The 54,118-nt window shown below is 41.5% G+C and overlaps 2 protein-coding genes across 2 annotated transcripts; one reads left to right on the top strand and one right to left on the bottom strand.

Moving 5' to 3' along the window:
• The first annotated feature begins 2,092 nt into the window (after positions 1-2,092).
• On the top strand, positions 2,093-29,237 carry PPP2R3A (protein phosphatase 2, regulatory subunit B'', alpha). The gene is made up of 13 exons (XM_009695198.1): positions 2,093-2,137; positions 2,575-2,835; positions 5,121-5,224; positions 8,029-8,131; positions 10,023-10,097; positions 15,476-15,562; positions 17,937-18,093; positions 20,169-20,217; positions 20,809-20,898; positions 21,888-22,063; positions 22,615-22,733; positions 24,411-24,517; positions 28,920-29,237. Exons 1-13 carry the CDS (start codon positions 2,093-2,095, stop codon positions 29,011-29,013), a joined length of 1,467 nt encoding a protein of 488 aa, XP_009693500.1. The 3' UTR covers positions 29,014-29,237.
• A 9,017-nt stretch (positions 29,238-38,254) lies between these two features.
• On the bottom strand, positions 38,255-40,489 carry MSL2 (male-specific lethal 2 homolog (Drosophila)). The gene has a single exon (XM_009695197.1). It carries the CDS (start codon positions 40,236-40,238, stop codon positions 38,721-38,723), a length of 1,518 nt encoding a protein of 505 aa, XP_009693499.1. The 5' UTR covers positions 40,239-40,489; the 3' UTR covers positions 38,255-38,720.
• Positions 40,490-54,118: the final 13,629 nt, after the last annotated feature.

Here is a 54,118-nt window from a genome sequence, read left to right as displayed (position 1 = left end):
CTCCAAGTCAAATCACTAGCTTGACTCAGATGCCAAGGTCCGATTAATTAACCCCCTATTTCCTAATCAGATAGAGGCTTCTTGAGAAGGCCTGTCTGGGGGACTTCTGCTCACCCCTCTTGCTTAGCCTCCCTTACTGAAGCAGCCAGCCATGGGAGGGGGGTGGATCTTTATCTACCTCTAACATGCAGCAGCGGCTGCTCTGGGGCCGGGTGTGCCCTCCCCAGATGCATTCAGACTGTCTGGATTTTGCTTTTATTACTTTACTGACTAAAGAGCAAAAGGAAGCCAGGAGAAGGGTTGTCTTCTATTAACCCGGCGAGCTGCCACTCCTTAAGTGAGTGACCAGCTTCCCCACGGCTTTAACCCTTGCCACCATTTCAGGTCACCTACCTGCATTGTCACACTGTGGGACAGAATAACCATGACTGATGCTTACCCTGTCCCACAGCCCTCTTCAGCTCCAACATCGCTCAGGATCAGACACAAAGATGTGCAGTATGTGAGAGAGTAGGAAAAGTCAGGGAGGATGAGAGAGAGAACAGATGATGGTAACCAGGCCTGTTCTCCAAAGGTTGAGAGCTATACTGAGGACCATACAGACTCTGAATACTGGTATTGATAGACTTGGAAATCCTGAAGGCTGAAAGCAATCTTCAGCTTTTCGTGTGACGCAAGACACAGGAGAGGAGGACTTAAAGAAACCCAAGCTCCAGGTTAATGTGTTCCATACAGAGCAGTTACAGTACAAAGGTATGCTTTTGTACGTACAAAAGTACGTCTGCAAGCACATGTGTTCCTGCTCCTGAAATGGGACAGCATTTGGAAGAAGGAAGACATCCTCCCCTTCTAAAGAAAGAGCAGTGAAGAGGAAGAAAATCCTTCCATCTTTTGTTTCACAGATCTCTGAAGAAGGGGTTATAAAGTGTTTTAAACTGCAGGTGAAAACAGGGCTTAAGGAAGCTTTTACAATTCTCACTTCTTCACCTTCCTGAAAGCAAACCTGTGGTAAGTTGGAGCATTCAGTACATGTTAAGAAAAAAGCTCCAAGTTTCTGGGAAATAATAAGGCAAAGAGTTTAGTCAGTTCATCATATACATTCTTCTGTATTTAATGAACTCAGACTTGGCTACTTTATCCTAAAACCATTTTGTTTTGAAATAGTTAGAATAAACAAACTGGAAGTTGCAGCTGTATTTACTTGAGTATTGCCTTGTTAGCCTCTTATCACATATGTTGTTATATTAATAAGTAGTCTTGCATTTGAACCATTGTGCAATAGGCAAGCTTATTGCCTTTTCCCAAGAAAGCGTGTATTCATGGGAGTGTAGAGAATTTGTAATCTCAGCATTCCAGCATCTGAATTCTGCTGCTTATACTGTAACTACTTTCCCGAGTTTAAAAAATATTCCCTCCCATGTCTGAAAAATTACCTATTTTAGGATCTCATTATGTACTTAAATACAAATGCTGCGTTTTATGGAAAGTATATGTATAGCTAGGACTAGAAGACTGAATACAAATGCTGCGTTTTATGGAAAGTATTGATGTATAGCTAGGACTAGAAGACTACAGAGATCCATTAGAAAGGTGATCTAGTGGGGATCACCGTATCAGCCGTATGTTTATTACAGACAGGGGAGGAGTGATAGGATGGTAGAGCTGATGAAAAAAAGAGGTGGTAGGCATGGGAGAGAAGACCACCTTCAAGCAGACATGCGAAAGGCCTCTAGTTTCAAATCCCAGTTTTCTCCTTGTTTTTCCATAAATGTTGTAGGTGCTGATTCAGTGAAACCTTTGGTGCTTCACCTGCAAAAGGACTGTTTTGACTGGAGTTGTAACAGACCTTTTGCAGTTTGCACTAACGGTGTGCTGTATCTTCTGGGTGCTTCATTGCAAACTGTGCTGGCTGCTCATAATTCCTAATGCAAACATTGATTTACCAGTACTTAGTACCTCGAACAAAATCAGATCTTGGACTGTTTGAGCATAGAATAAAAGGCTTCTTGAAATTTAGAAGACAGTCTTGTAAATCTTTGCTGAATTTATCTGTGAAACAATACTTCAGCAAAACTAATTACGTGCCCAAGGGATGGAAGATGTCGATGATATGAACGTCCGTTTGCTTATGCGTGAGGCAAGACGTTTGTGTGGGTAGGTATTCTAGTTCTAAGGGGAAATACTAAAGAATAGATTTTGATGCTTTGCTGTTGATGGGACAGAATGACAACACAGTGACCGGCATGAGAAGAAACAGCATTGTCCTTACTCTCCAGTATTGCTGAATAGCAGAGTGTGTTCTCTTGTGGTTCAATACGATAGCATAATCCACAGCTACATACATAAAATGCACAGAAACGATATAAAAGCAGATGTGACGTATCCTAAATTTGCAATGTTTGATACTGCAGAAATGTTTTAATTGGCTACTTAAGACATGCATTTTTATGCCTGTGCTATAATTTAATTGTTGGTGGGGTTTAAATTTTTCTTAATCACTGGCAGCACAAACTATTTTCCCCTGCTTGGTATGCCATACTGTTAAAAAGTATTTGTTATTCATTATATTTTCAGGTTCAAAGTAAACAAGAGAAGAAACCCGGAACTTCATCCCCAGTCCCTTTGAACTCTGCGGTTAGCCCTTGCACTCTTCTGCCTGTGAATAAAGCCGCCAGCAGTACCCCTTTGTCAATAAACATTCCACGTTTCTACTTCCCTAAAGGACTTCCGAATGTCTGCACTAATCATGAAGAAATCATTGCCAGGATTGAAGAAGCCTTTACAGAGTTTGAAGATGAGAAGGCAAACATCTGTGAAATGGGGAAAATTGCTAAGGTAACTATTGTCTAGGTTTTTCATTTTTTGGAGAGAAAGACTGAAACTAAAAGTAATAAAATATCTCATGGCTGTTCTCATTCTTTAGTGAAAAAAGAACCAATATCCTTTTGCTCTGGATGTTTTTATTTAGATTAAGAAAATAGTAAATAAAAATGAGCTCAGTTTGCTGTTTGTCACATCTGATATGTGCACTCTTGCTTGCTTTGATTTGCGAAATGGTTCTTTCAGATTTCTTACCAAATACAAATTGCATTTTTCTGTTTCTCCATCATTATGCTCAGAAGATAGCAGAAACTTAGTCTGCCTCTGTGGCTTCAGGTAGTGCCAGCTACCTCCTTTGTGGTTAGTTGTCCCACTAATCTGGACCTGATCTACGTCTACCACTGCCGTATTGCTTGAGAAGGCAGTTTCTGACCTATGCCGCTTCGGACATAGAAGAGGGAAGTACTTAGTCAGCCCTCAGCCACTGAGATGCCTGTGTTCAATATCCATAGTGCAGGTGTCAGCAGACTTGGAGTTGTTGCAGTCTGCTAATGAGTTCCTGGCTTTAGGAAGCAAAACACGGCACTTCTGTGGGAGCACGATGCAGATGGGAGGTTCTATTTTCCTCTTCTTTGACCGTGGTTTTTAGTAATACTGATCTAAAACTAGCAGTTGTCAGATGCATCTCATATGTTTGGTTCGCCCTGAATGCATTTTTGGCACTATAGATTGAACAATTATGTTCTGTCCAAGAGGAACACTTGTTTTCCAAGAAGGAAGATTTTTCTGAAAGGAGAGACTAGGTTGGTTTTTGGTTGGTTTGTTTTTAGAGGAATCGAATGGTGTTACTTGTAAACCTCTCTGAAAACATAAACAGAAAAACTTCTTTGCTTGACCAAAAAAAGGTTTGAAACTGATTTTATGACAAGATAGGCAACTGTGTGTGGCCTGTCATGTTCAAACTGAGAAAAGCAGGCAGATGGTGTAGAAGAGACCTCTGCCTTTCTGTCTGATCTCTGCATCTGTCTCTGTGTGGATGTGCTCCATGCCATTTAGCTATTGTAAGGCTTGCTTCTGTTCCATGGGATTATTGATAACGGTACCTGTTTTGAGGCTCTAAAATAAATGTGAGAGAACTACCTACACAAAGAAAACTGCAGAAAGTAAGTGTCTGTCTTTCCTCAGAGTAGCTAAACACCTGCAGAGGTACAGTTGCTTGACACAGGGATGGCTAAATCTGAAAGTGGTTCTTATGCTGATTGGTGTTCCCAAAAAAACCGTGCAGGCCCAGACAAAAAGTTGACAATGGACTCGCAGGATAGTCTTGCTTAACAGAAGAGGGGAAAGAGGCTTTGTGGGGAGAGCAGAAATGGTACCTCAACTACTTCTTCAAAATATTCCTCCTTCCATTTGGTGTGATATCCTTCTTACCAGTGCCTGGCCTAAATCAGCTGCACTCCCTCCAAGGCCTGTGTTTTGCAGGTGTTCTCCTACCTTGTCTGGAGTCATGAAGGTGGCTGGAAAGATCTTTGTGGTAAAGAGGAGGTTTCTTGAAGGTGTCCACAGCTGAATATTTGAAGCCATTTTCAAGCCTGCTTTTTTGAGGCATTAGAGAATACAAAACAATTGAGCTTTCACTGATTACCATTCTGAAAGCTAGCAGTCTCTGCAGAGGCTAGTTACAAACTTGTGTTCAGGGAGACCTTTTGCTGGAATCAAAAATCTTTCCATTTGTACTTTCATTTTTTTTTGTTATCCTGCTGAGATCTAGCAGTGTTGGGAAAATGGGCTGCTCTGTGTGGAAGGCACTGCACTGAAAACTATTTCGCCTTCAGGAATTTAATCATCAATTGTCTGTAATTAGAATTGATGTTCCCTTGCTGTCAATGAGAAGTAGTCAGCCCATATAGAGAACCGATCATCCTTTTCTAAAATCAGTGAGGTAGCTGGTGTGAGTGCTCTTCTGGAAGGAGGTGCCTGTCTCTCTCCACTTCGCTTTGCGGGGAATCTTGCTGAACGGTTCAGTCAAAGACAGAGCTTAAGAGTTTGTTATTCTCTGATCCTTTTCCTAGCCTGACAGGAGGTATTTCTCAGCTACTTAAAAAGGCATATGACAAAGTAGAAAGTTAGTGGTGGATTCCAAACCTTGGTATACAGTAAATAGCTCTTTTTGACTAACCTATGTGCCATTACCACTTTATTTCCCATATGTAAAAATGTGGATGGTGAATTTGGTGTGTGAACAAGCAGGCTGTTGTAACTGCTTTTGTATTCCTCTTCATTCTGGTGTTTCATTACAGATATGTGGCTGCCCACTCTACTGGAAAGCACCTATGTTCAGTGCATCAGGAGGAGAAAGGACAGGATGTGTATCTGTACACTCATTTGTATCTATGTGGAGAAAGTGAGTATCGCAAATGCAAAATTCTCTTTCAGGAAAAAGAGAACAGGCTACCATAGAAGTGTCTTTTTTTTTTTCCCCTTTTTGTTTTCTTCCACCAGACTTTTCAAATCATTGTTTCTTCTTCAGAAGGAAATAAATGGCTTAATCTCCATCAGCTTAAGTTTTCTTCCCTAAAACTCCCTGAACACTTGTTTCCATGCTGCATGAACAAACTTTGAACCAATCGCATAGATGATGAGACATTTTGGTCTGGTTGGCATATAAAAATATATTAACACAGTCCCTAGAAATATGTCAGCTGTTCCAAGATAGCTGATAGATGTCAGTGAATTTTGGATATATTTATCTCAGGCCTTATTGCCACTACACTAGTGCACTAAGCGAGTGCCATTTGGGAGTGGGGAGAGGAGGTGTGTGATAATGTTAAAGGACAGGAAGAAGGAGTGTAAAATAAAGAAACATCGTACAAGTGGATACTCTGAGAGCTTTAATAGTTATCAGCTTCCTCCAGCACACTGTATAAGTCTGTGGGGTTTGACAGTCACTTCCACATACTGTTGTCGAGGCTTCTTCCTGAAATTGAGAGTTCTGGATATACTGTGCTTGGAGTCAGAGGTGTGAGATGGAACAGACTTCCTCTCTTGCCTAATCTTTTTCCCTCCAGTGCAATTCAGGCTTTAGTCTGCTTTGTGAAACACCTGAACAATGTTTCCATCGCCTATCCAGAGAGACTTCAAATTTTTAACTTAATGATTGCTCTTCTTGAAGTAGCCTTTAACCTTGAGTATTTCCTGTGATAATATTGTCAAAACAGCTTCTAGTTACCCTGGCAAAATTGCAAAAATATTAGGGGTGACTGTGATCAGTAAGTTTTTCTTGACACAGACAACATTTTTTCCCTTCCTTAGGTTCCTCAATTACTACTAATTAATCCCTCATAGTTTCAGTGCTCTGACTTTCACATCCTTCAGATATTTGCAGACTGTGGTCATGCCCCTTTTCTGTATTCCTTTAACCACACCATTTTTAGCCAAGTTTTGTATGCTTTTTTTTCACTGTAATTGCTCTTTTAGAAACATCTTTTCTGTATTCCTTTAACCACACCATTTCTAAGCCAAGTTTTGTATGCTTTTTTTTCCACTCTAATTGCTCTTTTAGAAACATTCCCCCCCCTCCCCTTCCCTTCTGACAGTTACACATTTTTTTCTGGAAACATGAAAGATGGGAAGAAATTTATTGTTCCTGGTAAAGTTAGACTACAGCTATCTGAACACAGCTGTAACTTTAAAACAGGTATCTTTAATTGCTGAAGCCTATTTTCAAGCATCTGAGTAGGGGACCTGACTTTTCCAAGTGTGACATGCTCATTGATCTCATTTGAAGTTAATAGGAATTGCTGGATATAGAATGATAGAATCATTATGGTTGGAAGAGACCTCAAAGATCATCAAGTCCAACTGTATACCTGATGCCACCATGCCCGCTAAACCCACTAAACCATGTCTTGAAGCGCCACATCTAAAATAGAATACTTCTGAAAATCAGACCTTTTAGTTTGTTGCTAAAACATGGCTTTGGGATTCATCTTTGTGGACCTGATAATTTTTTTTTAAAGCTAAAACGTTAGCATCTCTTTTCTGCAGCTGATTTAGAATGTGTCTGTTAATTGACAGCATAATATGAACGTGCAGTTAACAGGATTGCTTATCAGCCACTGCATTTTTTTTCTGTTTCTCCCTGCCCCCCCTCCTTTTTTTTTTAAAAAAAAAAAATCTGCTTTTGGTAAAGAGTGATGAGGCCAGAATTAGTGGCAAGGCACTTGCAGCGTGATATCTGCAGATAAACTACAGGCATTTCAGTACTATGTTTCAATATAAGTTCATACACTTTCAGGAGAGGAGGCGGGGTGAATAATTGCTCATAGTAAATAATTAACAGTACATTTGTATTTTCACAGTTATTAAAGAATACAGGGTAATATTCTGAGTAATTTGTTTCCCTTATACTGTATGAACAACTTAGTGTTTGATATATCCGAATGTTCTCTTCTGTTATAGGTATTCAGTAGCGACGTGGTAAATGTCATGGAGTCTCCGTTTTCATGAATATTTCTGTTTGGCGTGAATTAAGTAATTGTGATCCCTTTGACCAGCATAGCATTTTGCATTAGGAGAAAGCAGAGATGAGAATTGGTGTCATAGATGCAAACTGTCACCGTAAGGAATGAGTTTACATGCTTCTCTAAGTATTCAGTCCTGCTAATTCTTTCATTAGGCTGTCTCCATGACTTCAGTGTGCAGCAGCCAGCTGTGCCATAATTAACAAGGGATGCTCTTTTTCCCTTCTGGACAGTGATTTTTCTGGTTGAAAATTTATTCACTGTAGTTTGGCGATATCCTCAAATATTGAAATGTAGTAAAGGATTAAATTGGAGAGCATGTCTGTTGTGGCATTCCACTAGGTTGATCCTATTGACTTCAAATGAGATCAGTGAGCATGCAGCATTTTGAAAAGTCAGGTTACTTACTAAGATGCTGTGGAATCAAAGTAAGAACAATCTTCAGTAAGAAACCTTGTTTACCACAGCAATGTTAACATGAAAAAAAGCTCCACTGGGTGGAAGTACCTTGGTGCTGCTGAAAGATATTGAAGAAAACAGGTCCTGGTAGTCTGAGGTCAACTTACACAATACATTTACACTGAATTATGCTAACATGTGATAAGGCACTTCATAATCCATCTGTAGCTCGTGATTGCCCTTTGAGGTACAAAGTGGTTGGAGTAACTCTTCATCTCTCTCTCAGAATGCTACGTAACTGCCATGATGATGCATCCAGATTCACATACCTTTTAGCGAAGCCCGGCTGTGACTACCTAGAACAGGAGGACTTCATCCCGCTGCTTCAGGTACCTGTAACAGCTCAGCAGTGAATGGATGGGGAGAGACCACTATGTGGTTTTTCTAACTCCTTTATTTTCGTGTCTTTAAATGTTTATCAAGGATATGCAGACCTTTGGTTTGAATGGCATCTGAGTCGAGTTCGTTTTAGAGTGAAATAGAAATAAACATTTTAAGTGGACTGTTTTGCCTAAGTGCCAGCCACCTACATATCTTGCTAAAGTTGCTGAGGATTGTCAAAGCTTTATTTAGTCTCTTGTTCATATTTATCAGTGCCTGGTAGCCAGGCTGAAATTTGCCGCGTTTCTCTAGGTGGTTAGTGGGAAAAATGCATGGCGCTGCTGATACTCAAGCACAACATAAAAGCTTATTAGAAAAGTTGTAAAAGTTACTTGACAAGACAATTATAATTGAATTTGTCCAGCAAGACTACCAGATACAACATCATGTGGAAATATTTGCAAAATTTTTGCAGTTCCAATTTTTCTGTATATGCCTCTAAACCTGCTAGTACACAAGTCTCACTACTAATTTAATTTTTTTCCTAATATTCAGGCTAAGTCTGTACATCCTGATTTCATTTCTTTTCCTTTTATTCAGATGTGATATACTTAATGAAGCAAAATATTCTTTATTTGTGGCCATTTAGGCAGGCTCTGGATAGGTTTAGGATTTCTCTATAATTTCTCTATAAATCACGTCTATCTGCTCCTCTGATCATCAGTTGATACTTTTTCTGAGCTTTTACACATATCAGTTGATACTTTTTCTGAGCTTTTACACATATCCCTAGATTTCTCACACTGTGTTGCCCTCTATGCAAAACCTCTGTGGAGGTGCTGCTCTGCAGAAAGATTTTTGTGTCTGCACTGGATGTTTCTGTGTCTCAAACAAAACTGGGATTGTGATGGGTAAATTTTCTCATGTTCCTTTTCATCTTTTCTCCACTGGGCACACTGCCTTTCCTGATTGATTGCAGCTCTGCTTTTCAGCTACTGGTGCAATCAGAGACATGTACAATCTTGTTTGTCAGTAAACCAGAGAGTAGCAATATTACACTGTATTACACCATCGTATTAGACATCAAGTTAGACTGGCCAAAATTTGGTCATATCACACCCCTAAGGGCACTGTGTCTGCTCTATCCCTTTGCTGTGTTGTGCTATAGGCAAAGCAAAACTTTGAACATGTTTTTTAAAGGGTGGCAGAGTCAGACATGTAGAAATTACACAGATACTGATTCATATGGGATCTGAACTGATTCATTCGGGATCTGAGCAGTTTCTCCACGTTTTTGGCCATGTATTTCTTGGCAGATTTGACATCATGAGCCAGTGTTTGGCTTATAAAAAGGTGATCTTGAGAGAAAGGCATCTCCACAGGTAGTTCAAGTAAATTTTGGAAAAGCATTGGTCATATCTGTTTGCATTCTGAGGCTCACAAGAGGTTTCGTTGTTGTGGAGGACATAAAAGGTAACTTTCTCAGCCTTTCAAGGAATGCTTATTTCTGACACCTAACTCTAATAAATGTTAATATATTCAGTGAATGGAGGAAAAAAAAAATATCTTGGAGAGGAGATAGTTGCATGGTCAACTAACTAATTTTTTGTCTCATTCAATGAAAATGAGTTTTCATCTACTCACTAACTCTCTTCCTTTGTTTTTCTGTCCTTAAGTAAATCAAAATGGCCCAACAGGTGCGTATTGCCCAGAAAAGGTATTCTACTTATAATTCTAGAAGGTTCACTAATATATATAAAAAGATGTCATTTCAGTTTTATTGTTAATGCTGCAAATAGTTTCAAAAGTAAGCAAAAATATTGGTTTGTAAACCGAGTAACTTCTAAACATTAAAAGGAGAAGAAAATCTATTTCATTTTACTTGGTGTTATCTTTCAGGATGTGGTGGAAACGCATCCTGGCCTGACGTTCCTGAAGGATGCTCCGGAGTTCCATTCCCGGTATATTACAACGGTAGGCGGACTCCTTTGATCTCCTGTGATGCTGCTGTACCAACCCTCCCTTTGTGATTTGTTACTCTTCCCAACAGCTCATCCTTCAGTTATTTCACAAAAATAGATGGTTTTTAGTATTACTGGCAATGAGTTATTTTAAGAACTCCTTCCAGAAGAATGAATCTGCCTGTGTGTAGAAGAGGTTATTCAAAAGGTTAATAATGATTCTTTCTGGTCTTAAGCAAACCTAGAAGAAAAACTTTTTTGGCCTTTAATCCTGATGAAGGAAAATGAGAGGTCCTTCTTTGGTCTTTGAGAGCTGCTATGTTACCCCTAATTCCGCTGGGCTGCTGAGACATGGAAGGCTGTATGTTTGAAGATTTCTGTCACTTCGACATGGAGAATCTGTGATTGTTCCATGATACAAAGCATCCTTTGCACACAGGGGTCTGCCGTCCAAATCTTCTGCCTCTTGCTCTTGCCAGAAGGCTTATCTAGTCTTTCTGAGTCTCTGAGCTGTTGTGACTACTGTTTGTTGTTGGGTTTTGTTCTGTAGCTTTCTTCCAACTTTGCAGTCAGCAGTTACGCTGGTGCTTTACCTGAAGAAGTTTGTACTATTTTTTTTTTAAGCCTTTAGCTTGTCTCATGTTGGGTATGAATCCAGATAAAAAGTGTAAATGTTAGGATGTTTTAACTCTGCAGTGGTAACAAATTTAAATAATGCCAGACCTGATGAGAGCTGTATCCCAACAATGCTCAAGGGCTTAAAGCTTCTTCTGTTTCCTTGCTGGGGTCTGCATGGGGGGCTGGCTGCACCACGTACTGGCAGCTGGGAGATTACTGGCAGACACAGGCTTGTTCCTTTCCTGTAAGGAGCAGATGACGGAAAAACACTGTTGCTCTGGGCAAACCCTGAACTGTCACACTAATGTTTTCTGAAAATGTATAACAAGAATCAATTTTAAATGTTTTAGATGTACTTGAACATGACAGTGAACAATCAGTGTATTATCAACATATTTAGACCCTGTGGAGCAAGACAACAGATATATTAAGCATAGTAACTGGCCAGAATAGGTAGGTATAACAATGGCCAGGGAGCTTTGGAGGCACATGAATGCATGAGCGTGGAACATGCCTGTCGCACGTGTACCCTGGTATTTGGTGTTTAAAGTACATGGAGAAGTGAGAGCTGAAAGATTCAAGGTCGCACTAGCATTGGTTTCTGACTGCAATATCAACCAGTTTGTTCTTTGCTGGTCAGTGGATCAAGATACAACGTGTGGTTGTCCTGGTGCTGGCTGTTGGGTGGTGACAAAGGCAGTTCTGTGCATCTGCCATTCCAGGTTCCTCTTCTCAAGTCACATGCTGTTCCTGTATTTTTGAGGGAATAAAGGCAAGAAAGAAACATCTTTGTAGAGTAATCCCCAAAATGATCACCCTCAGTGTCCTGAAACAGCAATTGCTGAGCTTCCTGGACCTCACTGGGGTGCAATGCATGTTCTGGTCTGAGAGACCAGCTGTGTGAAGCTGAGGTTCCACTTCAAGATAACTGAAGTGCAGGCTGCTACTAAAAAGGGCAACATCTTTTCCTTCCTTTCTCCTTTTCCACAAGTTCCCCAGTGCCTGCACAAGGTCTTGTGTGACCACCATAAAGCAGTCACAGAAGTGGACCCTTCATGAATACACAAAGCTGCTGAGTGCTTCTTGATTCTGCTTGTGCCTCCACTGTGCTTTCCTACTTCAGTCTGAGCCTTGAGGCACCCTTACTCACAATGCTCTGACAGAGGTGGCTTCCTAAGCTTGCTCCCAGGCGGCTGGGAAACAGTGGTGCTCGTGGTTGAGGCGAATGGTGTGTAGTGGTGAATCTTACAAAGCTGTGATGTCCTTCGCAGACTCCTCACGCTGGCAGGACAATGGTGTTCTGAGTGTCTCTGCTGACAGACAGATTCCTTCTGAGCTCAGTGTGTTTGGCCTTGGCGAGGTCACTGAGTTGGAGCAGAGTCAAGACTTTGGGAGGGAGACAGGCTGTTGGGTCAGGTTGTTCCCACCTAGAGTGGCAATACTTGGCCCACTGCGGCAGTGACTCTCCTCTCTGATACCAGGAGTTCCTGTTTTTCACATCTTTCACGGACAGTTTGGCACTTCTCTCTCTTCAATGTTACAAAATTCAGTATTTTCACCAGGAGGTAGTGAAGGAAAAACATCTTTCTCCTTGGATTTTGAGACTACTTGGATCCTTTTGATCCCTTCAAGGTAGAGTGCCTTATACCTACTTACAGTGACAGAATGCTGTATTTGCTGCTAGCGCAAGAATTACACTTTATTTCTGTGTTACAGATGAGGACCGTAAGGAGACACTGGCTTTTGTGTTCGTTGCTGGATACAGCATCACTTGGTTGAAATCACCTGGAGAGTAAGCTAGCAGTCTAGTATGGGTAAGATGCGTATGCATGTTTCATTTTTTTTGCCTACCTTTTAGGGGTGCCTTTTGGATACAATAGGCTGTAGTTTAATCTGTATCAGTATCTGTGAGCTGTTGTATTGCCAGTATACTAAACTACTTGTGTTTCTTTCAACAGAGACTGACTCCTGAAGCTGGTGAAGATAATGCAGAATATAACGTGGCATTTAATTGTAAAAGCTTTAAAATGTGACTTCTCCCAGAGTGTTCAAACGGGAGTCAGAGTTAGCGCTGCGTGCGGTTGTTGAAAAGCAGAGTCAACTAAAAACAACTTGGCAAAACCTACCGCTTGCAGAAAAATGCTTCAGCTTATGCAGTGTGTATGCTTTGCAGTGTAATGCAAGTGTGTAACGGGAGAATGACCTACAGGGTTTAATAAAGCTTTGTGGGTTTTTCCAGAAATGGTATTGCTTTTGTTCTTCTGTGGGAAGACTGGGGAAAGGTCTAGAACTGATCCATCAATGATTTGGGTCCTGGAGGTAGATTACATGAGGATAATGGCAAGTAGGAAGGGGCTCCCACTTCCAAAGGCTTATGTACTGGATTAAGAATAAATAATCTTCCATGCTGGGAAAAATGAAGCCAGTTATCACTTTCAGTAAGGCATAACTGCCAAGTGTGGCTTGAATGCTGCAAATCATCTCGGGTTGTGTAATTATCTTGTAGGATGTTTCCCAAATGCTTTTTTCTGACAGCTTGGTTTTCACAACCTGGAAAAGAAAGAGAGCAGTATTGGCATTTTATACTGATATATACAATGTGTACTATTTATTGAAACTAGACCGTTATTTGAATAATAAAGCCTGCTTTGAGTGACTGGACATGGTAAAAGAAATGAAAAGAGATCCCATTTAACTCTGAATGCCTTACTTTTACAGCTAGGTGAGGAAAGAGCAGATAAAACATCTTTATCAATATGATCTGACAGAGGAACAGTTTCTTACATGTCACAAACAGGGGAATGTTTTGTTGTCTTTTATTACCCTGCAGGAAGAGGACAAGAGAAATTGCTGGTCAGGGGTCCTTTTTCTGATTCTTGGAGTTGTTATTGAGTCCTTGGAATGGTGTGAAAACCCTGTATCTTTAAGAACTGCTACAAAGTTGTCAGGTGTGATAATGGGTTACATATGGGGTGAGACGCACTTCAGTCTCTGACCTGTTGTGCACTCTGGGAGCGAAGGCTAAACAAAATCCAGAAAGTGTGTGGAATGGCAATGGCTGCCAGAGGTGTTAAAGAAGTAATAGATACAGCTTTTTCATTGTGCTTAAGACCAGAAAAAATCATTGTGATTACCTAGTCTGACCTCTTACATTACATAGGCCATAGAACATTGCTTAGTGATTGCTACAGTTAGGATAGATTTGTTTGTTTGTTTTTAATTGAATTGACACCCAACTTTAGAAGGACATCCATCTTTGAAGTCTGGAGCCAAAAAGAGCCTGCAGTGTTTCTTTGGGAGTTGTCCCAGTGGTTAATCAATGGCAGTTTAAAAGAAGTGCCTTACTGTCTGAATTGGCTGCTTTCAGCTTCTAGTTATGTATTTAATGAGAGACAAAAAGTCGTCCTGCTGTCCCACATCTCCCCACGTAGGCTTTTAAGGGCCAGGGTAGCTACCAATGTCATGGTGTCATATTCAGCTAAGTCAAATACGTTAGTTCTCTCTCTTCGGGATACATTTTGAGTCCTCAAATCATTCTTGTTGCTCTCCCAATTATTTGTGTTCATCAGCATTTACTGCCTCACTAATCTCTGTATCCCAAAGCAGATTGTTAGCAACAATCTCATACTTGGTTCCGGATCTGTTCTGGGCTTAGAACCAGCACTTGAGTGACCGAGTCAAAGCATGGCCCTTAAATGGTGATTGCTCACTTGAAGCTAGTTCTAGCTAAGAAACAAATGAAGTGGAACAGGTTTAATCCCTATGATGTCCATACTGTTGTGTAAAGTTAATTTTTGTGTTGGAATAGCATGCAATCTTAAGGTTTACCAAAATTCTGGGATAATATGTCAGCATGATGTCAGAGACATCAAAGGTTGGTTTGTATCAGATTTGGTCAACAAGAATTATATTCCATAGATTTAATTATATTTCTCATTTCTCTTGTTGAGGATGGATGTTTGTTGTTTCCCCTGTTAAGTTTATCCTTGTATGTGCTTGATAACACATTTGCGTTTTCCATACTTTGTGATGATATTTGTCAAATTAACAAGGAGCAGACTGGGAAGAGTTCAGCTTGCTTTTTTAGGTACTTGGGCATGTGCTCGGTCTCGTACTGTGCGCTGTTTCTCTTGGGTTCTCGGAAGTCAGTGCATTCCCCCTCAGTGCTTTTTACTCACTTTCACCAGAGGTAGATCAGTGAAGGAGACAAATGAGGTTAACACCTACCTAAGATAAATGCAGACGGATAATCTCTATTGCTTTACTTTCAGCGGAGCCACCAACAGGATGAGGCATTGTTGTAGACACAATAGGTCAGACATCAATTGTGGCTTTCATTTACATGTCCTGTTTCCTCTTCAAAAGTCCTAGGTTTTTGTGGTTTTTTTTTTTTCTTCTGGTGTAGAACACTATTTCACTTGAGATCCATGCAAGCTACAGTGCCTAAAACCTGAAAAACTCAAAGTGATTTGTCAGCACTTTGAACACATTACCGGACATAAATAATGCATATGTGTGCTCAAAGATGTGAATTAAGAGCAGTGAAAATATTTGCAGAGTGGAAATGGATAATATTGTTTCAGAAACGAATGTTACTTTCAGACTGTGTGGGGAATTAAGGACAGTAGTATCTACACAAAAAGATCACAAAACAGTTTTCAGAAAGAAGTCCCCTTAGGATGAGTGAATACACAAAATAAAGTTACTGCATTTAACTTCCCAAACTGGTATGTTTCAGGAGTTGATTTCAAGAGCGCTGTTCATGTGTTGCAGGTTATACAAAGAATATTCTACACAGTCAATCGATCCTGGTCTGGGAAGATCACTTTAACAGAGCTGAGGAAAAGCAACTTCTTGCAAGTATGTTGGTTTCTGCCTGAACCAGATCTAGAATGCATCATACCTTTGTTCCTATAGCTGTGTACTATATAGCGAGGGAGGCCAAACGCTCAGTGCCAGGAGGGTGCTGGAGGAGTTGTCTGAGATGAGAGAAGACCAAGGGCTGGAGCAGACAAGAGTGCACTGATAGAAGGTGATGGGGCTACTGTGCACCTGCTCTTGAAGCTACATCAAGCAGATTTTGCTCTTGGCTCCTGATCTGTAGCCAAAGAGGAAGGGAAGCAAGACGCAGCAGTGCACCTATGTTAAGTGGCTCATTGAGCAGCCAAGAATAGCTGCTGGATTGCCTTCAATACGTGGTGGGTAGGACAGCTGACTTCCTGACTCCCAACCGGCAGTCAGCCCACTGACAGTTGGTCGGGCATGTTGTGCTGTGCAATTGCAAGACCATCTGTCTCTGGAGCCGATTTCCACTTCTGCAGTAGATTTCTTCAGAAAGGTTCATGAATGAAGCTTAGTTCTTGTTACAATCCCTGCGATGCATTCTTATGTTGGGCAGAGCTTTCAGAATTTGGATCTCTCTTGTCTATGTATTTTGCCCAAAAGAGCACTGGGTTAAAACTGTCTAAGGCTGCTCAACTCCAGCCCAACCTAAAAAGCCAGAAAGTCTTTAGGCTGAAAGGTTAAGGACTCATAAAGCAGTGAGACTTCCCTACTGCATCCTGTTCTCCCTTCGAGGTGTAGTGCGCTGTCTTCCTCACAAGCCTCAAGCATGAGTTCATGTTCCTCCTCCTTTCAGGCATCACCTGCCCCACTGATCACATCAGCTAATGAAAAAATCAGTGCTCCCTTGGATTGTCTCATGCCAGTCCAAGCCCTCTGATCCCAGTTCCTCCCTAACCTCTGTTATAAACAAATCCTCCCAGCTTATCCTGCATCTTTATTTGCTCATTTTCTCCCTTCATACAGTCTTTCACCTTTTTCTGCTTGCATATCTACTCTGCCTTTTGTGTCCTGCAGCAGGGAAGTTCAGCTTTGGGACCATAATTTCGCTTGGGCAGCTCTTTGCTGCATGTATGTAAATGGCGTATTTTGGCATAAGCTATAAAAGAAAAAAAAATAGTTATTGAAAAATCTCCCTAAGTGATTATCATCTCCAAAGAAATGGAGAGACCCACAAAAAATCTGAAGAGACTAGTGAGTGATTGATCAGAGGGGTTTTTTTAGACACGAGTGTCAGCAAGTCAGAATAGTGCAGGTCTGGCAGTGCCATCCTGTTGTCAGTGCCTGAAACTTCACAGAACGTGGTGGATAGCAGGGTGTGAGAGTTTTATTGAGACTCGGTTGGGTTCTTTGCATGTGGAGATGACTGAAAGTTGATGTTAAACTGTCAGTGCCTACATACAGCACAGCATCTGATTTTATGGTTATAGCTAGAAGGGCCACTAACCCTGCCTGCTTAGAGACACAACTGCCTGGGATAGCTCTTGGGCTGTTTCACCTCCTCCCTTCTGAAAGGCTGTGAGGGCGGAGGAGGACAGACCTATAGATCGCTTGAGTCTGTTAGCTTTTTCATGTTCCTGCAGCCATAATTTATTAGACTGAAAAGGCTGTCTGGTGTCCTGTCGCCTCAGCACTGGGAGAAAGGGAAGCGGGTGGCACAGGTAAACGTGCAATAGCCTCGTCTTGGTGGGCAGGTGGAGTGGAGGGAAGGACCAAAGTAGGTGTGAAGTGGGAATAAAACAAGGACATTGTCACTAAATGTTTTCTAACAAGACATATTAACAGATGTCATGGTTGGAAATCTTTGAAAGCCTCCCAGTTAAACCAGACTAATTCCTCACAGTGACAGCCCAGGAAAATCAGTGTGATTGGTTTGATCTGCTTCAGATCCATCCCTCCTTCCCCCGTCCAGGCATGAGTCTGGAGCAAGACTTGATTTTGCCCTTCAGGAGCCAGGCAAGGATGAGTGATGTGTAAAGAAAGATATATCTCAGTTCCTGTGGAGAACTGTGGACTTGCTGTTGTAAATGGCCCTAAAAGTCTCTGGTGCAGGTCAGGAATGTTTCACAAATAATGGATCCCAGCTGAGACAGCAGTTGTGTTCTTGTTTCTCTGCCTCACTCTTCATGATAGCTGAAAATTAGCAGAAATTGTTCACAGGAATGGCAGAAAGATTGTGCAGATGTATGCTAACCAGGATAGCCAAGCCAGACGCTCTGTAAGTGCCTGTTAAGGAATGCAGCAACAAAATCTTCTAAAAGGGAGAAAGGCTGCATTTTGTATTAGCTCTCAGAGCTGTGTTCACCCAACTTCCACAGAGGTTGGAGGACTTCAGCTGCTGAACAGCCTCTTTGTCTAGGTTTAACTTCCCGCTTTATTTGTACTCTTTCAGACTCTTGCTCTCTTGGAAGAAGAGGATGACATAAATCAGATCACAGATTATTTCTCCTACGAGCACTTCTATGTTATATACTGTAAATTCTGGGAGCTGGACACTGACCATGATCTTTACATCAGCCAGAAGGATCTGGCTAGGTACAGTGATCAAGGTATGCTGCCTGCAAGCTGTGGTGGGACAAAGGGGATTGCTGAAAATAGAATGTTCCCACTGAGGAGTAAAGCCGAGCTTTAATTTGGTTAATTTGATGCCTCGAAAAAAATTAGAGCCATCCATCTACTACATAAATGCTCACTTAGAGACAAATGTAGGGGCTTAAACACAGAGAAATGCAGTACACATTATTTTCTGCATGAGTAGTAGAGAGGGAGCTTCTGTTCATGTGTGGGTCACTGCCAGAAGGACAAGCTAAAATAATGTCTCAAAACTTGCTTGTTATTTACTAAGGGTTTTGCAGGAACTCAGAAGTAGAGACAAGGAGGACAAGCCCATGTAAACTTCAAAGATTGCTGAAGTGCAGTCTTGTTATGCGTGAGAGAAATTCCAGAGTCCAGTGAAGCTGGGAGAATTTCAGTTTGCAGCTGCACTCTGGAGACTATCTTGTGGAAAGGAGTTCCACACTGAACTCGCATGTTGAGCAGATGCTATGAGTTTTCAAAGGTTCAAGGGCCTGCAAGTTAATGGAATACAAATCCACAAAGGGCTAAAAAATCCAAAGACACTTGTTCTGTACGTGTTGTGCTAGATGGAGGCACTCAGCTGTGCTGGTTTTAGGATTATCCTTGTTCTGAGAGTATATGCCCATGTGCTTACCTGTTAGGACTCATGATGTAATATCTTGGACAAGAGCTTGAGCTGTTGACCAGCATGTTTAATCCTGTAGACAAAGCTTTCTTAGAGTCTTCTGTGTGGTTGCTGCACTTTTTGGGAAAGTAGATCTGGGACAGAGAATCAGATTTGGGGACATGGGATGTTTGGACACAACGTGTGACTGGAGACGGCAGGAAAGGTGCAGTTTGTGGCAAGGTGTTGTCATGTGTAGGCCTACAGGGATCTGGAGGTGTGACAAGTTGTCAGGCGTTGCTGGAGCTCTGGGGATGGGGACAGTATTTTGTAGGAGCCAAGATCCTATTGGGCTGAAGTAAGAAAGAAGGAAAGGGGTGTGAGAATGACAATGCTGTAGGTATGTGTGTGTCGGAGTGGTGTGGTGGCCCACGTGTTCTGTGTTCAGGCGTTGATGGGAAGGCCAAGGGGGTTCTGGGTGAGTGTGGCAGTCACAGGGGTCAGAAGCATTGATAACAGGGCTGGATGGGGCGAGGATGGAGGAGTGCCTGACTTGGGATAGGTGACACGGGAGACTTGGTCCCTGCTGGGAGGCTGGAGTGTGGACTATTTCTTGCACAGGAGGCTCGAGAGTACAGGGTGCTGGGGAGCTAAAGATAGAAGGGGTGCTGTGGGCAGGGTGAAGGGGAGAAGCTGTCAAGTGCAGTGCAGCCTGTCAGCACTATGCCGGGAGATTTGAGGGGTGGTGCAGGTTGGGTCTGCCTGGCTGTGTCAGAAGTGTGCCAGGACTACAGAAGTGATGGAGGACATGTAGAAGGAGCTATGGTGGGGGTCTAAAGGAAGTGTGTTGGCAGTCTGGGAGGATGAGGTCAGTTTGCAAATCCTGCTCAAGACTGGTACTTGCTGCTTGGCTGGTTTGTCTCTGCCATAACAATCTATCCCACACATTTCCTGGCTGGCAAAGCCTTCCCACTCGCCTAAAACCATGCTTTTTTTTCATTGTCCTTCCCTGCAGCAGGATAGCCACAGCTTGTGCTCTGCTAAGAAGTGTTTTGTAGGGATTTGATGTGTGATTTTTTGCTTGATAACTCAACTTCTTTTGCAATGCACGCTGAAATGGTCTTCTATCAGCAGGATTTGCTTATGTGACAAATCCTACTGCAACAAAGGAGGAGTAACACTGCCCATGTTCAAGAATCCAGATAACACACAGTTGCCATATTTATGGGGAAATACAGTGTTTGGGAGGACACAAAGGCAGACACACTGGGAGAATCATATTTTTTGCAAAATACTTCTAAACAGAGACCTTAGACAGGCAATGTAGATAGAGCATTCTTTTAGCAATGGGAAATGGCTTTGTGTGGATTCAGCATAAACAACTGATTGTAGTTATTCCTGTGACCTGTAACTTCATTTTCTCCATGTTTTCTTTGTTTCCAGCTTTATCGAACAGGATTATTGAGCGAATATTCAGCGGCGCTGTGGTGAGGTGAGGAATAGCATGCTGGTTGGGGATAGAAGTGAAGGGAATTTCTGCCAGGCCGATTAGAAATGCAAGATACTCTCAGAAATCCCCACTGATCAGAATGGTTTCCAACATGGTGCTCCAGTTGGAGCTGCCTGAAAACAGAGTGAGACTTCTGGGTATCTTAAGAAAACAAATTAAAAAATCCCATATGATGACCACCTATAGACCTCATTGTAGAACCAACTAGGCATAGCTGGAGGGAACATGCAAGCGCTATGTGTTTGTGCCCCACGGTGGCACAGGGGTAGTTGGAGAGCACTGCTTTAAAGTCTCCGAAAAGTGAAACAGCCTAGGGTTTGTTGTGGGAGGGGATGTGGTAGGTGAGCCTCAGGGAGGCAGTGACAGCGAGGCAGCAAATGCTGTGTCTGTGGGGCAGCGCACAAGGACTGGTGCTGCAGAGTGCAGGCAAAATGGGTGACGATGCCCCATTTTCTCTCACCAATGATTTGGGGCTTTTGAAAAACGTTTGATAACATTCTGAGTGTTCAGGAGCCTGGTGATTTGGGGGGTTTATTTGTTTGTTTGGTTTTTTTCCCCTCATGTGTCTTCCAGAGGCAATGAAGTTCAAAAGGAAGGCCGCATGAGTTATGCTGATTTTGTGTGGCTCCTGATTTCGGAGGAAGACAAAAGGAGTGCTACAAGGTCTGACTGATTTCTCTGTCTTAGTAAAAGTATTGAGATGAGCAGATGAGATTGTAGAAACTTCTGTTATCTTCAGCTTTCTACAAGAGACGGCAGTTCAGGTTCCAGTGATTATTAGGAGAAAAGCAACTTAACTGTCAACGTTTGGTCAAATCATTTGCCTTTCTTGAGGAGAAATTGTGTGGAAGCAGACTTTTCTTGTAATGTTAAACATCTTGGTAGTCATCAATCCCTTTGGTTACCTCATGTCATGAAGCACTGGCTCTGGGGATAAACCCATGAGATGTTTGCAGTGGATCAGCATGTTCCCTTCATGCATGTAGTAAGTGCACAAGAAGAGGTTGTAGGGAGACTTCCACTGTGTCACGTTGTAAAACCTGCCCATGTGCCTGGTTTGTACAGCCAGTGGGAGACTGTTGTGCGGACCTGAACTAGAGCTGCATGCGATTATTAGCACAAGGAATCTTATGAGTGAAAATGAGAAGAAGAATTCATAAATGCAGGGTTGGACTATCCAGAGGTGAATGGAGGATGTAGAGTGTAACTGCCTGAAAGCATTGCCTTCTGTACAAATGAGCAGAGGAAATAAGTGCATACCATGCCGGCCTCATCACTCACCAGGGTCACTCAGGGACAGCCAGTGTCCTGGGTTCGGAGTTGGTTGTATTTGGCCAACTTTTGCTGCTGAATCAGACGGGGACACCCTCACCTATGTGAGCCAGTTGAGCTGCAGCACAGCGGACACTTGCTAGGACTACCAGGTGGAACAGGTCATGAGGATGATTAGGAGGCTAACAGGAGATGCTCTTGAGTGTTGGCCTGTGCTCTGATCCTTCCCAAAGGGTATTTTCTTCGCTGGTTTTATGCCAGCCTTTGGGCAGAAAAACATTAGAGGATGAGGGAAGGGGAATGTGCATTGCTGCAGTCTCTGCTGTATGGATTTCCTAGTGCAGCGGTGTGCTTTCATTAGTCATGTCTTTTTTTCCTAGCATTGAGTACTGGTTTCGGTGCATGGACCTGGATGGGGATGGAGTGCTCTCCATGTATGAACTGGAGTACTTCTATGAGGAGCAATGTGAGCGGATGGAAGTGATGGGCATAGAACCACTGCCATTTCATGACTTGCTGTGTCAGATGCTTGATCTCGTTAAGCCAGAGAGGGAAGGTAAGTCCTATTGAATGGGAGTTTCCATCCTCTTTGATCTATGGTGGATTGAGAAAGTGCTGTCACTGTGAAACCCACCTATAGGTAGAGCCTTGTGTTAGAATCACAGGGCTGAAATTACTGCACAGTCTGTGCAGTAAGTTCAGACAGTCAAAGTCTGAACAGTGGCTATTGTGCATCAGGAGGTCTGAAATACTAAAACAAGAGACCTGGTGAATTAACTTGCTGGAACTGGAGCAACAAGCCTTGTATATTCCAGCTGTGGGATGTGCTAACAGTCTAGATTATGAAACTGGACCATCCCCATTCGCTCATAGTTCACATGAATGTGAAAGACCTCCATACGTATGTGAGATTTAAGCCTAATAAACATACCCATTTATTGAATAATGTCAAAATCCTTGAATGACTTTGGAATAAATTTTTTAATATTGTAGCATACTGGTGTTACAAGAAAAACTTTTATAATATAAGACTGACAAGGAGCAGGTCCAGTCCCTCGCTAAGTAAGAACTCAGTACCACAATAATGTGGGTTGTTTTTTGCTGTAGGAAGAGTAACCCTGCGAGACCTGAAGAGGTGCAGAATGGCTCATGTATTCTACAACACCTTTTTCAATTTAGAGAAATATCTGGACAATGAACAGAGGGATCCCTTTGCAGTGCAAAAGGTATAAATCACCTTTATTTCTAAATACAGGCCTTCTCAAACCCATTTTTGGAGTTTAGGGAAAATCTAACCAAATATAAGAACACTTTTTTCCACAAGTAGGCCAGTCAAACACTGGAACAGGTTGCCACAAAGGTTGCGCAGCTTCTATTCTTGGAGGTTTTTAAGACGTGACTGTACAAAGCCTTGAGCCTCCTGATCTGACCTCATAGCAAATCCTGATTTGAGCAGAGGCTGGCACTAGAAACCTCCGGGGTCTCTTCCAACGCAAGTTATACTGCTGTTCTGTGATTTGGTTGCCATCACTCATCCTGCTACACCAGCACTGGCAGTGCAGTGTGTGATTCTAGAGAGAATGACCAGAGCCTGCTGAGTTGCACTGATTCAGCAGACTGAAAGAGGGGGGCTTAGCTGCACTAGAAGGGAACCTGCTTTGCTCAGTTTAGAAAGGAGCTGTGAGATGCAGAACTTGAGATACCATTTGTCTCTTCCCATCCCCTACACAGCTGCAGTCATGAATAAGTAGGCAATATGTGAAGATTCATTAAACGTCTGGGTTGGAGTCTGATCCTTAAAACAGCAGTAGCAATTTTCCCACAGCCTAAGCAGAACCAAAGAGATAGACCTTCTTTACTGCACAGGGGCTGAGGCAGATGAGATGCCAGCTCCGTGATCAGGCCATACATGCAGCAGACTAGATAGAAGGTTTGGGTGTTGCCGATTATACCTGGTTATCAGCCTGGCTGCCCTGTCATTGATCATCCTCTCTTCCCAAGCAGAGAAAATAGAGGAAGAGATTGTGGCTCTTGTATTTTGCTGTTGTTGCTCACCACTAACTCTGGGATGTTCAGACACCTGAGTTTTGTCAGCTGTTGGTGTAAAGTCCCTCACTTTTGGCTCCCCTTGCATATCCAGTGAAACCAGATGTGACTACAGCTTAAAGACTATCTCCTAGAAGCCTCTTAGCTCATCGAAGTACAGTAAAGTGGAGGGGATGCCAAACCAACTCTGGTTCTGTCCCAGTTGTTCCTACATAACCTGTAAGATGAACTTTCTGGTTCTGTGATTCAAGGCTTAAATATATCCAAAGCCAGAATCACCCTATTTTTTTGTTTGTTTGTTTAAACTGGATCGTCACCAGAGCAGTCACATATGGCCAGAGGGGATAATTCATTTTCCCCATCTTATAGTAAATGGCAGAGGGACAAATGTTTATAAGGATATTATTCTGTAACCTTCTCTCAAACTTGCCCAAACTTTGCAGACAGTGAAGAGCTCCTCAAACGAACAGTTACAATTAACATTTAATTAAAGATGTTAAATGACTGAGTAATTTAAGGAATTACAAAGTGCACAGATGCAGGGCTTGCTGAGCTAGAGCAAAGAAAATGTGCAGTTATTAATGTTCAGCATTTCTGAAATGAAGCAGGCTCAGTTTGCTGGCAGCTCGGGTCACCTGCTGAGCTTTATAGACTAAGGGATGTATTTTTTCATAGTCATTTATGTGCAGATGTTAAAATAGTTTAAGATAATTGTGAATCTTTCAGTTGTGGCAATTTTTGACTAGCTGTTTCTATACGGTTGCTTACTATTCCTAGAATTGCCGTTTCACATGTTTAGATGTAAACAGCTGTAGAGAGGTATGGACATAATGTGCTTGACTGTCTGATCTCTTTAGGACACTGAAAATGATGGCCCTGAACCCTCTGACTGGGACAGATATGCTGCTGAAGAGTACGAGATTCTTGTGGCCGAGGAGTCTGGGAACGAGCAATTACAAGAAGGGTAAGCGTAGGCATTGCACTGCCCTGGGGACACACTATTTGGCTCCAGCTGAGGTTTAGTAGGAGCACGTGGATGCTACTTTTAACAGAGGTAGTGGATTAATGGACTTATCATTTGGACTCAACACTGGAGCATGTGAAGCCTGAAGGAGTTGCTCCAAAAGGCAGCATTGGTGTGTTTGTCACAATGGGCTTCTTTGTGGGCAGCCATTTGAATCGGGTACACACACTGCAGTAACGAAGATAGCTGGGAAAAAAGGACAAAGCCTTTTTCTTTTGGCAACCATTCAAAAAAAGAGATCAAATGACTTTTGCTAGTCTTGGCCATGTATTGACCATGTCACAGTATCACCAATTAGAAGCTGTAGCTCTGTTACATTTATTATACCTAGCAGAGACTTTCTTTAGTTAAATAATTTTACTTTCTGCCAAACTTTATGCCTATTAGTCTGTGCTCTTTGTAAGCTGTGTTTCAACGTTTTTATTAATTTACTAAGTTTGAGACTTTTTCTTTAAAACACTGTTTGTTTATGCAATACCTACACTCATTTTTGCAGCCTTCTATAAAATTCTGGACAGGCATTCCAGCTATCCTTAGAGTCAATGAATTTAGGCAGAGCAGTTGCTCCAGAACCTCTCTATGTGCAAGGGCTTCCTGCAGAGGCTCCTAATGGAGACTCAGTATAATTAGCTTTTAGATTTGTGTCTGTGTTAGTATCTTCTTGAGAATATTTCTCTGGAAATCTCCAGGTTAATATAACAAACATCCAAACAACGCTTACCCCATGTTAATCTTGCGTGATTTAGCATTTCATCCATTCGTGAACAGTATTTGTAGCCCCATTAAAGTAAGAATACTGAGAAGATTGCCTGAGTTTCAAAATTTCCCACACTGGAATTTGCTTGGGATAACAGTAGCACCTACTAATTAGCCACAGAGATTTGCAAAGCTATTGAGAGCTATGTTCCCCCTTCTCCCTGTGATATGCATCCAAACAACTATGGGCTGTTCCCTCATCTCCTTTGAGCTGCCTTGCCTTTTTGTGGCCTTCACAATAGAAGATGAGGTTACACAGGATGGAAGATAAAATTGCTGTATTCCCTGCAGCTGCTTTGCAACACCTGTGTCCTCAGCACAGAAAAGAAAGAGGAGTCTGCCATAAAAGCTTTGCAGGACCATGAATCTCCAAACTCACCAAAACCAGCGAAAATGGCAGGTGATGTCAGATTTTTGACGTCTGTCTGAAACAGCTGTGTCTTCCTGTCAAGAGCATGTCAGCAACCTTGCTGCTTGCTTTTAAGAGCCTCTGAAAAGCTCTGTAGTCATGGCAGCAGGATTAGATCTCATTTGTGGAGCACAGCAACAGACCATGCAGGAAAAAAGGAAAGGAAAAAGAAAAACAAAGAGCTGGATGCCCAGACAAATTTGCCAGAAACAGCCATTGAGTCTTAGCACATACATTATTTCTGCTGTCCTTTGAGGATGACAGAAACAGGGACCAGGGACAAAACCAAGACAATTTAAGAGCTCTATGAGAGACCTGGAAGATTTTTGGCGAAGCTAGTTGGCAGCACGTGAAATCTGGTATTTGTCTTAATACATTTGAAAATAACCATCGTTCAGCAACTGGATATGATTTAGTGTGTACCACATTTGTGACTTAGCCGTGTCCATAGCTTCTCTGGATGAAAGGTTTCTAAAACCAGTCAGTGTCTGTCTGGCTGTCTGCAGGCTTGCCCATGACAGAGCACTGCTTCTGAAGAGGAATCTCATCAAGACATAGTGGATACTCAGAGTGACTTCAAGGATGCTGCGACTCTACTGAGAGCTACAATCACCAAAAAGAAGATAAGAGAAAGGTGTCGTCTTGCTGAAGACAACAATGAAGCATCACGTTTCACTGGAAGCTGAAGCTGATCTGAACACTTTCTGTTTTATACATCTGTGTATGAGATTCAATAAAGAGAGTCTGTTCCCTGTGAATGTATACACAGATTGTTGTTTGAAGACAGAACCAATAGTAGAATCTGACCAACACAAGCTCTTAATGCAGATATAAGCATTGGTTTTGCAGAAATCCTTTCTTGCCGTTCAGGCTATGGCCTGCCTGGCAGAAGTGGGCACTGCTTTGTTCACTGTTCCAGAAACCAGTTTCAGCCAGCTGATGTACATGGAAGCCACAGTTGCCTTCATGGAAAGAGATCTTTCTCCATGGGAATGGAAATAAGGAGGAAGAGGCCATCTTTTATCAGCTGCTGATAGGACAGAATCCCCTTCACCTGAGCAACAAGAAGCGAGATGACAATGCAGAACAATGCTGCTCAGAGGCGGATAGGTGGGACAAAGACACAAGATCAGATAATGTTGGTTTAGGCAGCTTAGACCGTTTTTCTTGTGTCCCTCAAGTCGGCTGATGGCTCAGTTGCTCACTTTCATGAACCCAGCAGTATAAGGAAGGGAAAGGGGAAGAAGTACATCGCTGAACCACCCAGTGACAAAATGTGGGCTCGCAGAAGGAAGGACGAAGAATTTCCTGGAGTAATTTGCCTTCTGGGAACAAGCTAGTTGCCATGGTTGAGTCTTGAGGAATGGGTGTTTAATCTACATGAGCCAATATTTGTATTTATGGGACTGTGAAGTTTTGAAACTGGCCTGGATGGAGAGAAGGTGATTATCTTTAGTGCTAATCTTGTGGACAAGCTGTCCCTTGGATGCTTCTTGGAAAGGTGGAAGCATTTTTTCCAAGATGGGAAAGGCAGGCACTGTTGAGCCTTAAGGAGTAAAAGAGTGAAGTGGAAGAGTAACTCACATGGGAAAGGACAATGGGAAGCCCCCTTTGGAGCAGACATGAGAAGGTTTAGTCCCGAAGCAAAAGGCACCAGAAAAAAAATTACAATGCAGCTCCAAGTGCTGGTGAGTGTGCAAGCTAACAGAGGAAAGAGGTCACATTCCACATACAGGATAAAAAGAAGAAAGCTAACAGAATTTGGTAAAATTGAAGAAAAAAGAGGACACAAAAGGAGCATTCCTAAGAACAGCATTCAAACGGAAACAAGAAGTTTTCCTTATCTTGAACCAAGGAGACATTAGAGAAAGTGAGGCACATACAAACATGCACAGCCCCTGCCCAGGTGGGGAAGGCGGGGAAGGCAGGGCCATGCAGACTCCCGACAGGTACCGCTGAAGCAAAGAGTGCCTATTGTGCACTTTTTGGCAACCTTGCATGCGCGATCAGAACAGTTATTGCTGTAGGATCCAGACCAGTTTCCCTTCTCCCACTAATGCAAGGATCCAGAAGGTGGCAGAATTACTAAGCAGGTGCTTTCCATTATGGAAGAGAAGATGAAAATGTTGTCCAGGAAGATCTCTATGCTGTTTGTCTCTTCTTTATATAGGGGTCACCAGACTATAGCATAGAATCCTCCCCATAGCAGGACATCCGTACTGACAGGCTCCCAAGGATTTGCTGTGCCTGCATATGGGTTAGTGAAGGGAAAAACAGCACAAGAAGTGGTAGGCAATTCTTTCTTGGCACCATCCATGCTGGGATATCAAAGGAGTTAACCTTTTTGCAGCACAGTTTACCGCCGAACAAACTAGAGCTATTCCTGTGCTTGCCATTGGAACATCTGCTCCAACATTTCCTTCATAAGCAGCTTTGCTTTCAGAACAAAATAATTTGAATTTCTTGGGAAACCTGAGAAACTAACCTATGGTGTGCTGAGACTGGAGGGAAAACATCTTAAAAACATCGTTTCTCAGGAATAGGAATGGGATGAGAGCCCCAAAGCAGTATCCTCTGCTACAGACACGCAGAACCTAGCCAGCCTGAACAGTGCAACTGGCCGGAGCTGAGAACTCACAGCCAAACCTCCTCAGGCCATAAATGCTAAGACCTGGATATTAAACTTCAAACCAAGTGAGAGAGGAACGTGACAGCACGGCCATAATTGTTCTTCTGTGGATGTCAAAACATACCCTAAGCCAGAAGATGCTTTGGCAGCCAGGTGTTTCTGAGCAAGTCTGAGCAAGCCAAATCTCCTCTAGGGCCTGGATGTGTGGCTGGACAACTTTATTTCTACAGTGAACTATTAAGGAAGGCTACTGTGAGCTCCTGACAATTGTTACTGAAACAAGATTCAAATTTTATCATGCTGAACACCAGTGAAAAGATGTTCTGGAACCTACAAATGAGGATGGATGGGAGCATAAAGTCATGTCAGCTGTCAGAATACTGATTACTACCGCGCTGTTTTCAATGCCTTATAAATATCCTCCTCGAGGTTAACATCTTGCATGCTACTGTATTTTAGCCAGCTGTTTTAGTAGCCACTGAAATAACTTACCTGAAAACGCTTTCACCAAAATACGGCTTTTAAAGACATACCTTTTATCTTTGCAGATCATTTGAAGACTATGACACAGATGAAGTCTTATCTCCCCCTGAAACTGGAGACAAGTCAGACAAACTAGTTATCTCAGATCTCTCAGCATAGAAAAATGGAAGACTTTTAATCAATATCTTTCAAACTGGATAGCATTCAGGCCCAAGAACACTTAGGGATTTTTTCTTTAAATCCGTCATTGGAGCAATGTGCTTTATTTTGTACACTGTAACTTGAGAACCCTTTTTCTCTTCCTGTGTAATTGCAATAAGGTAATTTCTATAAGAAGGCTTTTTACAATGTGTTATCGTGCACGCTCATTAAAAATGGTGATTGCACCTTGTTTCATTTATATATAAATTCTTTTATGTCCCCAGATGTGCAATAAATGCCAGCATCTAATGGTTAACTGTAACAACTGCATGCAACATCTATAGTGGTCATTTCTCAGTCAGTTCAGTCCTATGCCATTCTGTCCCCTTGACTTTATACCAGGAGTGACAAAAGAGCTGCCGAATTACCTTAATTTAAATGTATGTCTAGAAATCTTTTAAAATGCAACTCACAATGAAGTTCTTTTTTTTCCTTAGTGTCCTGGAAACCAAGGCAACACGCCTGCGTGTGGGGAGAGTGAAGTCCCCTTTTGCACTTTAAACCACAAGCTCTTACAGTTGATACTGGACATATTTTACTTGTATGAATCTGTGGACAGTTAAAGCACTACATGATGTAATATTTCTCTAAGAATTTGAGCTATAGTTAACATTTCTGCATATTTTTCTGTGCGTAAGAGGATCTTCTTCAGGCTAGTGTTTTGTCTCTGTAGATGTATTTTCTAGCGTATTTACAAAAAAAGACATATGCTGTTCAGCTAGTGTGTCGAAGCTGCCGTGTCCTGTGTGCACCAGTTCCGTCCATTCCCTGTGTTCTTCTCCTTTCTTGTACTATTCTTGTATCCTAACCTGTAGCCTTCTCCAAGAGGCTAGGCTGAGATAAGGAAGAAAAAAACCCAACCCTGACCTAGTCTGCTAAGTTTCTGTTTACCAGAAGTATCCTTTAATTCATAAAGGAATCAGTCTGTAATATTGCCAAAAATTTCTTTTCCACCAATGAAGTAGGCCCCAGTCTCAGAGAGGAAAAACTGTAACTAATGAATTCTTGCTTTAAGTGCTAAATTAGACTGACTTTCAACATAGAATCAGAACTGGTGTCTCTAGTAGTAGCACATGCTCTGCTGCTGGACCTCTTCCTCCTTGCCAGCTCATAGCTGTCTGTGATTCAGCACAGAGGCGATTATAACGTATTCTTACTGGTCCTCAATTTTAGTCACCATAGATACACAAATAGATCTGGTACTTACCTTCTCCAGCTTGGGACAGGTTTCAGCTGTTACATTTTATTGCAACTATCCTAATTGTGCCCAAATGTGTAATCCTTGGTTGGTATGTGTACACTATTATTTCCTCTTACCTTACTGTAAGAATATCAAACCATGCCTCCTCGGGCCATCCCTGCATGAATGCCTGCCGAAACACCCGAGAGACATCTGCCAATGCCAGGATCAGATCTCCAAGCAGGCACCTGCTTGCCTGCACTAAGGGCAGAACCCATCCAGTTAATAGATAACTTGTGTATACACACGCATGCTGTTAGCCGGGTGCATTTTGTACACACAGGTACTAGCACAATGGAACATTAACACTTAGAGGTATCATCTAGGGATTAATAACCAAATACGTAATTGGCTGATGACTACAATGCAGCTTCAACTTTTCCAGGAGCCTTTGAAGCTTAACGCCTGCCTCCTGATGCCCAGGTGGGATATACTGCTGCCTTGTTGAGGTTAGTAACTCTCCTCAGGATCAAAATCTGAAAGAGAGGAAGTTTTCAGTTGTACTGGGCTTAGAGATCTATTTTCTTTTTCTTGGAACAAAGCTGCTATTTTATCCAGATGTGTATACACACCCCAGGTTCCTGGGTTTGATATCTGGGAAACTTCTGGATGCCCAGGTTATTAGCAAAGGCACTGCACGGTAACTTCCATTCCATAATAAAAGATGTAAGCAGGGAGCACTCTGACCAAACCAGGGTAAGTCCCTTTGAATGCAACAAGCACACAAGAGTGGCTCTGTTCAACACCTGGGTGTTTGAATCACATCTCCATCATCACTACAACCTTGAGGGGAAAAGCTGTACTGGGAATGATTCCACAAAGGCCCAAATGCAGAAGAAACTAGGAAACAACTGCCGAAATGAAGATAAAATGGAAGTTGCACAACTGCTAATCGTAACCAGCTCCGTCCACTTTTTGCCGGAAGGAACCTAGGCAAAGCAGTTCATCGCTTTTCTTCACTGTCTAGGTCGAGAGTGGCCTTTTACTCTTAGTTTGATAAAATTTTACATCTCTCCAAAGACAAAGATTCCTCAAAGGAACAAGAGGAACCTGACCCCATTCTAGGCTGAAATTGAAACTTCATGTCACTTCAGCATTGCTAGCTTTTGACTCCTTAAGCAGCAGTACTGGAATGTCCAGTTTGCCAGTTATGTAAAGCCTCGTTCCAGAATAACTTCGTGATTGTCTCCTTAAGGTTTTAACCTGGGATAGCCCTTGTGCCTCAAAGAAGCGAAGCTCTCCTAGTGCTATACAGAATAATAGAATAATTCAGGTAGGAAGGGACCTCTGTAGGTCTCTAGTCCACCTCCTCGCTCAAAGACAGGCCAGCTTTAAAGTTAGAGTGAGTTTCTCAGGACCTCATCCAGCTGAGGTTTGAAAAATCTCCATAGACAGTGATTCTACAACCTCTCTACGTATTACGTTTCCTCCTCCTCCTCCCTATGGGAGTTCAGAGCAACATCCTTTTCCAGGAAGGATGTATATTCCTGGGAATGCACAATTTCTTTTTTACAAAAGGAGGGAGTTAGATGGACTCGAGGACTTGCCAGGTGAGCAAGTGCCACCCTGTTCTCAAGCACCAGCTGTGTGTTGGGATGCAAACGCAGCCCGTGATGGACTGTGAAGAGCTGGTACTCCAGCAATCCTTGGTACATTGCTCTTTTTCCGTTTGGCATTTCCATTCTTGCTAGGTTGTACCTTGAGCCTACTTCTGCTGTTCCTGCTGTCTCTATGCGCCCACCACTTCAGGATCTTACTCCTCATATGCCTTTTGCAGAGGGGCTTTAACTCAACCCATCAAATTAGTTCAAACTTCCACCTCACACCACACCAGTCTCCCTGAACTGGTGCCTTTTTTTGAAGAAGTCAGTATCCCAAGGCTGATAAAAATCACCAGTTAAATTTTCCAAGGTTTGGCTTCAATAAATTGAGACAGAAGCTTGGAGCTGCTCTGCGGAGCCTTTTGGCCCCCAAACCCAAGGCCCTCTCTTCTACAAACAGAGGTTCACTGCTGCTATGACAAAGCAGAGTGATTCCAAACGTAATTCATGCTTTCCAGTAGGTCAACATGACAACCTAATCAAAGAAAAGAAACAACTTCCAGCAAATGTTTTGCCTTATACATGAATGTAAGGACAAGCTACAGAAGCCACTGCTAGCATGGTATCAGTGTAAAACTTGCTGTAATTTATATTATTTACTCCAGGAGTAGAAATGCGTTCTCCTTCACTAATACATTTGAAAGATAACCATAATTCCACAGCTACAGATGAATTAGTAAAGGAGGTATTCTACACCTCGTTTGTGACTTAGCCCTGTCCACAGCTTCTCTGGATGGAAAGTTTCTAAATCTGCAGTATATAAGCAAGGTAAATTTGAGAACTCCTGTCCTACTTCTTAGCTTTTTTTTCTGGGACAGTCAAAACGTAAGACGACGAGGATGTTTGTGAGTACAGACACCAGAGCCTGCTCAGCTGCAACACACACCAGCTTCAGAGGTCAGCAAGCTCTCTAGAATGAAGCAACCCAAGAATCATCGCACAGAAAACATGCAGGGCTCCACTTGGCTCTGAGTTGGCCTCCTGTCTCCAACTGTCGGCGCCACTTTAGATGTTGCATACCTTTAAAGATAGATCATACATTTTTTCATTGTAAATCCAGCTCGGACTGAAGTCTGTTATGAGCCAAATTCCTTTTTCCTTAGGAGTAGTCAGAAAAGTGAGTAAAATTCAGTTTTGCATGATAAAGAAAAAATACATTTGTGTTTATTTGTTCTCTCCAGTGTGCTTTTGTCTAGGAAAATGAAGTCCTGTGTCCTTACAAAACCCTTGCTTTTTATTTTTATATTCACAACTATTCTCTCTCTGCAGTACTAAGATTGGAGGTATGGCTCAATACAACCACATGCAATTACTGCTAGAATGGTACTAGCTTGGTGTTTTTTTTTTTTTTCTTCTAAAATCTCAGTAGTAATTGCTCCATTACAGTTTTTGTCAGCAAAGCCCCGGCGCTGACCCAGCTCCCCTTCTGCCGCTCTGACACCAAGCGGCAGTGTTGTAAAACCGACATGGACAGCAAAAAAAGAAATTCCAGTCCGTCTCAGGGTTACAGAAAACATTGTGGAAAACCTTCCTGGTCTCCTGAACCTAAGGATTTAAAGAAAGCTGACTCAAGCTACTCTCACCAAGGTACTGTGCTTAGCTTCTGAAATAACATATGCCTGAAAGGCCAAAAAAAAAGAGGTCACTGAAGTGTCATTTTAACGGTACGTTTTTTTTGGTGGACAGCATTTCTAAATCACAGTATCTTAGGTCTATGCAATCAAAAATGAACCTCAATAAAGAGCATGAGCTACTGTAAGAAAAACATGTCAACAGTGCTTACCCTTTTATTCTACTCTTTTTCTCTGTATCACTGGGTGATGGTTTTAGAAACGGAGTATTTAATAATAAAAGTTCTCATACTTTGTAAAAGTAGTTTGGAGACATTTTGTGCTGGCATGGTTTGATCTTTGTATTTTTACTTTGTATTTCCTTCTTTTTTGGCAAATAAAGGACTTTTGAATTTAAAAAGCAAAACCTGTCTCATAGTGGTGGGGCAGAGCGTTACTGTTCATCTCCAGCTGTTCTCCCAAAACCGCCTTCCCTGCTGTTGCTGAGCTCACGCCATCCAGTTACCTGTCGGCAAGCCTGCCAAAGCCAAATTCCAGGCTTTCTTCTCAAAAATACCCGGGCAAAGCAATCGGACCACTTACCTTCCTCGCATCTTCATCCTCAACACGGAGCACTATCCCTGGGCTGACTTACCACAATGCCAAGCTCCCTCATTTTAACCTGTCCCGAAAAAAAAAAAGAGAGACATCTTCTGGATCTTCTGCAAGTGGCATGAAGAGAAAAAAGAAAAGGAAAAAAAAGCAATGCCTTTTCTGATTTCATTATATGTAAATGCTCAAGCAGAATCACTACATTATCGTATTCATCCGTGAGACCGACGGGTCAGCATTCCCCTGCATGCCTAAATCTGTATATAGCGCACTCGCTTTTTGGTGGGGACCTCTGGGTTTCTTTAAAATACCAGAGGCACTTCAATTTGAAAAATTAAGTAGTTAAGACCAGACGAAGATGTGTGCTTGCAACATTATCACTACTACTTTAAATAGTATTCTGTACCTTTCAGAGTGAATTTCATCAGCCATCCTGCATACTTGGACTGATTCTAACATACAAAGCTTTTCTATCGTTTCACTTCTCAGAAAGTTAGCAATCAAAAGGGTTTTTTATAAATATAATTTGCATAAAAATCAAATAAATTTTAAGAAGTCTAGGGGGTGTGTGCTTCTCGCATGCAGTAAAAAGATGTTTTTATTCTGGATCACACCAGAATCTTTGCATGATCGATCTGCGACATCTGTACGATCTTTTTCTTGAAAGTTTATCAGAGTTTCATTGAACAAGCAGCTCCTTGCTGTGCCAGAAGTACCTGCCTTGGAAAGCAGGCTTTTCAGGTTTTATTTCAGACTGCTGGTACATTGTAACTCTACAGTTTTTTTCCTGACAATACAAAATTTTATGGTGCTTGCAAGGGGGCAGCCTCCAAGATGTAAGGATGACACAAATGGAAGCAGCTGCGCAAGAAACATCTGCTACCTGCCTTCTCGGTTTGTGATAATGTTTTAAAACTCATATGCACGTACGAGAACATATGCAGGGAGTTCAGTGGAAGCAGAGGAGTCTGCTGCGACCCTGCTGTTGACAGGCACTATAGCGTAGGGTTAGACTAGCCAGAGAGCGAGAACAGCACCTGCATGAACTGCTAGAAGAGCAGAAGGGTCAACACAATCCACGTGTTCCTTTCTAGTTTTGCTTCCCTGTCCCCTCCTCCCTCCGGGGTTTAATCCCAACCAGCAATTTCACTGATGAGCGATACAAGGAAAGAGCCTTTCCACTCAAAATGAAAGTTCAGATGTCTTCTCTTCCTTGAAAGAGCATCTTCCACGTGGTCAGATCTGGATGGTCCAAAGCACTAGACTAATTCTGTACCACCACGCGTGATCAAAAGTCCACCCCTTCCAGAAGGAGCTCTGTCCTTTCCATCTTTGCAACCTGTTTTCAGGCAGGAAGGCTCCCAGAGCAAAACATTTGATGAACTGCTGCTTTTTCTTTCTGATGCAGCTCTACCAATTACAGGATTTTAATAAAGTTTGGAAGTTAATCACTGTTTTCAAGGGGATTGGGAAGAAAGCTGAAATACCACACACTTTCTATATGAAAAGAACTCCCCAAGGAGCTTCCTCTATGCTACCGCTGAGAACAATTCCCCAACTCCGTAGCACCGCAGGAGGAACGCCTGGTCGACGGCAGCTGGGGAACTCCAGCCAGCCCAGCCCAGCCCAACCCGGGCTAAGCCAGAGCTAAAGTGATCCTTGCGACTGCTCTCCGTCAGCGATTCCCCAGTGCTTCCCCACAGAGGGCCAGCTGGGAGCCAGTCCTTGCTGTGGGCTGTGTTGGACTGAGTTTTCACTCAATTCTCTGTGACCACAACCAACGCCGGAAGGTCCCAGAACAGTATGCTGCTCGTATTGCTATAAAATGGAAACTAATGCTTTTCAAACTAGAACCACTGCAATTATTTTCAAGCAACATTATGATCCTTTCCACTGCTCAGCTTATTCAAGAACAACTAGCCAGGAGGTTAAGAAAACCAAACCAAGCCAACCCTAATTTAAACAATTACAGAATTAGTCATCAACGGACTAAGTAGTATTTCGACAGTAAGTTCAACATATGCCACACTGATGCCCTTAGCAGTTGCAAAATAGAATTAGAAAACTAACATTTATTAAATCAATTTGAATTTTAATATACATTTCAAGAACGTGGCAGCATAAAAGGAAATGTTTTTAGAAACAACCTGAATCTACCATTTGCAATTTTACATTAATGATCAGGGCTCTGCTGTCGACAGTTCCAAAGCACGCTTGACCTAAATTCTCCAACTTTTGGTACCATATTTGATGCAGCAGTGAGATAGTAAAGATTCCAAGTACTCCCGCATTTCTGGAGCAAAGGTACTATGTATTTGATTTAATGAAAGTCCTAGTAAATGTACCATCAACAATCTCAGCAAAACTTAACAGCTCTGCAAAAGCATTCAGAAACAACCCATGCTGTGCAGTTTACTCCCCCTTAAATCAGACTCTGGTTTGGCTACTTTTCTTACACGTAGTGGACTAATAAACAGATTTACATTAGCAGGTCACGATCAAACCACCAAATTAGAAAATGGTAGGATCCTTTTGGGTCAACACAAAAATCACATACAAGTTTAACTAAATACATTTTAATAGGACATCGTTAAATCTCATGAGGGCTAAAAAACACAGATCTTAGGTACTTGGGTTGGCAAATAAAGACAAGAATACTAAGAAGCATTTTCCACCATTTACTCATTATCAAAAATATTTTTCAACTCTTCTTGCAAAACAAAAACAAAAAAAGTACAGACTGGACACGTACATCACATTTTTCTTCCTATGGCTTTAACCCCCCACCCTACCCACCCCACAAAAAAGACGGGGGGAGAAACAAACCAAAACCAACAAAAAGATCTGACCACATTCACAGAAAATGACACCATGGTACACTACAAAACAAAAGGAGGTGTCATTTGTGTCCAAAGGTTTTTGCTTATTTCTTAGGTGAGGAACCATCATTGTACATGCTTTGTGCCAAATCAAAATACACCTAACGTTAGGTCAGAAAGCGCTGCGGGTTCATTGGATGAGTAAAAGGAAAGATGGAAGCAGTTAAGGAACTCAAAAAATTCACGTACTATTTAACATGCTGTTGAAACAGGAATTGCCTTTTAAATTAGAAAGTAACGTTCTGTGTTCTAGTCAGCCCATGTTTCATTTGTGCTCTTATCATTCAAGGAGGAGAAATTTCTGCTTTCACAAAGTAAACTGACTTGTTTAGGCTGCCAATGAAGCCCTAAATGCAAGACTAAATTCTTCCGCTTGTACTCTTATTTAGGGATTATGCTGAAATAAGCCATTTTTGTATAAAGCTGAATTCCTACAAAGGCGCTTTCATTTTAACACTTTCCAAGACAAGCTCTTTGGCAATTTTGTATTGGTTTTCCATTTTAGAGCCTTTCAGCCCAGGTCGAGAAGCACAGACCTTCGAAAGCTACGGTCAACATATTAGTGAAAAAGTGAGATAAATTCTGGGTGGAGCATGTTATATAGCTTATTCTGTCTAACAAGCATCCAAAATATTTGACCTTGGATACCAAGTGATCTTCTGCCCCAGCTGAAAGATGCCTGTCAGTGACGAACTACCCTCAAGGGGATGGATTTCAGGTCTCTTGTGGTACAAACTTAATCAAACCACCAAAACCCCCCCAATGGTGGTAACTGCTGTGGAAGTCTCTGCGTATCCCAGGCGCTGATCAGCGGCAGGGGTGAGGGGAAATCAGCCAAGGGTCTCTCTGTAACCCACGAAACCCCCTCTCTTTTTCTAGAAGCAACAGCAGTAACATCAGCACAAACTCAAAACAAAAAAGAGGGGGGGCGGGAAAAAAGGAGAGAACGGTGCTAATAAAACTTGAGCCTTCTCTGTGTACAACTGATTCTTTCACCCCAGCCAAAAGAGTCAGTAACGTGTCCAACAAAGGGAGTTGGCACAGAGGGCAGAACTGCTCAGGAACGTGACCTGTGGAATTGTCATGAAAACAAACAAAAAAAAGAGACTGATGTTGTTAACAGGGACCGTGTATCCAAGTCAGCAGTTTGACATTCGTATGTAACCAACTGATCTTCCTGACTTCAGTCTGGAGACCGAGCTGCTTTTTGAGCTGTTAGCTTTCTCAATATTACTAATCTTTTTTTTATTTTTCAAGTGTTCCACAGAGTAGAAAACCAATTCTCATGATCAGATGTTATCTAGCCTTTTCAGACTGTACTCTCCAGCTCAATGCTGCCTTTCCTACAGGAATACTAGGTTCTTTTCTAGTAATGGTGACTGTAACTAATCGAGACTTCTTTTTCAACACCATGATCTAGCACAGTTTAGATGGACTAACTAGATACCACTTTTTTACATTTCGGCAGAAGCTTTGACTGAGCACAAAGCATGACCAAGTACAATGAGGTTAATATACTCCTTGTCAAAGATGTTGTGATAAAATCATTTACATCGGCAATTGATCTCAAACTATGAGGTGCTGTAAGAACTAAAAACAGTTTTAGGGTAACTCCTCCATTATCTGCAACTATTTCCCAGACACTAATACACATAACATAGCAATGAAAAACACTTGATACAAGTGATCTAAACGCAGGAGCTCCAGCAAGTTAAACAGAACCATAGCTGCCTTAAAACTGTAGCAGTTCCCCTACTGATGGCAGGGAAAAAGAAAGAAAGATTCAACAGTCATATCTCATGTCTATAGCTTCATCCAAACTTTTATCATCGTGTGTACTGGCAGCTAAAAACGTAGTTACTGGTGACCCTGTCACATTGATTACACTGGTGCTTGTGCTGGCATTGCGCACCGCAATGCTTGTCACATTAATGCCCAAAGTAAGCCTAGTCTGCTCCAAGGCCTTTTCTGGCACTGCAAATGCCTCCAGCTTCTTCTCCCCATTAGCCATGTATGAGTTTTGGCAGCCCCGGCATATGCAGTCAAGGCAGGCTTTGCGGTTAGAATAGCAAGGGCAGCGTTGGCCACGGCATGTAAGAACACTTGGATTTTGGGTGGCACGACCACATTTACACCCTTTCTTTTCTTGTGGCTTTTTATACACAGTTTTTGTTGGGCTTCCCGGCATAACGTTACTGCTAGGAACTTTCTCCTTTGCTTTGTCTTTTGTTTTCAGCACCCCTGGTTTGGCTTTCGGGTGAGATTTCTTAGGGGCATGTTCTAAATTCTTTTTCATGCTTTTGTTAGACAGGAGCACAGTTTTACTTATTTTGGGAGTAGTGCCTCCATTAGGTACAGTTGCAATAGGCTGCAAAGACATTTTATTTTCCTGTTTCACTGTTACAGGAGCCGACGCTCCCAATGTTGGGCCACAGATGATGCTGGAAATGGGTAGAGGTTGAACCTTTTCACTGTCACTTTCTGATCGAGATCGCTTTCTGTTTAACTTAACTACCTTAGGCGTCGCTGCTGTACAGGAGATTCCGTGAGGAGAAGCATCTGTGGACATGAAAATGTTATGGCTAAGAGGCGGGGGAGAAAGCTGCAGGAAAGGGCCGTTAGTCATGTTTGCTTCTAAGCTGGGCTGCAAGTTAGAATCACAGACTTCAGTATTTGAAACGGTCTCTAAGCTCCGGAGAACTTCCTCAACGCTAAGGAGAAGCGAGCCACCTGGTTTTATATCTTCGCTGAAACTGCAGATGTCAATGCCTGTCGTACACAAGTCACTAGTAGAAACTGTATCACACACAGGCTGCAGGCTGCTGGAGAGATCTTCAGTTTTTATATACTCTCCAGTACTACACACATCAATGGTGTTTGCGTGCTCGGGAGAAGGAATATTCACTCCAAGTTTATCTACCGAAAGCCCATTACAATTGGGCAACCCGTTGATAACAGAACCTCTAATATCGATGTTGTGTGTGCTTTCAGGTATTGACGTAAAACTAGCTGGAGGATCAGTTGTGAGTTCTGAGGTTGAAGGTACTGGGGAATGTGTCAAACACAAAGCCAAGGCTGTATCAGAAGATTTTTCTGTCTCTTCATGGAGCGGTGATCCATCTTTGAGCAAAGCCAAAAGATCTGCAGAACAATCAACTGCTTGGATAATATCTCGTGCCAGTGGAGTCTGCGTTATGTATTCGCAGAGTTTCTTATAGCAGTTCACTAAGATGCTTAGTTGCTTATTCTCCTCAAACTGTTCGTAGTCCTTGCACCAGCTACATGATGGTTTCATCATCATCTTCTTGCCTTTACAAGTTTTGCAGACATAATGCTGACATGTGGAGTTGGTAGGAGCAATAGGGTCTTGTAGCAAATTTCCTACGGAAAAAAGAAAGAGAAAGATTACGATGGACTCAAGGCAGATTTCCAGGATAGTATGGGATGAACTTTTTATACTGTCAGAAAAATTGCCTGAAAAAGTTCAGTAAGTCACAGGAAAATGTACCACCCAAGCAACAGCCTTTCACAGCTGCCATATCTGGTTTTAAAACAATATTAAAAAAAAAAAATTAGAAAAAAATCCCATCACACCATAATTTTGTGCTGCTGCAGCTTTTAGAAACACTCTCAACTAAACCACTACCAATCCCCTTGTCCACTTCAGCGGTTTCTTCCATTGAAACTTAGAGAACACATGACATTTCTATGAATTTACCCAAAGTGCAACAATAAACTCCCATGAAGAGCTACTGCAGACTTTTAATGAAAATAGTGAAAACTAATGGCAACGGAGCAGAGGAAAACTCTAAAAGGAGAGTAAAAACAATGAAATACCAACCCCGAAAGGAAAAAAGACACAGCAGAACTTGTCTTTCTTTTCATTAAGCTGGGACTAAAAACAGAGCCTAGCTTTGTGACAGTCAATGCTGTGAATAAAGCACAAAGTGTTTAACTTTGCAGGCAACAAAGACAGTTAAAATGGATCCCATGAATTCTTACAAACGCTGAATAAAACAGCTAGTAATATATCTGAATAAAAATTAAAAAGACTATATTGCTTTCTAATAGATCCCTCTTGTGCCAAACCAGAAGGTGCAACAAGGCAACTATTAACATATCCTGGGGAGTGGTGGCTCCTGGTTTTCCAATTCACAGACACGTACCAATGAAATAATACTTAAAATAGTGTCATAGCCATGATGCTTAAATAGTTTAAAGGGTCAACAATAGCTCATGTCCTGGGCAGGACTGAAGAAGTCAGAAGAAAATATTTTCTCCAAGAACTTACTGTAAAGAATAAAAAACTAATAAAAATAAGTTGCTGAAGGGATCAACACACCTGACAGCTCGCAAAGTTTCAGACACCCAGTACTGACAATCTGGAAGGTTATGTCTCCAGATCTCTCAAACCGTAAAAACCTGGAAGAATGTTTTTGGTTTTATTTAAGAACAAACCAAATAACACATAAGGATAAAATATGAAAAAACAGAGGTAACTGAAATTCTGCATAGCAATAATCCAACTAGTGACTAGATCCAGAAAACGACAGTGTTGCTTTGCTACTTCTAGCCAGCCCTAGGCCAGAAAGATAGTCTAATACCTAAATTAAATTGCAGGCTATCTATAGTAATGTACAGCAACAGGTTTCCTCTCCTTTCCAAGCAGTGGATTTTCAGCCTTGATCAGACTTTTCTCCCCATAAGGAGCCTTTGTCGGATGAGTTACAACCATTAGTGAATTCTCACCCAGATTCTCCACAGTGAAAACACGCCGTTATGAACAAATTAATAAAATGAAACAATTGGGGATGAGAAGCAAAGTGCATATATTAAAACAGAGAGAGATAAAAAAATCCTATTAAATAAAAAGGTCCTGTCTCTCATCGCTCACTTGCCAAGGAAGTTTTGATCACACAGACCTTCCGTAACAGATTCTCACGACAGCGCTTTGAAGGGATATAATTAACTGGACCTAGTCGAGTGGACTGAGATACCAACTAAGTAATAAAACCCAACCTTTCTACCTTGTATTACCTTAGTCGAGAACCCAAGGCCTCAGGTAGAAGAACGAGACATACTACTCTAAACCTCAGCTGAGGTAGCACTTAAAATATGAAACTTGTCCCTCACTCTCTGGCTTTTCTCAAAATGTTCCACCCCCCTTTCTAACCTAACCCTCCATACTTTTCACTATTCAAACTACCTTTGGAAATTCAACTTTCTGTGGGTGTTTAAATAGGAAATCTCCATTAGCACAGTAATTCTGCAGCACTCTTTAATTCCATGAGCGAGCAGACTATCCCGTTTTTCCATTTGAAATCTGAATCCCTTGGTACCTCTTTGGGAAAGGGCTGCTCCAGTCTCCATCTGAGATCTCTTTCAGTAAAAGTGGTTTGGTGTAAACTGGTTTTTGAGCAACAAGTCAGTGCTGAAGTCATCATTACGTAGTATTTTTTTAAGAAACTGAGAGAAAATAGAATTGTTTAGAAAGCTGGCAGGTGGCATACGTCTACGCAATGTCAAATAATGAGAACTGTCGTAACAGCAGGACTGGAACCGGGGCCGTAGGGAGATGCGCGGTATTTGAACAAGCTACTTGAAAGCAATGCAGGAGGAACACTGAATCGGAGAAGCTGTAGAACAGAGAAAGGTTCAAAGCACAATTACAGCAATACTTGACAGGAAATGTGCTTCACAAACAGCGATTCGGTATTTTTCTTCACTAATCTAATGAGGAAGGGCTGAGTGTGGAAGAGTGACTCCACAAGACCACACCAAGAGAAGACAGTAGCAAAACACTATTCAAGTTAAGCAATTAAGATTTAAAGCCAACAGATGGAACATGAAGTCACACAAACCAACCTGGGTAGAAATTATTTTTAAGTTCCCTTTAAATATATAAACAGCTATGCAGGCAGAGATGTCCATCATGGTCCCAAGACTGGATGTGATTTTGTGAGAGAAGTCCCTAACTCCCATGGGGAACAACAAAAAGAAAGCTTTAAATCACATCAGCTAATCTCAGAAGTCATGTCCTTCAGCAGAAAGAGTTCACAACCAACTGTCTGTCCCTTACTGATCTTGAGTCTTTCCAACAGGACACACAGCAAGCCACGCTCTGACCAATGCAGGAGGCAAACACACCCAACGCTCGTCCATTTAATGCTTTGAGACTTCAACAGCCGTCGTACAACTACGTGCATCCAGAGCCCTTCCAGGACCAAAAGCCCGCCAGCATTAATATTAATACCCAATGAAACAAAGCAGTTGGCTGTGCTCCTTGGTCCATCTTTAGTCTCTTTTTGCTACTTATGATGACGAGTTATGATGATCAATGCTTTACAAATTATGAAGCACTAAAATACTTCAGAGATGGGACCAAATAAACAATATACCAATATAACTTCTAATTAGATTAAAAAAAGAAGTCATCACCAACTGTGCATTTTATTTCTTCCAAAATAAATCTGGCTGAAACTGTTGAATGGGTACAAATGCTGAAAAAGGATACTGAAAAATGTAAATTTGCAGAAGTTTTGAGGAAAAAAACCAGAGGGACAGACAAGACAAAACGCTTTACATGCTCTTACTGAAGGAAAGAACAGAACGAGTTCTACTCTCAGTAAATGCCAGGCAACCTACACAGGAGAGACGTTAGGAATGCCTGAGCTATGGGAATATTTTCAGCTTGAGCTCATATCTCACTGGATAGTCATTCTTCAGTCAAAGTTTCCCTCTCTCATGGATTCTGTGGCACCTATCACTCTCTTCAGCTTTAGTATCATTAAGCTAAAAAAAACCCCAAAAAGTCAACCATGAGATGCAAATTCACAAAAAATTAAGTTTCATTACCTTTAATACTCAGGGAACGGTACTAAGTCAGCAACACTGTCCCAGAAAGACATCACCTGAGAGCTGCTACCCAGAATCTGGAGGTACTAAGCTCTGGGACATTCCAAACTGCTGGAACTGTACAGGCTCCCAAGGCATAACACTCATTTGATGCTGCAAATTACCAGATCTTCCCAGATCAAGATTATCAACTCCACCATGAAAATAAAGCTGGGAAGGATTTACCTAGCCCACCCTCAAACTCCTAAGAATAACCATACTGAGTTAGACCAAAGATCCATCCAGCCCACTGGGCCATCTCAGTAGTGGCCACAAGCAGGTGCCTAGGGCGTGGAGTAAGAACAAGGGAGGTAAACTCTTAATACTTGCCCAGCTTTTAACCATTATAGGCTGAGATAATTCTCATAGGAGATGGGGTTTCCATGTACTCAGTAACCCTCAGATTCTCTCCTTAGGCTTGCCTCATCTCCTCTTTAACTACTTCTGGTTCTTGTGTTGGATGAGGCAACAGTCAATCCCTATTCCCCTCTTCCACAGTACTTGTGGTTTTACAGACATCTACCACGTAACCCTCCAACTTGTCTCTGTTCTAGACTGTAGAGAAGTTGTTCCTTACATTGGATCACCCTTCTCCTAACTCTGCCACAGTTCTTTTTTGAGATGGGGGGGGACCACAACTGCAATGACGCAAGATACGGGTGAACCACAGCTTTATACAGTGCCATAATAAAGTTCTCCACTTTATTCTCTACTCCAGTCCCCATTTTTAGCATTTGCTTTGCTTTTTTGATTGATACTCGGGACTGAGCTGGTATTCTCATGGAGTTTTCTGTTGCAAGGCCAAGATCTCACTTTTGGCTCATAGTCATCAGTGCTACCCCTTTCTATAAATTTACAAATTTATATAGATATGCAAGATATAAAAATGGTGGGCTCTAAGGAGTTACTATTTTTTCCATGTTTATAATTTAATATTTATCTAAGCTAAATTTAATTTGTCATTTGATTGCACGGTCATTCATCCACATAAGATCCTTCTACTATTACTCAATGCAGGCCTTCATTTTTACTACCCTGAAGAGCCTGGTATTACTAAACTTTGCCTCGCCTTTTCTCACCCTCTTTTGCAAGGGGTATATTAATACACCAAAAGCAAAATCACATTCTTATAAAGCCTCCAACAAGAGGCTTTCCCTAAACAACATCAGCTCTTAACTATCCTCCTTTCAGAAAGGTTTGCTAAACATCTACATTAATATAAGCACTTACAATTAATAAGCAGCATGTACGGAGGAAATACTTGTAATATATTATTTACAAAATATCACAGCTGTCCTGGAAAGGCTGCTACCAGGAGGGAGGTCATTTAAACCACAAGGAATACTTCCTATTGTGTTCCTTAATGAGCATTACTTCACAGCTGCAGGAAGAGGGGAAGCATCTGCAAATTGTATCTCACAGACCAAAGGGAGGAGAAGAATTGGGAATCAAAGCAATTGTTAGGTGTAAATATCCAGCAAATGCGCTCCGAATGGATGCGATTCACTGAGAAGACAGACTGGTATTGAAACAGGTCACCTCCTTCCATTCTCATCTATCCTCAGCAAAGGCAGAAATACAATGCCCTAGAAAAGGGGCTAAACACAAGTAACTAATTTAGCACCTTTGGAGAAGCCTACCGAAACATAATATGTTGCCTCTTTTAACAACTCAAAGTCTTAAGGATGATGTAACTATTAAAGCTTAATTTGATGAAGTCAACTAGAAAACATTATGAAATTATGACTAGAAACAAATGTATCACTGGGGTTAATCTCCAACATTTGTCTGCCGAAACAGAGTCTTTAATCCTCGATGGCATTCGTATCACTAGAAATCACCCTCGGTTTATAGTGTGCAGCAAGCAAGTGGAAAGCTCAAGAGCCCAGCCCTCTACTCCTTTCCCTCTCTACCTGACCAAAGCGGCAGATCTGCGACCTAACGCAAAAGCAGAACTGGCATCCATCAGGAAGGGGAGAAAGAACATAAGAAGGAAGCTCACCTGCACCACTTAATCTGTTGACATCAAACATTACAATGACCATGATTTCATTTTTAAACCAAGATTACAAAAAGCTTCTGAGAACTTTGGATTAGTCGGATAGAAATTCTACAGCTCTGTCAAATCTAGCAAGTTTTAAAAAACAGGAAGCTATAAGCAATCTGATGAAGCCCATATGCTTCTACGTTACACTTAAATTTAATATATGGCAAGCACCTCCAAGTAATAACCAGAAGCTGGAGAGTTAACAGTTAGATTGCTACACTTTCAGCATTTTCATTTCTGGATTAAACATGATCTGATTGTTTCTACTAAAATAACTGCAAAAGGCAGTAAGCTCTAACAAATTGCTACATTCAAGCTTCAGAGTTAACCACCTCCTGAAGGACGGGAGCTAGTTCTCACCGACTGGCGATACCACTTGATAGGCTTTTTGAAGTCCAGCCACCCATCTACCTGCAGCTGCAGCACTTCAGCTGAAGCAGCCTCCGAAAGGAAAAGGTTTGCTCCCCGCGCCACCTTCCCCGCACTGCTCCCTTCTTCAACCCCACACAGCACCTTTTCACCTAAGAAATTAGCAGCTAGATCCAACTGAAGAGTAAGTAGCTCAATGAGGTTTCAAAGCAAAACAGGCAAAAGGAAAATACGATTGTAAAAGCAGTAGCATTTTCAGAGTTTGATTAAAAAAAAACAAACCTAAAAGCGCTATTTGCGAAAGTATTTGACGATAGACAGGCAGGCATATGATAAGTAGTGAAAAGGTCTGTTAACCATCTGCAGAAAAGTCAAACAAATGTGTAAGATCTGTTTTCTATGGGTGAAAGATCTGGATACTTGCTAGAAAAGAAGATAACTAAATACACTCAAAACCAGAGAAACTTTAAGAGAGATTAGTGCAAGGGACAACTGCCAAGGACAAGACAACAGTGAAAGGTCTCCTCCCACAGATCTCAAGTCCGAACATAAACCCCTTCCAAACTGTACACTCAAGATGCATCGATAGCAGCCACACTCTTGGTTGAGAGACATGAAGACGCAAGACACATTTGCAATATTACTAGCACAAAACTTTGAACCTATGCCTACAAAACGCGGATCGTAAGTAAGAGGAGTTCACAATGACACCACTAGAAAGGTACTACTTTCATGTTTTTTGAGTCAAGGTTCGTAGCAGAAATAGTTTTATTCAGCTAAAAACTAGAAATAGAAACAATTGCCCAAGACTTTCAGCACACAACCCTTTTTCAGATCTGAAACAGTAAAAGTTTACCTGTGAACTAAATGATAGTATTTCTTCCTGAAAATACCGTCTTGCTCTTAGATCACCACAACTACAACAACATTTGTCCAAAGACATTCACAAGCATTGACAGATTGCCCAGCAGGTGAAATGGAAACATGGGGGACATACCAAAAAAGCATTAAAAAAAAAGTTTCTTTCAAGATTTTATCAGAGAAAGCATTCTGCTGGCGGCTGAATATTTCTGAGCATCCTCCATCAACAACTATAAAAAATTAGCTACAGAAATTATTACCCTCATATAGGGATGGTCATGACTAAACAATTAATGATTGTATAACTCTTTGGAAAAATAAAAACTGCGCTATTTTTGTCTGAACACCATGGGAACCCAAATTAACCGTGGTAAGAATACAGTTAGACTATTTTTCTGCATATTTGGAGAAATACAGTCAACCTCTTTAGCTAAAGTTCAAGGAAAAAAGACGGAAATACGACAACAAATTGCATTTTAACTGTAGAAGGGACTGCTGTGTTTTCTGACTCCACCCCCTGCATAATATGCAACAGAACATATTTTACCAAGTCCTATGTCAAAGTTAATATTCCTGTTTGAAAGTATCTGTGTCTACAAAATCACTCACTGGAAAAATTCTAAATGTATTTTTAACAAACGAGGTGGCAAAGTTCAAATTTTCTAATGAACAGGCTTTAAAAAGATAGACAAATTCATCTTTTTCACCATCCAGTGTAAAATTTTCATGTTACCATGTTTTCCAAAAGTCAAGGTTGCTGTATTATAAGAGGTTTTAAATGGCAAAGTTAACGTTTCTCCTATGGGTATAAGTTTAACATGCTTCTATGCAGTATAAACACTCATAAAAGTTAAAACTTGCTTTGAAAGTTATAAATGAAGTTGATCACATTCTCTGAGCAAACAAAAAAGTAATGAAAACTATTTTTTCCCACCAAATGCCACACAATCTTAAAGTAAACTGTCCTCTTCAAGGCCACTGGAGAAGGACCAACCCCTGTGCTGTGACTGTACGGCTCAGGAGACAGAGAGTAACAAATTCCATCATCGAAGGACTTCAAAGTGAATTCCTCCATAACAGCAGGGACATCTTTCCTATCTGGAAAGCACAGTGCTCAAGAAAGGTTGCGCTGCGCATTATTTCTCAAGTCATAGACTAGAGGCAAAGAATCTTTTCTGGCCTCACAGAGAACTCAAACATAATATCCAGAAACGGCTTAATCCATATTTAGTCAACCTAATCTGTAAGTCATAACATAGTAAGAAAACAAAACCAAAGAAATCTGTGTTTGAACACACTGTGTCCATAGACTCGGACAACCAAGTTGTCCCAATAAAGATGCCTCTTAGCAACACATTAACTTTTCTTTAAACACTCTGAAACGCAATCGGTTTAACCAATATCCTCAGGGGACCATCAAAACCCGTCCATCATCTCCCATTGCCTCAATGAGAAACACACTCTCATCTCAAATCCCATCAGAAGACAATATTGCAATCTTCACTTCGCAGCCTTCTTTTGAAGCCCACTATCAACCAGCTGTTACGGTGGAAACCACAGTTACTTCTCTTCCCACTCCTCAATTTTCTTCTAAGACAGAGGAGTATTTTTAGTTTAGAAACCAATTTAAATTCAGCTGGTAGAACTTTATGTTATCAAAACTTATGCAGTACAATGCAGACAACCTTGAAAAAGCAGTTCTCCCAGGAGTCACAGGACTTAAAAACAGGAAAGGGAAACAGTGAATTTAAGTAAGGAGATTTTAAGAGGAAGAGAAATCATCCAACATGTTCTTGGCTAAAAACTGAGTATATTCAGAGACGTGCGAGTGGACATTTTATAGACAACTGCCCAGGCTGGTTATCTCCAAAACAAGAAAAAGAATGCCTGCAGCAGAAGATATTTGACAGGTACTCAGTCCCATAGTCCATGCTCTCCGATGGTTGTTTTAGAGATTCTGGTTACTTTGCACATTCTTCAGAAATTCAGAAGTATTTTGGCAACCACTCATGTAATTTTTACGGGGAAAATAACATACTTTTTAAAACTACCAATATGTGACAGCTGGACAGTATTTTTCATCATTGAAAATGGAGGAAAGAAGAAAGTGTCAATGAAAAAAATACCTAAAAAAGGCATCCAATTCAGATCACTTTTCAAACATAAAAGGCAACTCTTGATCTGGAACCACGGATCGTGAATCAGCCTTCACTCTCCTTAGTCTAGGGAGAATCGACAAGGAATGAGGGTTCTAGGCTAAACTTTTCCATCACAAAACTTAAATACGCTTTTTCACTTTAAAACTCTGATATCCAGGTGTAACTCACTCAGTCACGGCTCACATCCCAAACAGAAAATCCAGTGTCATGCATACAATTAAGTTTTATTAGTAGTGGGAATTTGTTTCTTCTGCCTTCTTCCATCTCTGTGACTGGAAATTTAATTTTCTAGAAAGTTTCAATCTATTTAGGTGCTACCCAACTCTCTTCTCTTCTCTGAACAACATCAGGTAACTGCTGCACGTCTCAAGACTGTCTCAATACCATCAGTGAAAAAAAGACTCTGCTTAGGCTAGAGCTGTAATTTGCTTGCATTCCACTTGCTTGTGGTGCTTCTGCCCTTAGATACTTGTAGAAATTATCATATGAAAGTTTAATGAAACGATACAGGTCTAATTCACAATTTCCCAATGACAAAGCACAGCCCAAAGTAATAAGCCCTACTTGGGATCCGTAACACCACGACGAAGAGCTACAGGCAAGGGTCCCAGAGGAGGTCAGACTATGCACGGGTGTAGGCGAGAAACAGTCAGAACTGCAGAAGCAATGGAGAACTAGTGTAGCGAGGGGCAAGGAAGAGGAGGAGCCTTCACGTGTCCAACAACACGGACAAGATGGCACAAAGATGGAAGCTTTTACACAACTCAATATACCACCAACCTTGGAGAAATTTCAAACCTAGCTCGCAGAATGAGTTCCGTAAGACTCAACTTACATTGGCAGTGTAAAGCTTTCCAAAAAAATAGACTAATACCTTTACACAAGAGCAGAATGGAAATAACATCCCTACAATAATCTTTACATAGGTAAACAAAAAGTCAACAATTATTTTTTTTTTTTGGCAATCCATGCCATTCCCCATGCTTGGGAGTTGCTTCCATAATGCTACTTTACCATTTAGCCTTCAACCCTCTAACTAAAATTATCAAGAGCCATCTCAAAACACTTGACAGGAGCTGTACACGGCACCCGTCAATACTGTCAGGTTGTTCCTTTGTTCCTTCCCAGCCCCTTAATCTCCCTTAAGCCACATGTTGTCTCACAAACCCCTTCCTTAAGATTACAGGATGTTTAAGGCAAAAACTGTATTCTTATCCTCTATTTCTACAGCACAAGCTGGGTTCCTGGCCAAACGTACAGTGGTGTCCCTAAAGCCACGCAACATTTCAAGCACCTTCACATTTGAAACCAGCAATAACAATCTTTCGCACATCTTTTAAATATCTTTCAGAGGTTCCAGGATGAAGTTTTCCATGGATAAAAAGCTAAGCTGATCTGACTGACAATCTGTCTCTTACGAGCATTTTAAGTGAGTTTCAAAAAAGGCTGTTAATGCTGAAAAGCCAACTGAACCTTTGAATGACTTGCAGTAACCTACATGGTATTTGAAACAGAGAAAGGCACTTTTAAGATTTTTATCCCAATAGGCAGTAATTTTAAAACATAGAAGCTTGTTGCATAAATTCTACTAAACTACTTTTAAGTTAAATGTGGTATTAACACGCAATTTAATAATAATCACTTCAGTCCAGAGACTGAAATTCAGATTTCATATTCTCAAAACACTTAAGGCACATACTTTCTGTCTAATGCACACTCAGGAGTAGCTATTTTTAAGTTTTAGAAGCTCTAGGAAATATCATCTTACACATTCCTGTAAAAGGATGATGCATTACCTACACCACCATCTAGGAAACCATCACGTGATCACACTTAAATCCTAGAAACATGCGCTGCCATACCATCAACATAATTTAACCTTTATAACCCATCAGGTAAGACAGAGACCTCAAATCCACCTAGAACAGATTTAGTTGACTTACACTGGCATACTGTATTTACATTATGACTTTCTACTGATGGAACTTCATGTGTGCCAATTTGAATCTAAAATCAGAGCTTTAATTAGAATTTCATAATTACGTGGGTCCAAAAACTTCTGCCGCCCCTACTATGTGAGCTGGTTTCAAAGACTAGCAAAAGAAAATGAGCTGGCTTATGTCTACTGCATTGAGTGAAAGCACAATAATGTTACTTGATTTATATAGCTGTCACTAATTTCTTCTAGAAACAATTCTCTAAAATTAAAGGGACAATCTTGACTGCAGAATTAATACCTACAGCATAACAAAGCATTACAAAATGCATTCAGAGATTAAATACTGAGGAAAGGCTCATGACATAAGGAATGCTAATTCGGGGAGTAATTTCCCAAGGGAAGTCGTAGAAGTCCAACACTTGAGACTTTAAGTGTAGGGGTTTTACGCATTACTGATAATTCATGCAGCATTTCTCCAACAAAGCATGATTTTTAAACACTTACAGTCAAGACTGCATTCTACCAAGATCTAAGCAAGGAAAGTACCAGACACTCGAAGTTCCATGTACATGAACCCACACCCAGATATTTGGATTTCACGGTCTAAACAGACAAATAGGGTAGAAAGAAGTGAGCGTCTGAAAAGCTTTTAAATATTTTTTAAAAACCCACACTGTAAAGTTTTAGGAGGTCACAGCACTCACTCTTGTGATCATGACATCCCACAAAATCATCTTTACCTCAGTACTTGGAATTTCACCTTTTAATATGCTAAAGTTCAAAAGGTTTCGACAGTTGGATAGGCTTTAAACGACCTTAAATATGCAGAACGTGCAACAGCTCTTAGCGCTAACGTGTACAGGAGAAAAAAAGTATTTTGAAAATACCATAGCAAGGTCAGAGGGCCAAAGAGAGAAAGAGGTACCAATATTGACCCGTAACAGAAGTGGGAGAAAAGGAACACAAAAAGCAAACAAGAAAAAGAAGGTCGCTCTGCCTTTACCGGTCTGAGCCGAAGATTTACGACTGCAGGTCAACACCAGAGTGGACAGTTTTGTACGGGGCAGGACGCTCTCCCATGACTAACTGTCTGCAGGTTCAAGAAAGACACTTTACTAACTCTGCAGGACAGAAACTGTATGGTACTGTATGGCTTCACAAAGAGCCCGGTATTTACTGGGGCCTCTGTATGCTACTATGCCACACACAGGAGCCCAAGACACAGAGAGATAATACTGGGGAATCAATCGTAGTCAAAATACCTGAAACAAACGGTGGCTACCGTTATCTGAAAGCTAGCCAGAGTAGAAAAAAAAATACAAGCTGAAGCAATAACCTTAAAATTCAAAGAAAATAAGGGATGAATAGCTCAGGAATTTGGGCAGGGACAAATTAAAGATAGACGATTTCAATAGCACAGAGGGTAAAAATAAGATTGCAAAAGGCCAAGAAGGGAAGAAGTCAAGGCAAGCAGAACAAAGAACACATTTCAGAAGACCAGCCTTAAAGTGGAGAAGCCAGATAGCACAGTAGTTAGAAACACGTAGTCCCTATGTAAATAACTTATTCAGAAAAAAAAAAAAAAAATCAGAAAAATATTAACATTTTTAGGCAAAAGCAGGCTGGTGGTTGACCAAAAGCAAGAAGGATTTATAGAAAAAAAGCACAGTTAGGGATCAGAATTAACAGGGCCTAAGGTAATAACCGAGAGATAAAGAGCAGAGGTGCATCAATACTGACATCAGGGTTACATGAGGAAAAAAAAAAAAAAAACCTCAGACAATTTATTTCAGGAAATGACGACGCGGTGATCCTGGGAACAGGCTCCCTCTTTCCCAGTACAAACAGATCTCTATTTTCTAAGACTTTAAGTGGGAGGAGCCAATAACTACAGGATAGGAAGCATCCAACACTAGTTTAGCAGCCTCGACAGTTGAAATCTCGATCCTGTAAATAAATAAAATATTTAACTTCATAAACCCCAGTAATTCAGTTAAATCTTAGCGTGACCACACACACCAGGACAGATAAACACATGCAAACATAGTGGACATAAGTCCACTCTGTTAGGAAAACACAAACACACAGGGCCAGGACTTAAAACTACCAGAGGGGAAAAAAGGAAAATTAACAAATTTAATCAACTGAGGGGTTTAATGGTTCAGACTCCCTCTCCCAACGCTGGCCAAGGCTTCAAAGGAAAGTTCACGAAAGGCTGACAGCTTATTCCACAGCTTATTCCTACCAGGAACGGACACACGCCCCGACTTCATAAAGCCAGCAGAATGCAATTCCTTCCCAGTGTTCCCCAGAGTGCAACGCCGAGATTCCGGCGGCCTGCCTTTGCCCACAAGATGCAGGATGCTCCTTTCTGGCGGGAGGGAGCGAGGAAATCCTAGCAGACTTCCAGCCTATTTGCTTTCTATGGTAATTATTGTTACAGGACAATTATCTGCTGCACACAAAAAAAGAAATCCAAATATTGTTTCTGTGTGCTTAAAATTCCTGGCTTTCAATCTGAATTACTTTATTGTTCTTTACATTTCAAGAAGGGAAAAAAAAAGACTAAAAAGTTCTTATTTCCCTGCCTCTATGGTCTGTATATTGTTTGGAGTATCTTTTACCACACTTTCTCCTAGTCATCACTTTTTTAAAGTAATTAACTCCACTATACCAGGGTATTCCAATAACCACTAACAACTACCATACCCTTTATGAAATAAAGGGACCATAATTTTAAGTGTTGCGTTTTGGGGAAAACACTCTCTCTCAACAAAAACACCACGCTATTTTCTTCACAGTTTGCCAGGCTGTTAAACGTGCAGACCTCTAACGCCTCTCTACCTTTCTGACCAACATTGCCCGCAGACTTCCCACACACACACACACACCCCCCGCCCCGCACTTCGGGT

The sequence above is a fragment of the Cariama cristata genome, unplaced genomic scaffold (genome assembly GCF_000690535.1).
Source record: "Cariama cristata isolate BGI_N322 unplaced genomic scaffold, ASM69053v1 scaffold15992, whole genome shotgun sequence".
NCBI lineage: Eukaryota > Metazoa > Chordata > Aves > Cariamiformes > Cariamidae > Cariama > Cariama cristata.
Note: the sequence above shows the minus strand (reverse complement) of the source record. Positions and strands in the feature narration are given on the sequence as shown.

What these genes read in the sequence shown, in the direction of transcription:
- PPP2R3A (XM_009695198.1), top strand. Translation starts at nt 2,093, where the DNA reads ATGGAAGATGTCGATGATATGAACGTCCGTTTGCTTATGCGTGAG. An exon ending in GGCTAGGTACAGTGATCAAG is followed by an intron (nt 18,094 to 20,168) that starts GTATGCTGCCTG and finishes CTTTGTTTCCAG; the next exon opens with CTTTATCGAACAGGATTATT. An exon ending in CGTTAAGCCAGAGAGGGAAG is followed by an intron (nt 22,064 to 22,614) that starts GTAAGTCCTATT and finishes TTTTTGCTGTAG; the next exon opens with GAAGAGTAACCCTGCGAGAC.
- MSL2 (XM_009695197.1), bottom strand. Translation starts at nt 40,238, where the DNA reads ATGATGATGAAACCATCATGTAGCTGGTGCAAGGACTACGAACAGTTT.